The sequence below is a fragment of the Pyxicephalus adspersus genome, chromosome 5, assembly GCF_032062135.1.
Source record: "Pyxicephalus adspersus chromosome 5, UCB_Pads_2.0, whole genome shotgun sequence".
Classification (NCBI taxonomy): domain Eukaryota; kingdom Metazoa; phylum Chordata; class Amphibia; order Anura; family Pyxicephalidae; genus Pyxicephalus; species Pyxicephalus adspersus.
The window spans coordinates 140,887,778-140,959,866 of NC_092862.1; the positions used below are offsets into that span (position 1 = coordinate 140,887,778).

At 39.4% G+C, this 72,089-nt stretch overlaps 3 protein-coding genes across 4 annotated transcripts in view; all 3 read left to right on the forward strand.

Moving 5' to 3' along the window:
* Window positions 1-6,107: 6,107 nt before the first annotated feature.
* On the forward strand, window positions 6,108-17,047 carry C5H7orf78 (chromosome 5 C7orf78 homolog). Of its 2 annotated transcripts, XM_072413475.1 has the most exons (7): window positions 6,111-6,227; window positions 7,024-7,114; window positions 8,852-9,308; window positions 11,058-11,142; window positions 12,142-12,284; window positions 14,200-14,277; window positions 16,248-17,047. In XM_072413475.1, exons 2-7 carry the CDS (start codon window positions 7,107-7,109, stop codon window positions 16,251-16,253), a joined length of 777 nt encoding a protein of 258 aa, XP_072269576.1. In that variant the 5' UTR covers window positions 6,111-6,227; window positions 7,024-7,106; the 3' UTR covers window positions 16,254-17,047. The 2 variants fall into 2 exon arrangements, with proteins under 2 accessions (XP_072269577.1, XP_072269576.1); XM_072413476.1 differs by lacking the exon at window positions 7,024-7,114 and having other exon boundaries at window positions 6,108-6,227.
* A 5,513-nt stretch (window positions 17,048-22,560) lies between these two features.
* LOC140331703 (scinderin-like) lies at window positions 22,561-51,238 on the forward strand. Its single transcript, XM_072412948.1, has 16 exons — window positions 22,561-22,948; window positions 24,122-24,276; window positions 26,123-26,284; window positions 28,215-28,364; window positions 31,573-31,662; window positions 32,514-32,640; window positions 33,731-33,819; window positions 34,132-34,347; window positions 35,416-35,537; window positions 37,143-37,233; window positions 38,820-38,990; window positions 40,307-40,484; window positions 43,837-43,958; window positions 44,951-45,028; window positions 46,465-46,525; window positions 47,610-51,238. Exons 1-16 carry the CDS (start codon window positions 22,756-22,758, stop codon window positions 47,741-47,743), a joined length of 2,139 nt encoding a protein of 712 aa, XP_072269049.1. The 5' UTR covers window positions 22,561-22,755; the 3' UTR covers window positions 47,744-51,238.
* A 6,768-nt stretch (window positions 51,239-58,006) lies between these two features.
* Window positions 58,007-72,089, forward strand: part of SCIN (scinderin) — a 64,603-nt gene continuing 50,520 nt past the window's right edge. Inside the window, exons 1-3 of the mRNA XM_072412949.1 lie at window positions 58,007-58,277; window positions 68,800-68,954; window positions 71,659-71,820. Coding sequence (XP_072269050.1) covers window positions 58,085-58,277; window positions 68,800-68,954; window positions 71,659-71,820 — 510 coding nt within the window. The 5' untranslated portion in view covers window positions 58,007-58,084. The remainder of the gene's footprint in view (window positions 58,278-68,799; window positions 68,955-71,658; window positions 71,821-72,089) is intronic.

The following is a 72,089-nucleotide window of genomic DNA, read 5'->3' on the forward strand; positions in this document are numbered from 1 at the left end:
GAATCCAGGAATTCAGGTAAACTCTACTATCTACAATTACTTGGTATGGTCCACCATCGCTACCATCAGAAAGTCTGAAAATCAGATCAACCCTAATACCTACAATTACTTGGTATGGTCCACCAATGCCACCAGCAGGTACCAGAAAATCAGGTCAACCCTTATACCTACAATTACTTTTCATGATCCACTGATGAGACCAGCAGGAAGCCAAAGATAATCAGGTCAACTCTAACATCTACAATTACTTGGTATGGGTCACCATTTGCCACCAGCAGGAAGTCAGGAAATCATGTAAACTAAAATACTTAAAATTACTTAGTTTGGTCCACTGATTCCACCAGCAGAAAGCCAGGAAATCAGGTTAACTGTAATACCTACAACTACTTGGAATGGTGTAACAATGTCACCAGCAGGAAGCAAGGAAATCAGGTCAAGTCTAATACCTACAATTCCTTGGTATGATCCACCAATGCCACCAAAAGGAAGCCAAGGAAAACCAGGTCTCCGTCCCTAGCAGACGGGGCTGTAAAGACTATAATACAAATCCTTTGGCAGATCAACAGCTCCCATATATGTATTTCTTCTGCGTATTTCTTTTGTTTGCCTGGAATTCAGCTTTAACACAAGTTAATAACAACACCTCCAATGTAACTCACAACACAGATTTTAAAGTGCTCTGGTTACACTTATTGGATGAGGACCCTCGCAATACCGATGAGACAGAGATCTTCTTATACTTTATTTTCTATGGATGACATCCAGATGTAAGTGATTTTCCCCAAACTCCTCTCCACATGTATTTAAATAAAGTCCATACAGGTGTAGGCAGGCTGAATGTTCTCCTGATTCCCACAGTTATCCAGTGTATGGAAAAAAACATCATCTATATATCTTGCACAATGTGTGGACTGGCTGGAGCTGTGCACTGATTAGGTGGGGAAGGCAGAACATTGTGGTCTCCAGGCTCAAATTCAACAAAGAGTAGACAAACAGCCACAGTTACAGCCCATGCTCAGTGCGGTTCAGCTTGTTGGATTACGGATGGATGTGGTTAGGTCAATGTTTAATCAAAAACTCCGGAAAATTTTAGTCACATTGCCAAAACTGAAACTGAAGGTCCTTGTTTCTTTGGTTCCCATCAGTATCATCGGCAAGATATAGATAATATATATTCCTGTGGTTGTTTATATATGGAAAATATGTGCATTATGTATTACAGTTGCAGATTTTTCCTGCCACCTGTTGGTGATACCTGGTGCTGCAGTCACAAAATAAGTGTACGTACCTTAACAATCTAGCCTGTGTGAACAAACCAATCCTCACCACCCTTGCCATCCGCTTGGTCACTTGGACTGCAGCATTGCTTCTTAAAGAAACAGCGTTTGCGGATTTGACAATAGGCAGCAGTGAATGATACTAAACTACTTACTGCCTTTATTCATTCTCTATGGAGTATGTGGGTAGAAGCCACACCCCCGAGTAAGCCGTTCACTATCATGAGGAAGTTGTAACGGCAATACATTTCTGAAAGCTGCTATCACATGACCAAGCCATTGCAAACATTTTTGTAGTCATTCTGTGTCTATACTTTAACTGCAAACCAGGAATTTAAAAAAGAAAAGGGAAATAAGAGGGAAGGAGAAACCAAGTACTGGAAAGAGAATGCTAGGGGCAGGGGGAGAGAGAAGGAAAAGAAAGGGAAGGAAAGGAAAGGAAAAAGGAAGGGAAGAGAAAGAAAAAGTCATGTGAACAGCAAAGTGAAAGGGAAAAGCAAAAGGAAAGAAAAGGGAAAAGGAAGGGAAAAGGAAAGCTAAGAGGAGGGGAAAGAGAAGGTAAAGTACAAGACAAAGGGAAAGGGAAGGGAAAGAGAAAGTGAAAAAGAAAGGAAAGGCAAAGGGAAAGGAAATGTAAAAGCAAAAGGAAAGGAAAAATGAGGGAAAGTGAAAGGGAGGGGAAATGAGAAGGAAAGGTCAGAGAAAGGAAATAGGAGGGAAGGAAGGGAAGGAAGGAAAAGTGAAAGGGAAAGGGAAGAAAAGGAGGGGAAAGGAGGGGAAAGGAAATAGCAAGGGGTAGGGAAGAGAAAGGGAAAGGAAAAGGTGAAAGGAAATGAAAAGGGAACAGGGAAAAGGAAAAGAATGAGAAAAGAAAATAAGAAGGAAAAGAAGGGAAAGGAAAGGAGGAGAAATGGAAAATGAAAGGGAAAAGCAAAAGGAAAGGAAGGGAAGGAAATGTGCGAAAAGGAGGGAAAAGCAAAACATAAGGGGAGGGAAAAGGTGAGGTAAAGGAAAAACAAAAAGAAAAGGAAAGGGAAGGAAAGGAAATGGAAAATGGATGTGGAAAAGAAGGAGATAGGGAACAAAACGGGAACGTCTGTTTCTGCTAGGTTTAATTCCATATATAAAAAGTAAACAATCACAATAATTACTGTACTTAGGTAGTCACTAGAGATTACAAACCACCAGCAGCAGACAACCTCTGCATAGCTTTAGGTGCAGATCAAAGGCCGATCTTCAGACCACCACAGAGAACTTTGTCCAGTTGCAACTAATGCAACCACTGTGTGCACAGTCTTCCCTAAACTGGTTCCGTGAAATTTCGGCCACTCAGTTTCTCAAAACCTTAGGAAGAGGAGAAAATTTTAAAAGAAGGATTCCCAGGGGATTCACAGGGATTCCTGTCGCCTCCTGTTTGCAATCCCCGGGGCACTAGAGGTTAATTAACCTCTAGTGCTGGGGGTCACACAATGTTCTCAATGAATGCGGCCGTATTCACTGAGAGATCCCTGGCACTAGAGGTTAATTAACCTCTAGTGCCCCGGGATCGCTGTGGATTCTCAGGGCTGCAATCATTCTTGTAGTCCTGGGAATCCTGTTTGCGATCCCCGGCACTAGAGGTTAAATGGGGACAAGTCTCCCCATTTAAAACCTCTAGTGCTCCCTGATTGGCTGAGGAAATAGGGAGACTTGTCCCCATATAACCTCTATTGCCGGGGATCACACACTGAGCTGATCAATGAATGCACCCGGCACTGCATTCATTGATCAGCACAGCCTGCAATCTTTTTTTTTTTTTAATTTTTTTAAAAATTTGAGCTTGAGCATATGTACACCGGCTATTCTCGCTTACAATTTCAATAAGCGAGAATGGCCGAATTTGCAGCTAGATCGAGTTTTAAAATCTTGCTCGCTCATCCCTTGTCCAAAGGCTATATGACCTCCCCTAGTGCGCACTATGGGAAGTACATGACCTGGAAGCCCACAGGTTAATGTCCCCTGTAGCAGAGAATAATTGAAGATTCCTCTCCATACAATGCAGAGAATGTTAAGCAGTTCCTTCCTCTCGCATGTGAAGGATGTCATGGGCCTGCGATGTATAACAACCCAACATCTGACCGACCCTCCCCCGATAGGTACCCCATCTTGAATAATCCGCAGCAGGTCAACACACACATGAAAAGACAAAGAGTTCAGCGAAGGGGCTCAGATCTGACTGATAAATCTTGATAACTATGTGTTAGTAAAGACAGATGTGTCTTCAAAGGCTTCACCTAACACTGCTCTGGCACTGATACAACTTTGGGGTCAGGGGCCCCTTGTGGGAGGGTCCTCATGAATGTAATGGGTGATAATGTGCTATTGGCTCAGCTATTATTGTAACAACTTAGAGTTGTGTCTGTTATTCCATAGGACATTCCCAGGGTGTGGAGATTTATGAATGAAGATTTAGTCTGCTGAGCACCATACCCAAAGATAATAAATGCAGAAAAAATATCAGGTCATAATCTCTGACAAATTGGTGTCCACAAATGTCTGACACAGATCAGCCCCTGCTTCAGCCTCCTATCACATGACTTGCTACAAAGTTATAATGTTTCAGTCTGATCACTGAGTGAGGAGACTGAGGAAATGCTCAATTATGCCTGCAGCAGACTAATGATTGTATTTCAGCTAAAGCAAAGTCACCTTTTTATGCAAATTTTAAACAGGTTCCCTTTAAAGGTGACCTTGTAGTAAACAAGTTGGTGTGGATAGGAGGAGTGATCAGAGTGACCAAGTAATAGGCTCATCAATGTGCTGCTTCTTCTTTTACTGGCCAGTTACAAGCCGGGGAGGGATAAGGCCAGAAATATTACTCCAGCAGAGAAAAATCAGGTCTCCTGCCTAAGCATACTGGGCTATGCTGTATAGCAAAGTTGTGTGAATTTTAGAACTGAATGGGTAGTCCTTCCCTTTTGGCACCTCATATATAATTCTGCTGCTCACGCGGAGTGCAGCTTTAAGTTCTATTCCCTGAACAAATCCTGCATATTACTTTCTACTGTTGGTGTTATTGTGCCACCTGCTGGCTACTGGTGGAGATTACAGCCATGATTTCCAGGATCTGGATTTTAATTTTGTACAGAACATCACATAGATCTGGGGGTGCTGGGGGTGCAGGGGGTGGGGAGGCCATGTGTGTATGAGACCCTCACAATATACACAAAGTACACAGGACATCTAACTTCTATATTGTTTATTCAAGATTTACACATAGGGGGAGCCGTGCTGGGAAAAATAAATCAGGCATCTCTCCTACTAGTGGATACTGAATATAATGTAAGAAATGAGAGAGCTGATTACTGAGTGCACTAGGTGGAATGCTGGTAAATTGCACCATCATATTTGGACACCCTACTTACATTGCAGAGAAAGGGGTGGGGGGGGGTTACCAGCTTTGTTACTATGTGCTGATTACTGAGTACACTCAATGCCAATTAGGTTGTGCCATTATATTTTGACATAGACTTACAGGTAGTCCCCGGGTTACATACAGGATAGGGACTGTAGGTTTGTTCTTAAGTTGAATTTGTATGTAAGTTGGAACAGGGACATTATTTTAATAAATGCAATTAGGACAGATGTTTGTCTCAACATATTATTAATCAGCATGGTGTCAGTTACTGAATAAAATCCTCACTGTGAGTTAATCACAAAGCAAAAAAAAAAAAATCTTTATGGGGCCTTTCAATAACTTCTGGAGCAAGCTGTGCTTTGATATGCAAAAAGAAACAACAGCAGAGTTTGTCTTGGTCATTAAAGAGTTACAAGAGGCTGCAGAACAGCTCAGCCCTTAAGATCACCCACAACCTCAGCTGTGTTCAGCAAAAGATTTCCTCTGCAAGTCATGCAAACCGCTCCTCTCTGCTTGATCAAGCCTCTGTCCTGCACACCAGCGACCAGGGAAACCGCGTTCATATTTAGGAGTCGTCCGTATGTCGGATGTCCTGAGAGACTTGTAAGTGGTGTGTTTCATGAGTTCTGTTACTGAGGGATGATCACTAAAAGCACCTCTGCCCATTGAGCCACAGCAATATATCTGGGCACCCTAACCATGAACTTACACTATAATACAGAGATGGGTGGGGGTGTCTCTCCTGTGCAGAGTGTTGATTACACAGCTTATTAGGCTGCACCATCATATTTGGACACCCTTCTTACATTGCAGGGAAGGGTAGGGGGTGTCCTATCAGCTTTGTCACTGAGTGCTGATTACTGATGCACCCACTCCCTATTAGGCTGGGCCGCCATATTTGAACACCCTGCCCTGCCGCTGTTACATAAAACAGGAAAGAGTGAAAAAAATAAGGATTGCTAGTACAATGTCCACCTGACTACATGGCAATATACAGGCCTGGGACCTGATTATATAATAATTGGTACATTAACCAATTCCACAATGGCCAAGGGCGAGTCAAAGGGCCGCATTGTCTACCATTGTCACCATCAGTAAAAATGTCATGCAGCCATCGCAGAGACGCAGCAGGAGATTGGCAGCACTGAGATGAAGTAAAAAAAAATAATAATAAAAAAAAAAAATTGAAAAATTGCACAATTTAAATGTTATTCATTTTCAGGATTCCATCTGATCCCTGAGCATTCCATGGCAGGATCACACTGTGGCCCCTTATCCCCAGGGCTTTGTACACCGCTCCGTCCTTTGTTTCTTCTCTTCCTGCCCCGACTTGTTTTTCCATTGATCAGCCACTTTACTCTGCAGAACAATAGCCGGTTATATAGTTGCTAAGTGCCGTCAATGCTCTTTTTACAGTCAATGGCCGGTGGCAGCAGCAATGACAACGTCTCCTAGTAACTCAGTTTGGTGTCCCCGAGCAGTCTGACAGCAGAATTTTATGTTTCACCGGCTGCAGACCCGACAAAAACAAATTCTTCATTTCCCCCCCAGAGGTAAGTGAATTTTTTAAAATGTATTAATATTCCTGTGCATGGGGTGGACATAGGGGGGTGGAAAGTGTGCCATTGCACTAGGGCCCTGGATCCTCCTCAGCCAATTTCTGTACAGGGGCCCACTCTTGGCTACATCCATCAAAGGATAGATAGCCCTCTTTTCCATAATGTTAAAAATGTGCTGATCCATTTTAATGAGCTGAACTGCATTGATGATCCAAGAATTGCAGAATCCTGGGTAAGTGGGCTTGATGACAGGCGCCCCCTAGTGGTGGTGTATTTTTCCTCATGTTTATTGTTAATTTTTATATGAATATGTAATCTCATACCTACGATGTGTAATTGTTTTGCCTATGGTCACCCCTACCAATATCCTAAGGTTTGTGGCTATTTACAAAGCAGTGAATGGGACATTCATTGAAATATTCAGGGTGGTAAATCTTCCAGGTCAATGTGTTTAAATAGCAGTAATTGATTTTCCATCAGGGAATGTTTCAGTGAATGTTAGATTTACAAGATCCCCATTGGAGTATTTTCAATGCTGATATCTTTGCACAGGCTGTATGTAGGGGCCCATTCACATTTGTGTGTTGGTGCAATGCACCTGCTATGTTGTTAAAAGAAGAATTATACCATTTTCAATATTGAATTTGAATGAAATGAATAATGGTCACAAATTAGGGTATAGGGTGGAGACGTGCATTGATCATGCAGATTTTTAGCAATGCATGCCAATGCAGCTGATTTACGTGCAGTGTATTGTCATTTATTCTGATGGAGCTCTGATGTATTACAGCACAACCTACATTTTGATTGGCACTTTGGATTTTATTCAATCCTGGCAACCGCAGGGGAAGCTGGAATTGCCAGGTATCTGGCATGCGTAGGTAAGAATGCTTTTTGGTAAATGGACATCTCCTGCCCCTTTCTGCAGTTAAACCCTGGCGATTGCAAATTTTTTTAAAGAGGAACCTAAGTGCTGCAACTGAATGCTTAGGTGTGAATATCCATCAAGGGATGCAGGTGGTGCATGGGCAGCTTTTTTATAAAGAAATGTCCTAATTTAATACACACATGCCATAACCACGTGCCAAATCTTAATACACATGCATTACATGCATTGTGGTGCCTGGCAGCCCAATCATAATGAATGGACTCTCTTAATGTTACGCGTAATTAATGTATGGAATATTGTACTTTTATAAGCATGCATTTACACACTGCAGCTGAATGCTTTAACGTGAACATTCACCAGGATGCAGGTGGAACCTTGGGGACTCATTCATTAGGAAAAGACTGCCTTGACGCAACATGTGTTAATGCATGCCTATTAGCGCAGAACAACTGAATGCTTGAGTGTGATTACCCCTTCAGGGATACAGGTGGTGCCTTGGCGGCCTATTAATAATAAATGGGCTGCCCTAATGCAACACTTGGTGCATAATGATGACCAGGGCATCCGAAACAGGCCTATATAGAAGACTTGAGGAGTAAAACAGTCTTGGATGTTGCATGTAGCATGTGCTCAGCAAATTCTGCCAAGGGAGAACACCAAGAATGCCATAACATGCTTTCATACACATGCATTGGTTTACTCCAACAGAATTCTTAAAGCAGATCCAAACTAAAAATAAAAAAGTTAAACTTACCTTTAATTCTGCAGATTCCTCGATGATGCTGGTCCTTCCCATGATCTGGTCTAGAGATTTTCTTGAAAATTCGATTTGGCCGGTTTGCCAAATTCTCTGAAAAGATTTGCTTTAATCCAAGTTATTTGTGGCGAAATGCGTTAAAAACGGCTATTTCCGGTTATTTCGGCTGTTTCATGGTTGCCGTGCAGTACTTCTACTATGTATTCTTAGATAGAGTTTCTCTATCTAAGAATATAGGCCACTAAAGGAAATGAATGGGGACAAGTCCCCATTCATCGCCCTGCAGTGCCCAGAGATCGTAGTAGAACTGCAGAGGTCATCTGCAGTTCAGTTTTAACAATGTGACGTCACGTGGGAAACTGAACTGCAGTCCTCTGCAGTTCCACTACAATGTCCAGGAATTACAGGGGATGAATAGGGACTTTCCCCGTTCATCACCTGTAGTGATCTGTATTCTTAGATAGGGAAACATAGTATAATGAGAATACATAATAAAAGCACAGCACGGCAACAGCTATTGCTGTTGCAGCGCTGCACTATGTATGTCCCTATTCATCCCCTGTAGTGCCCAGAGATCGTAGTGGAATCTCCAAAGTCCTCACACGTGCAGCCGATATTTCAGGAAAAATTGTGATGCGTTACCACGAATCGCGAGGAAATTCGGATTCGGAGCAAATCGAATTTTTCCTGAAATTCGGATCAATTCTACTTCGACAGCTTCGATTCGCTCATCTCTAATCTGGTCCTGCATCGTCCTGGCACCGCGATCCGAGTGCTGCCATCATCAGTCTTCTCTTTCGTCTCATTCTTTTCTTCTTACTTTGTCTGCCCAGGTGTAAGATCTTTAAAACTAAAGCGAGTAAGTATTTTTGAAATCTTTCCAGGGGATGGAGTTGGGAGTTTTGTTTTGTGACTTTTGTAATTCATGTGATACCATGTGATTTTTTTTTTTCATTTTAAATATTCATGTAGGAGAGAAGCCATAATGTCCGCCCAGGTGAATCATTCTCCCGAACGCGACCATCGCTTTTACTTTGCCAGACAAGTGAAATTTAGCGCCAATAGAAGACTGGTGGTGGAAAGAAGCGAAATCTATGCAAACCCAAAACTGATCCCAGAGCGCAACATCTGGATGAAGAAACCTCCAGACTTCAGCATCAAGCTATACAAGTCGCTGACATTACCAAGGAGGTCGGATGAATCGGAGGTGAAAGAAAAGAGAGGTGCTGCCAAGGACTCCAAGGAGTGGAATGAGTTGGTGGTGATCCCGGCTTCCCTGAACCCCATTTACCGACCTACAAAGAGACCTGAAAAGTTTTTGACTAAGTTTAAACATTTTGGTCCCTTCGAGGCCAGCCTTATGTATGTTAAAGAAGGCACCTACCCCAAAGATAAGTACCAAGACCCAAAGCCACATGACTTTAGACAGGTAAGTACATTGAGTGACAATAAATATTATTGTGATCCTTGCCTGATCCTTGTACCTTCCATGCCGAATTTGCAACTTCTGCAATTTTTGCCTGTTCCATGCTCCCCATCCCAACAAATGGCCTCCCCCATAAAACTTACCTTAGTTCTAGGTCTCTGATGATTCTGCTTGGCAGGCATACATCACCTTGCCTTTCCTGCACACCTGGCAGCTTGCAATTCTGGGATAATGTGCTCTTGCAATGGGTTGCACTGCATTCCTATAGGAGATGCCACATGAAAGTGTATAAAGCTGGGGCCCAGGTACATTTTCTTTGGCTCCAAAATATATTGGATGGAGCCTGGTGCTGCTGGTTGCTCTTTGGCTGGCTCTTTGGCTCTTTGCATACCCTAAGCATACCAGGCTAGGCTGCATACAAACTTTCAATTTTTGTCACTGGAAATTATCATTTGTGATCGTTTCCAGAAACAAACAATTGATGGATGAACGAACAATCACTGCACAAACAGCACCATTCTGTTCCATGGAGAGGGTAGAAGGGGCAAATGGAACCCCGCTGTGCTCTTCTTTATTGACTTTCACAGCAATTGTTCTCCTGTTCTCCGTCAGGGCGCAACCATGAACAAAGTCAAGCAATTTCTGTATACAAGTTAGCTTCTCAGACACAAATCATCTCACATGTGTACATAGCCTTAGACATGCTAATTTATTTATTTTTCCCAGTGCACAGGAAAAAAAAATCCATTTCCTTGCACGTGATTGGGTATTCCTTGCAAATTGAGTTTTCCCCACATTCACTAATCTAAGTGAATAACCTCTTGCATGGATATAATTGACCTTGGTAAGCAAACAGCCTGATGTATAAGCAGTGGTAGTAATCATCCATTATGTATAATGTTTTTTACTCTTCAAAACATCTTGTAAAACATTAATTTTAAGATAATTCAGATAAATATTTAATATTGCAGTGTCATAAATTTCAGATATTTGCTCGTATAGTTTCCTTATAGCTGCACCTTTGATGTTTTACTTCTGAAATACTTGCAGTTCGTCTCATATAGAAGATGAAATGATAGAATAATATTGACTATTGATTATTCATCTCATTATTCATTATTCATCATATCACCCACCCTTCCCCTTTCTTTCCCCTCATTCTTTCTTACTTTTGTTTTCTTTCTTTTTTTCCTTTCTTCCTTTTATCTTCTTTCTTTCCACTTCTGTTCCTTTTCTTCATCATTCTCCTTCTCTCTCTCCATACATGCCAATTTCTTCCTACCCATGATATACCCCGCACATGTAATGAGCACCCATACACCCCTGTACATTCTCTGCACATAACATACATGTTACATGTATGCACAGCCATCCTATGAACTATACACAGCACAAGCTCTAAGAATACACAATGTGCCACCTACACACAATGACATAACACAATGCATACTAAGGGTAATACAAAAAAAATAAGAATAATAAGAAGAAACAATAGCCTTGTCATTATCTGCCCCAAATGTCTGTTCCAGCTCCATAGAGCTGCCTCACCTTACTGACCACTTCTTTCTATGAATAAATACAAGGAACTTCATCTTAGTGTTTGGATGTCACAGGGAGAGGAAACAAGGAACAATTTCCCAATGAAGTCACAGAGATAACAATTTTTCCCATTGGCATAATTGTGAAATGCAATTAATAAAATAAATGAGTAGATATGAATCATACCAACTGAGATTTTTTTCCCCTCCTCAGTATGAAACAGGAATACCGGATTTTACTACAAGTTATTCCCGGGATCCCTTTAACCTGAAGTTCAAATTACAAGGCTTAAACTCCTGTAAGTATTTCTAGGAATGTGTTACAGAACAAAAGAAGCAAAGTTCTTCAAAACTTGATTGTATAGTTATATGATATAGTGATATATATGCAAAAATATTTATATATATTATACTGTATATGTCATACACAACATTTTGCAAGCAGCATGCAGTCAGAAAACCTTCACTTTTTATCTCCCAAAGAAGGCTGAAATCATAAAACAATTTTCATTAACAGTTTATAACAGGTTTATTGGGTGGAATTTAAACTATTCATGTCAAAAACTTCACTAATTTTTATTGCTGGGTTATTTATCGAATGCTTTGCTCTCCCTTTCAGGATCTTTATGTAGACAAAATATGTAGCCAGCAGCCCTGTATTATTATAAATATTATCAAACAGTATTTATATAGTGCCAACATATTACGCAGTGATGTACATTATGCTGTGGATATTATTTTCTATTGGGTTTCCTGGAGAAATAAAGGGCAAATGTTAATTATAAATGACTGATTAAAATATAATTGCAGTATGAAAGAAGCCGATGTGGAAGCCCATTGTGCCTCTATGAAATATTGAAAGAATTGGCCACACAAATCAAGCTGACTTTTATTTTAAAGAATCTTTGCACAAATTTTTTTTTTTGTATCTGTGTCCCCTATCATGTATTATAATTTTGTAGTGCAAATTTTAAGTATTCCAGAGCCTGGATCCGGTCTTTTATTTTCCCAGGGCCCCCACCTTGTCCAGGACTACAATTGACAGATAAACCGGTAGTTGGATTTCTATGCATTTGGGATCCCCCCATTATATTTTCCCTCTTACACTAGCGATCACTACTCAAATAGGAAAAAAAGCTGCAATTTAAAAATATTGATCGCCAAAAAAAATAAAGGCAGAAAGTAGAAAAAAAGTAAATAAATGGGGTTACTAAATCTAAAAATCGGTGAACTGCAAAACACTTTTTTATAGTTGTTATTTTTTCCATGCTTATAATATTGTTGTCTATTGATCGCAGTGTCTGTGCTTCCACCGGCAGAGGAAAAACAGAACAGAAACAAAGTGAAGCATTTTGTGCTACATAAACAAGCTGAGCCTGCATGGGATTCAAACCTCATTTTACCAAAAAGTCCATATCCACCCAAATCTGCCTCCTATACTGTAAGTAGGGGTGATCAAAACAGTAAAATTCTGGTCATTTTTACAGGGCTTGTACTATATCCGTCATATTTGGCCGAGCCCCACTATGATAGGTATAGTAATGTCAGATCAGAACTCAGCCCAATTCTGAGTTCTGATCCGAGGTTGGCAAGCTCTGATCCCAATTGGAATCGACTCCGATCAAAACTTTCTGACCACCACTAACTATAAGTGTATATTATTAATATTAGCATTATTTTTATACTATGAGCAGAAATAAAACCACCTTTTGATCTTTTATATATTAAAATATAATTAAATCTTAACTTCAGGCAGATATAAAAGGCACAATTTAATTGGCTCTTTGTTCTACTAATATATTCATAATCCAATTTTGTTAAATGCATTCACTGTTGATACCTGAAACTGAGATCAGCCTCTTGCAGTCCTTGTAGATCAGAGCTAGGAGCAGGGACGGAAAAAGCAGCAGAAGAAGCCAATCAGCTGTACAGTAGAATGCTGATAGAAGGGAGTCCAGCTTTAAATGTATTTTAAATACAGAACATTACTGTTAGGGATGTGAGCGAGAATATTAAGTTTGATCTTGCTGCGAATCGGGACTTACTCGCTTATTGAAAATATAAGCGAGAACTGCCCTCTGATTCGCCATGAGGTCGAGCTCTCGCTGAACAGAAGGATTTCCAGGGCTACATCATGCAGCCCTGGAAATCCTCTGCGATGCCCGGGCACTAGAGGTAATTAACCAGCCGCAGCTGCAATCATTGAGAAGATGCCCAGTACAGGAGAACCTCCTGACATTGTAATAAAGGTATCTCTTACAAATGTTACATTTCTATCTGTAACAAATGTATAATTTCTAAGAGATACTTATATTACAATGTCAGGAGGTTCTCCTTTGCTGGGCATCTCAGTGATTGCAGCTGTGGCTGCATTCATTGAGAGGAGTGTGCGATCCCGGGGGCACTGGAGGTTAATAAATCTCTAGTGCCCTGGGGATCATAGTGGAACTGCAGAGTTTATCTGCAGTTCAGTTCCCACGGTCACGTGACCGTGGGAACTTTGCGGTCACAGCTGTGACTGCAGGAAATCCCCGGAGCATTACAGGTTAATTATCCTGTTTTAATTTCCTCTTCCGATGGTTTCGTGAAATTGGTTCAGCAAAATTTCGCTGAACCATTGGAGGTTCGAGGTAATTTTCACGAGAACGCCTCATCCCTAATTACTGTAACCCCCTTGGGGCAGCACTGAGAAGAGGTCAGAATTGTAAAAGTTGTCTCACCCTTAGGGATACCCCAAGCTATTTCCATTTTCCAGGTACACCAAATGAAGTAAAAAAAATAAAACCTTATTCCATATTAGAAAGCTCTTCCCTCATTGCTATATTATTGTCCACAGGGGTTTAGTAATGCTGATATGGTATAGATACTTGGTTATTGTACTGGTTTATTAATATTTGGGTATTTTATTGGGTAATATATATTTGACTATTGTTTTGGGTATTTGATTCTTAGTTATTGTTTTTGACTTTAGATGCTTGGGTATTGTATTGGATAATAAACACTTGGATATTGTATTGATTGATAAGCACTTGAGATTTGTATTGGGGGTTGTATATTGTTTTTTACATATTTTAGTATTATATTGGGTTTTAGATACTTGAGCATTGTATTGAATAATAGGTATTTGGGTATTGTATTGGGCATTAGATACTTAGGTATTGTATTATATTTTACATACTTTAGTATTGTATTAGGTTTTAGATACTGGGGTATTGTTGACACCTGTCCAGTATGTACATGGTATCTGTCAATAATGTATATCATTTTAGAATGTATTATAGAAAATCTGCTGAGTAATCGTTCAGACATTTCAGATTTGTGCCACAGCCTAATACCTTCATGATATTTTTGTTTAGAGACATAGAAGACGGCGGGGTGTGTATAGCGCTTACATGGATCGAGTTGAAGAAAAGTTCACTGCCAGTAATCAGGAGGTAAGTGATGTGTATTTTTATTATTACACAGTATTCATATAGCGCTGATATATTATGCAGCGCTGTACAAAGTCCATAGTCATGTCACTAGCTTTCCCTCAAAGGGGCTTACAATCTAATGTCCCTACCATAGTCATATGTCATTAATTTCATCTAAGGCCAATTTTTTGGGGGAAGCCATTTAACCTAACTGCATTTTTTTGCATTGTGGGAGGAAACCAGAGGAACCCACACAAACACCAGGAGAACCTACAAACTCCATGCAGATAGTGTCCTGGCCGAGATTCGAACCTGGGACCTAGCGCTGCAAAGGCCACCATGCTGCCCTCATGTATATTATATGTTTCTATAATGAAACTAATACTTAGGGTACAAGGGGCTGTTCTAAACATTCCTCCACTTTGGGACTATTGAAGAACCTAAAGCTCATCTTCAACAACATTTTTTGCCCATTCCTAGCTCCTTCCACCTCCTATTCATCCTATGTGATTTACAATCTCATATGCCTTGTTTTACAAAACATATTTACTTAAAACCATTCAGCTTCTCTTGACTCCTGACCCAGTGTCCCTCCTCTGCTGGTATCGTCCAGGTACTGGCCAGATGGTTCCCTTGTGTTGAAAATCACCATTGTGAGAGCACCCAATGGCTGGACATTCAGACTTGGTGGAGCAATGTCTAAACTAGACAGAACCATTGTCAGCCTCAATCTCAGCGTGTATATGCCATATTTAAAAGAATATAACCAAAAGCAAATTCTTGATGACCTATGGCAGATGTTTATTCCTCTCCTCTTGTTGTCACTGCATGTGGATCCTTTATATACTTACAGGGTGGTGACAATTATTTTGGTTAAATTGTAAAACTCCCAAAACAGAACTTTTTTTTCAGGAGTTTCTTTGAAATGTTTCTCTTTTTTAAAAATTGGCTTTAGGTACACTATATGAATAATATTTGTAGTCATCTCTTTAGACTAGGTGCGCAAAGCCAGCTCCATAAACACGCAGGCCCTGATTTATTAAATCTCTCCAAGGCTGGAGAGGATAAACTTCCATCAGTAAAGCTGGGTGATCCAGCAAACCTGAAATGGATATGGTCCTAACAAATTGAAATTACTTTTAAGAAATCTATTCCAGGTTTGCTGGATCACCCAGGCTCACTGATGAAAGTGCTCTGAAGTCTTTAATAAATTAGGCCCATGGTGTTATGAATTTGATGTGAAGAACCTCGAGTGTCCTGCACATGGCCTTGACCTCAACCCTACCACCTTAGGAATTAAAATGGAACATCAATTATATAAGTTTCACAGACACACTCCAAAATCTTATGAAATTTTTTTTTCCCAGAATAGGCGAAGCTACAAAAAAGGGCAATTTGTTTATTAATGTATAAGGTTTTTGACTGGGATTTAGAGTTGGTATATAGGTGTCCACAAATCTTTGTCCATATATTGCCGTGGTATCTGACTTCATTCCTCGAGGATCAGGATCTGCACATATTTTAGTATTTCTCCAACACACATAAAGTAAAATTAGTAATATATGGTATGCAAAGTATCAACAATTACTGTTTTCACAGAAATCCAGACCTGTATGTGATTCTTGTAGACTGAAGTTGTACAACCCTAATAAAGTATATAGGCAAAACCATTTGGTTCAGGGATCAGCACCATTCCCCATGATAATGGTCAGAATTTTAGGGTTATTGAGCCAGTAATAAGTATAAGTTTATTTTCCAAATGATTGAATTCATTTTAATCTAACAAATTAGGTAAATATTTACTTTAATTAAGTATGTATAGGAAGGCAAAATCCTGATTATTTATAATGTACTGTATACATATGGCTCTTTGTTCACGATGGGCACGATTAAGAAAGATTCTTAATGCCTTTTTTTACATTGATGATTGAATGTTCAAGGAGTTTTTCATTTTAAGTTCCCAAATTAATGTAACATTTCCTTTTTTTCAGGATTGATAAGGATGTCCAACTAGAACCAGACTGTGACTGAATGATGTTTTCTGAAATAACAATACCTAAGACCCATACATCTTGTAGATATTGAAACTGGAAATGCATGGAATACAATTTATACAAGGGTAACCAAGATTACATGGACCGGAATGTGGCAGGAAAAAGAACTGAATGATATTAGAGGATAATATCCACCACCCATTAACTACAAATAAACCACCCCTCAGCCACTCATCCAACTCAGCCCAATTTATTTCATGTAAATTTCACGTAAACTGGTCATTCTGAGTTTCTTATTGAATTAAATTTTATCATCGGCTCAGTCAACTTTCCTATAACCAAGCCAATTGTTTCTTGTCCTCAGTTCCAAAGCATAAGATTTCAGTCCAACTGTCCTGAATATTATTCTTTCAAAACCTTGAACCTTTTAATAACTGTAGAGGTAAAAGCACATCAGGGTTGTCTTCCATGTGTCATTTTTTAACATTAATTAGGATTAGGAATGGATTTGTACTTTTTTCTCCCCTAGGCCAGCTAGCTTGTGCTCAAAGGGAAAATATGGGAGTTATTTTATGATAGGAGCTCATAGGTGGGATCCCTGATAGTTACGCACAGAACATCCCAATACTAAACACTTTTATGTATTATGTTGATAATAATACAGCTGTAATAGCAGTTTGGAAGCCTCGTGGGAAATGCATATGATGTATTAGTCTGTTTTGCCAAGAAGAAAATGTGTGTTGGTTTTTGTTCCTTATATCGTGTTCTTTGTTTCCCTAATAAAAAAGTGAAATTTATTAGGACTTTATTTCCATTTATTAGGACTTTATTTCCATTTATTAGGACTTTATTTCCATTTATTACACATTTCGATAAACGGCTCTGTAGATGTTATCATTGAAAGAAATCAAAAGCGCAATCCACTTGAAACTTGCAACTTGTTTTCAGCTTTAAATATTGGTTTATTTTATTTGCTCATATTTAAAATCTGTACATAATCATTCAGACCATTCAGAACCCATGCACTCCATGCACAACACGTGTTACTGTACAGCAGGCATGGGCAAACTACGCCCGCCGGTTATATACGTCCCATTGGGTTTTTTGATCCAGCCCGTTTTTAAACCTTCTTTATATCAGTTCATACGAATATATATATATATATATATATATATATATATATATATATATATATATATATTTATATACAAAGGTTAGCATTTGCAGTGCTGGGTCCCAGGGTCGAATCAGTATTTGCATGGAGTTTGCAGGTTCTCCGCGGTTTTGCGTGGTTTTCCTCTGGGTAATGCGGTTTCCTCCCACATTCCATAAACATGCAGTTGGGTTAATTGGCTTCCCCCAAAATTGACCTTAGACTGTGGTAATGACATATGACTATGGTAGGGACATTAGATTGTGAGCTCCTTTGAGGGACAGTTAGTGGTATGACTATGGGGCTTGTAAAGCGCTGTAAACACTGAGCAATAATCATTTATTATATTAATCAGTAATGCTTAGATAGAGAGACATAGTGTTGCTCCACTGGAAGCCACTGGAACATTTATCAACATTTATTCAGTTGATGATTAATGCAATCAGCAAGAAACATTGATACTACAATCTTTAGGTTGTTTAGATTTATAGATACATTTATCACTTCCTAAATTTGTATAATTATTATACACATATAATTAGCAGTGCCAAGTGTAATATCAGCATATAACCTAGGAGTGGCATTCTCTGGGCTATTGTATGATATAAAGATGTTTGACACTGATGTTATTCCTATGACAGCATTATTACTATAACAATATCTACTCATGATCCATAGGAACTCGGCAATATACTAATATGGATAAATACATTTGCTTAGATACATTTCAATTTACCTTTGTTGAATTGGAAAAATATGAAAACTATTTGTATGGATTGAATTTGTATTAAAGTCTATGGCTGATGATTTTTTTACTTATTTGTAAAGTCCCTGCCAATGTGACCCATGTCCCAAGTAAATTCAAGTTATAGTATAGGCGAGTGGGGGTCAGGTTTAAACAGAATATTGATCATTGGCATACAGATGCTTTCATCCACAATGTTTTTTCCTGAGTCAGTTGGGACTATACCTTCATTCACACACAATTTGTCCCTCTATTTACCCTTAACTATGGGATCCCAGTTGTTGAGGGAAGGGGTCTGGTTTGCACAGGAGCAGGGTGCTTACCTACTAATTCTACTTTTCCTGGCCTTTTCCTGGTTGAATGCACTAGGAGGAGTCTGGTGGAAATATTAGGGGGCATCCCACATACATATTTGATATTTTAAACCTGTATATAATGGCATAGGGTCACTTAGATCCTTCAATTGAAGGATGTTACATAGCTTCTTGTTTTGGTAATTTTGGTAATTTTTTATAATATTTCATCATATTTTGTCTCAGTGATAATAGCAACCTGAACCAATAGATATGTAATCCTATCCAGAAAGGAACACAGATAGCTATAAAACTTGAAAGGGGAGTTAATCTCTTCTTTGTTTTATCAATAATTGTAAAAAAATATATTTACATAGACTTTAATATGCAACTGTTCTGTTACCAGTTATCTTAATTTTGTTGACAAGCTAAAGTTTGGTGAAGAATTTAAAATATCAGACTAACTGTTGGGTGTGTCGGCTGTCTAGTCTCTCTCTACGTGCCATGGTGTCTTCCATTGGCCTCTAGTCACCACTTTGTATTGCAACAACAAAGGAGTCCACAGAAGGATTAATCCACATAAAATAGGACCAAGGTCAATCAATATAAAGCAATGCATCTCAAACTTTCTAACATAGGAACCCGTGAAATAACTTTCAGGTCTTCAATGAACTCATGCTATCATTACTACATACACAGCTCACAGTACATACGTTGTTCAGTGGGAAGAATTCCTCTTACATTGCTGGTTATTGGGAAGAATGTCACCCTTACAGATAGCTAAAAAGATTATTGGTGTTTCTGGTAACTGATCGGAAAGATAAAAATTGATCTTGGCTCAAGGAACCCATAGCAATGTCAGGAGAAGCCCTGGTTGAGAATCACTGCTATAGGGGATGGCAAAGTCATTCATAAAGCATTGTTCAACTTGCTCCAAATGGGAAAAAATACTTTGTAATCCTGGTAAGCAATTTAATAGTCCCTGGATTCACAAACTACAGCAGCCTTTCTTGACCTTTGAAGGGGGAACTATGAGAAAACATTTAGGTCTTGGGGAACCCCTTCTATAATTACTATACCCAAGAGCTCACAGTACATTAGTGTGGTGGTCAGTGGGAAGAATGTCTCCCTTACAGATACCCAAAAAGATCATTGATGTCACTTAAACTGACCTGAAAGGCACAAACTGCTCATTGCTTAAGGAACCCCCAGCAATCTTTGGTGGAACCCTGGTTCAGAAACATTGATCTGCAATGTTACATCTTCTCCTTTCCTTGCATAATTCCAGACTCTATCTACCAAGGAGTTTTGAGTGTTTGAACCCACCTGTATGTGTTCTGTCTCCTCCTGTTTCATTATTCCCAATAAAAAATGCAAACCTAGAAATAACTGGGGTGTGTTGAGAAAGGGGTCCCTAGAAATTGGCACATCAAGTGCCAACTTAATGAGCAGAGAGAATAATTTGGGTGGAGTGTTGAGAAAGTCACACTTTAGCTCACCAGGGCCCACCAAAAACTAAAGTACCGATTTTGGCTAGACTGACTCCTAAAAAAAGGACTATACATTTTCTTTGCATGAATTAGCCCAGGAGGAACTCTCATTTAGTAAAAGAATGCCCCTTCCAGCCCCAGTGCCAGTTTTTTTTTTTTTTTTACCCCTTTGGGCAGTTGTCTACTGATAGCAATCCTTAAGATTTCCAACACAGTTGATCCAACACGTGAAATAGATCCCTCAGATGATATGATGATGTTGATTCAATGCAAACAGAACTCCTGAGAGCAGCTCCATGACAGGTTCTGTCTCTTATATCCCAGCCAGTGAGTGGCCCTCAGGAGCCCCATAAGCAGACTCTTCCCCTCCATCTTCATATATATATAACTTACCTCTCCTCCAGACTGAGCTTCTACTACAGTCCCAGCTCTCTTTATACAGTGAATACTATTCAACGCAGGGACTTGTTAGCATTCCTGGTTGCCATTAGTTTTGTTGCCAAGATGTTCAATACTTCACTGTACACAATCTATAGGGGAACTATTACAAAGGTTGGAAGACAATGCTTGTGTGAAGGTTCCATGTAATCACTCACACGCTGTATATTGGTGACAATGTAACAGATTATTCCTGACCTTGGGTACTTCCTTGTCACTGCAATATTTATTCCAACTTTGTGCAATACTGTTGTCAGCTGAGTGTAATTTTCAGGTGTGGTCCTTGTTTAAGTGTTTTAACCTCTGCACTTCCCATACCTGTGTACCCCTCATGGACTGGAGAACGTTATAACATTACAACATGTTACATGTCTGTTATGGATCTCTTTATTTAGCTATAACTTTATCTTTATTTAATATAACATATTTATATATTTAAATGGTGCTTTCTTTTAGCAATATTTTATTGCATAGAATATTTTTATTTTCTTTGCAATCCATAGACAAAAAGGCACACAAAGTTTCTTTTTCCATGTTAGATAGCATTCTTCTGTAATGTGTTCTGTTTATAATGATACAATTATCAATAATTATCAATAATAATTTAAAAACTTAAAAAACAAAACAAAAAGAGAACAGGAAAAACATTTTAATATATGGTTAGAAAATCACAGAATAAATTGTAAGGTTTGTTTAAATGATATTGTAAATTAAAGATCACTGCCATTGATCCATACTTGGACTGGAACAAAACATATTTGATATTATGTGTCATTATTATTTCTAGGATTAACGTTTTCCTCTTTCTTGGAATGGTATTATGTTAACTCTTTTCTCAGCATATTTACAGCAGCTATTTGAGGGCCACACTCATAAAATTACAGTAGGCTCCCTCTCCGAATACCCCCACAATCCTTTGGGCCATTGTTGGATGTGAAGCCTTTTTTGCTGCCCCTTTTTTTTCCTTGGCAGCCAGGCTCCATTTCTCTAAAGGTCATATTATCGATATAACGGGGGACCCCATGCCATTTTTACAATTGTTTATTTAATAATAAAAAGAAAATAAATTCAACTAAAACCCACTAAATTCTGGTGCAAACTGAACCTCAATACCCCACTTCCCCAATATTTTAACTATGATTTACATATACAAGTCTTCCTATACCCCCTGGCCCTCACTCCTATCCTTCAACAATTATATGTTTAAAGGTAATTAACTGTAAAAAGAATTCCCAAATTTATTGCAACATTTTGTTTTGGTTGGGGAGGGAGCAATTTTGGTAACAATATTATGTCCAGAGACCTACAATACACTTACAATATACTTGAATATTTTAGGTTAATAGAAATAACCTGAAAACCAATGGATTCAATGCATCTTGGAGCAAGGCCAAAAATAACCTTAATTGTTGCAGAAAAGTGCAGATTTTTTTGGAAAATTACTTATTCATCCCTACAGGTGAGGGAAGCACTGTAACAAGGACTGAAATGTGTCAGAGTCTACTGTTGTCACCATCTGGAAATCTGCCATGCAACCATTGATGGAGTGCAAATGGACCAGTGGTGCCTACTGGAAATCAAAAACAAGTGGAACTCAACCCAAAAAATTTAAAAAATACAAATAGGCAAATCCTTTATTGCAAAAGGGACAGGCCATGACCCTTCAGCAATATTATAACCTCACCTGCCTGATTGCACCTACCTGTTCTTACTCCATTTCACCTTCTTGTAGACAGATCTTCAGTCTCATTGGTCCTGGCAGCCGCAGGGGAAGCTGGCATGTGCCCGACATCCAATTTTTGGAGTAAGTTTGTTTTATTGCGGAAGGGACATCGTTTGTCCTTTTCTACAGTAAAGACCTACCTGATCACTCATTTTCAAAGCAAAACTTTAGTTCTGCTTTATGATTCATTTGATTATGAGACTCCGTGTTTTAGCATTTTGAATATTATTCCTTTTACAAGTCATATAGTAAAATATAAATCTAATAAACTATGAGGAGAAATTCCTCTTTGTCCTAGTCAAGGACAAATCTACAAAACCTGGGACTGTCCATGGACAAATGCCAACTTTGTTTCTGCCCCTTTGATAGTAACAAGGAAAGTGTTTGCTGGCTGCTGTGGATTATTGTACTTTGCACATTGATCTTCTCCTTGTTTCCTTGTTTCTTCTAGTTTCTGTAAGATGATTGCATTGCTGAAGGAAGAACATGCTACAACTTTTGATGTTATGAAAAACTGTGATGCGCTCCAGAGGTGATAAAAAATGACACACCTCCTTCATCTCTCACTATATCTGTGCACCATTCTCCATACAACTAAGAAACACAGCTGTACACACATCCCGAGCTGGTCTGTACCCATCAGCTTGGTAAAATAACCCAACCATGGGCCTGAAACACAAAGAGTTTGAAAAAGCTGGCCGGAAAACAGGTCGACAGATCTGGAGAATCGAGAAGATGGAATTGGTGGAAGTCCCCACGCCTCTCCATGGCAGCTTCTTTGTGGGCGATGCCTACCTAATACTAAATACGGTGGACACGTCACTTTATAAACTCCACAATCTCCATTTCTGGTTGGGTGAGTTGTAGAAAGTTATTGGTATAAATAAGATTGTTTACAGGAGCTGAATTCAAACTAAATCTAAAATCTAAAACTTAAATGAAAATGTCAGAGTGGTTTCTATGGGTATAGGTGGCCATTTCCTCCCATTTTCTTATTGTTTTTAAAAAAAATTTCTATAAAAGTTTTAATTGTTCTTTAGCAAGTAAAAGCTAAGTGTCTGTAGCCCTTGTTGGCGCAAATTCAATTGTCCTCTTTGAATATTTTCGACCTCTGGATCTACTCTGCAGATCGTATATGTACAGTATATTCTGCTTGTTATAACTTTCCTTTTGGTTGACCTGGTTGGTCTGTAGTTGGTCTGCTCAAGAAATTATTCCAGGTTTTTTTTTTTATGGAACACCTTATTTGAAGTTGCAATTGGTAATATGTTGTTTATTACCAAAGCATTGAAAACATTTTGTGAAATTTGGTAAAAAATTTTGGCACAATTATAGTAAAAATGTTGGTGCTAAAATAAACAAGTGTCGCCCATAGAACATAGTTTGTGGCCTCTTTTAAGGTTATTCACCTTTAGTTCACAGTTTCATTAGACCTTCATAAAACAAAAACATGATGGCATAAATTCTGCATTTAGTTTTTGTTCTCTCCATGTTTCTAAGGGTTTGTGCCAGGCATTCCAGTTTCCTACTAAATCCCTATAACATAATTGAAGGGCGATTGGCACCAAAATTTGGCGTGGACTATGTTAATGACATATGGGCCTGATTTATTAAAGTTCTCCAAGGCTGGAGACTATCAAAGCAAACCTAGAATGGATTTCCTACAAATCATTTGCTTCCAGGTCTGCTGGATCACTATCTGCCACTCCCCATCCCAGCATTGGGCCTGATTTATCAAAGCTCACTATTACTGGAGAGGAAAGACTATCATGTGTGACCCTAAATGATCCAGCAAGCCTTTTAAAGTAATTTGCTATTAGTTGGCAAATATTTTCAATCTTGGACCAGATCCATTCTAGGTTTGTTGGATCACCCAGGTTCTCCCATGATAGTCTATCTTCTCCTGACTTGGAGAGCTTTAATAAATCAAGCCCATTGACTCATTGACTTTTCCAAAAACAGTAAGTAGATTAATATTTTGTATAAAATGGCACAAATATAAATATTTAAGAATATATCATTCTTTCAGGAAGTGAATGCACCCAGGATGAGAGTACAGCGGCCGCCATATTCACTGTACAGATGGACGAACACCTTGGCGGATGTGCGGTTCAATATCGGGAACTTCAAGGTTACGAAAGCAACACTTTTCTTGGCTACTTTAAAAATGGAATAAAATATCAGGTATGACACAAATTTATAAAATGGTATCCATTACAGGGAGGGAAGAAAGGTGAATGAGAAGTTCAAAATGTAGCCTAAAAACAAAATGTAATTGAGTGCAAATGAATTTATTGTAATTGAATATTCATTCAGCTAGTGGAGATTTTCCTAAGCTCCACTAGCTATTCAAAGAGACACCCTGTTACCTTTGCAAGTTATTAAAGAATATCTTTAAAATCCAAGCCACTCTCCTCCCTCCTATTCACCTTCAGAGTCCTCATTCGCTGCTATGTCTTCCACACCCACAACAAAATGGTGTTGGTGTCAGTTGGTGTTGGAGCTTACAAGAACAATAGAGTCATCCCTTCTTCCAACATAATATAGTTGTCACGGTGTTGCACAGCGGGATAGTGGACCCTGTGTGTCACCAGCTCAGTTGGCAGAGACGTGCACAGGGCGCAGAGTCTAAGCAGGTGCCCAGTCTTCTCCAGAGCCTCTAGAGGTGAGGATGTTGTGCTGCGGGCAACTGCCAGGTTGTGGCCCCCGTGCATGCAGAGGCAGGTGACTGCTGACAGACAGGAACAAGACGTGGTACCAGAATGAGGGACAAAGAGTAGTCAGGCAAGCCAGAGGTCAGGGGAGGCAGCGATCAATAGTAGTCAGGGTCAAGCCGAGGTCGGTACACAAAGAATCAGAAGCAAGAGAATCACAGGAACAGGAACTTAGAAGCAAAGCCAAAGGAATTCCTTGTTCAGGCAACTTCCTGTTCCCCTTCGCTATCTTTTAAGGGCAAGTCATGTGACAAGTGGAGCCATGTGACCTGCTGCATCCTATCCTACCACCAGAGGGGGTCCTGGAGGCTAGAGGTTTGCGGTGTTCACATCTCCACCAGCAGGGTGAGCACGCCTGCAAAACAGTCTAGCTGAAGTAGTGGAGCAGCTGACTGGAAGTCACATGACCTAGACCAGGAAGTCAGCTCCGGAGATGATGCCTTAGCAGAGCTGGTGCTGGCAACAGGGTAGTGAGAGATGGGTGGCACTGAAGGAGGCACAGATCCCCTGGACCCGCAGGGATCTGTGACAATAGTGTTTAAACCTAGCAATTAGCTGCAAGGCTTCATCATGGGATCATGGGAGGAGGTTCCTGGAAGGACAAAGTAGTGCATACCTTTCACATCAAGAAGAAAAACAGGTTCACCTTGCCAAGCATGCACCCACGGTAATGATAAGAGAGTAGAGCTACCTTTGTGATCGGAGGGTCTTTCAAGGGGTGTCCACATCTGTGGGGCGGGGCAGTAAAAGCAGTAAAACCCAATGCAGACAGGACAATGCCCCATACAATTCCAATCTCCATCTCAAGTCTACTGCTCTGTTAACATTTAGCTAAAACCAAAGCATTTTCTCAATTTGAACAGAACTTTGCAAACTTACAACCTCTATCAGGGTATTATTGCTAATGTGTACTTTCTGGGAAGATTTATCCATTCCATTTGAACTGGTGGCCACCAAAACCGAAACAGAAGGGTATATGGGTCTATATTCTGGTCCCAACTGTGACACAAAAGATGATGTCCCCTACTTTTGAGAGATTTCCTTTTACTTTTTGTTGTAGCTATTGGACAAGCTGAACAATGATTGGGGCCTTAATTATTCCCAACTCTATCTAAAACATAAAAAGGGACTTCCTTTTTGGTTTGGATAGTTTACAAGGCATAGAACTCCCTGGTCTGCGTGATCCCTTCCACCTTGACATGGAAGAGGAAAAAACATTGCAGTACAAAGTATTTCTGACTTGTTAGGATTTTGTTTCAATGTTCAGGAATTTTCTGTGTGGTTGGATAAAATTCAATATATATTTTCTCTCCTAGGCTGGTGGGGTTTCTTCTGGCTTCACCCATGTGATTACCAACGATCTTTCTGCTAAGAGACTTCTACATGTGAAAGGACGCAGGGTGGTTCGGGCTACAGAGGTGCCATTCAGCTGGTCCAGCTTTAATACCGGGGACTGCTTCATCATGGACGTTGGAGATGTGAGTAGATGGACATAAAAGTAATGAATACAGAGCTTGGTGATGCATTAGAAAATCATTGCAAATTGTAAAGTACTGTAAATACTGAAATATAAACTGTTGTCATTATCAACAAGGTGCTTACTTTTAGCTGAAAAAACGGGGAACAATTAATTGACTCAAGTATAAACCTAGTGCCTAAAATGTGGCCATCATTGCTTACATTCCAAACAGTGAACAATAGAAATCCCCCAAAATAAATGTGAATAAATACATCCATAGTGGGCTATTAAAACATCCATTCAAAAGGGGAAAACAATTACATGGGCTCAGGCTGTATATCTTATATCCTTATATAGGTTATTTTGCACTTGTGAGTTGGCTATGATTGATCACTTGCACTTAAAAGATTCTTTGTACATTATTGTCAGGCACCAGTGGAAGGCACTGTATATGGCGATGTAAAGTGTTGTAAATGCAGTTCCAGGTCATGCCACTAGGGGAAACCCAAGTATAAACTGAGTTTAATATTCTAATGGTTGTTTGAGTGCAAAGAAATTTGGTTTATTTACTGAGTACATACGGTATATCTATAACCAAAACTTTTTACATTTTCGACAGAGGGAAAGGTTAGAACTCCTTTCAGGTTTTACAGCAATAAATCCAACAATAAAGTATAGCCTACTGATGACTCAGTGACAACGAATAGTGATGGTTGATGGGCGATGACTCAGCTCCCACATTCTACTTCCTTTGCTATGTCCTATGCTATGGAGGTATTTTGAGTCCTTTGTTCTCCTTCCTAAGGAGAGCGTTGTTTGTGTAGGTACACCCAGGTTTCTTACAATGCCATTATCAGTCATTAAGATGTTCTGATAAAACAATGAATCATTGGAAGTAGACCTTTACCCAGGACGACTTTCACAATTTCCTATTTCACCAGCGGCATAATTTAATGTTTGAATAGGAAAGGATTCTTTCTGATTTTCTCACCTTCAGTTTTCTGTATGCAATGCAAGTTTGCAAAGTTTTGAAGTGGATTTAAACTCTAAAAAAAAAACTTGCGACCAGCCAGGTCCTTTATTGTAGGTGATGTGCATTCTGCAATAAATAAAACTGCATGCCTGATCACTGGTCCCCGTTCCATCACAGGAATCACCCTCTTATTTCTTCTTCTCTTTCTGGTTCCAGTCTTCAGCCATCCTGATTGGCTGGGTTAGGATGACTATGGGAGCTCATTCAGTCCAGTCCCAATGTCCCCATTGCAGGAAAAATGATTCCTTGTTCTCAGTCCTGCATCTATATTGCACCCTGCATACCTTTAGAGCATTTATAAGGTGGCAAATGTTTCACTTTTATTTAAAACACATGCACAAGTAATCACCTGCAGTGAATGTTTTGGGAATGTTAGATTTACTGCTTTATAAATATCCACCTAGGTGTCTTTGAATGAATTACAAACAATTCTTGGGCTGATTTAAAATGTGTTAATCATCAATGTGAATTTTTGCTTTTTATGGTAAGGTGAAACAAATAATAACATTTACTACAAAGAACACATTATCAAGTGCAAAATAAATCTTAAATACATTTTGGCTTGCACATGATTGGCTAACGAAAGTTAGCCAATTTCTGTTCATTCACTTAGTAAATTTTTTTTTGCAAGTCAATTTTTCACAGTTAAGTGAAGGACGTAAAGTTGTACAATGTCAATCATCCAATCGTGTGCAAGAACTAATAAAGTATTTATTTTTATTTGCCTTGAACATGATTGATTATTCTACGCAATGTAATTTTCAGTTTGATTCTATTCACCAAAATAAATGCAAATGTACTTTGAGAGTGAATATGTTCCATTCTTATAACAAATCAGAGTGAATGTGTTTTAGACATTTGATTGTCTTACCTATAGAGCCTTCCCACTTTTATGGATTTGTTTCTCCTTTTGCAGGAAATTTACCAGTGGTGTGGTGAAAAATGCAACAAGTACGAGCGCATCAAAGCCTCGCAGGTTGCCAATGGCATTCGTGACAATGAAAGGAATGGCAGAGCCAAAGTGATCATTGTGGAGGATGGGAATGAGCCCGGCGCTATGATAAAGGTAATTTATCACGCATGTCTGGAGGAAACTAATGACACCTAAAAAAATACAGCTGATAATGTTAGAGCAATGTTGGTGCCCTGCTTCTAAAGTAAAAAAAAAGATGAAAGCATCATCAGAGAAAGCTATGGGTTCATTGGGAAAGAAATGATATATTATGTGTATTTTTTATGTTGCTTTCACATTTTACATTCTTCCTTTTCCATATGTTTCTTGTTATTAAATATTGTACCTTGTAGATTAGCCACTAGAGGGAGCACAACACAATTAATGTACCTGTGTTGTTTTAGGTGTATCAGCCACCTCTTAGACTTGCAGGCGGAGCAGTGAAACATAACCAATGGGTAGCACTTTATATGTATGTAATAAGTATATATGGCTGCAAATAAAAAAAAATAATTATTGCATTCATTAATATGTAATATGTTGGCGCTATTTAATTACTGTTTATTAGTAATAAAAATAATCCATGGAGCTGTTTTTAGGATGCAACAGGATAAGTCCTCTGTCAATTGAGCCCTGTGAATCACACATCACCCTCCTAGGAAGGAGATTTCTCTGATTGCACAGTAAAGGAGAAGAAGCAGACTGATGAGCTCCTCCCCCTGTCATTCTCTTCTCTGTATACCCCTTGCTGGAATTTGGGCACAGCAGGATAATATTCCTTTGAATACATTCAGACATCCGACTGCATAAGGTTTTTTTGGCATAATGCTCAGATCTCACATTAGAGACCAGACAATAATAAAGCTGCTTCACAGTCTGCTGAAACATAACAAACCACAGGATAAGCCAAATATAGATAATGAGTGAAGCTGAGCCTGGTGCCGCAAGTTTTTACAAGTCACATAGGAAGACATAAGGATGGATGCATGCCAGCAATGTTTGTCTTAGTGCAGGAAATTTAGGATTAATAAATTATATATTATTATATATTACATATAATTATTTATATTATATAAAAAAAACCTATGATATCATTCAAATATTATAATTTTATATTTTATTAACTCAAAACTTTATTACTGTTCATTTTTTTAACCCTTTTTAATTTGTAGCAACGAATTAAAGCACTTCCTGAAGTTCCTGGGTGCACTTTGGTATCCTCACCTTAAGTGCCAGAAGTCCTTTTTCTGACCCTAAATGTCATTAATTCATAAACTTCTAATCTCATATCTCATTACTGCAGCTTCAAAGTGCAATGGGTTGACTTTACACCGCGCGCAATGCCAAAAAAATCTTACAGAATTATGGCCATTGGAGTACCCAATCAAATAAAGGAGAAATTAAAGAAACAGGGTTTTTGCTATCATGTGATTGGGTGCTCATTAAAGCATGCACTGTGCTTAGGGAACAGCCTGTACATAAGAGGTACAACTACTACCCTCATGACCCCGCTCCAGGATCACCACAGAGCTACAAACTGTTTCCCTGGTCCCACCCCTGCTGAGCTAATATTGAAGAGGGGAGGCGGAGTCAGGAAAGCCACTGTCTAGAGAGTGGCCAGTGGCTTTGTAGATATGTGGGGGTGCTGGAGCCAGGGGCAGTGAGTGAGTTAACAATGCACCTTTATTTTTATTGGGAGGAGGGGTCAGGGAGGGTGGTGCTTGGACCCATATATATATTGTGACACCAAGGCAGGATTGGAGGGGGGAGGGAGATATATTTGCCCAAGATTCCTCTTTTATGTGAAGTAATTTTCCCAAGATTCCTATGTGAAGTAGCAGGCGGAAGACTCTCACCTGTGAGATAGTTAATGAAGAAGTACTGAGGGTGGGGATATACCATAGAGAAACACAGACAGGTGGACTGTGTGAGTTCAGTTCTGCTTAGAGACACAGACAAAGGTCTATGTGAGGAAGAGCTCTATTTGGAGACACAGACAGGTGGACTGTGTGAGTTCAGTTCTGCTTGGAGGCACAGACAGGGGCTCTGTGTGAGGAGCTCTGTTTTGAGAGACACAGACAGGTTGCCTGTGTGAGGGAGCTCTCTGTTTGGGGACACAGAGAGTCTGTCTGTGTAAGGGAGCTCTGCTGAGAGACTCAGAAAGTCGGTCTGGGTGAGTGAGCTCAAGTCGATCTGTGTGAGTGAGCTCAAAAATGAGTAGAAGGTTGCTGAAAGCTTGGTTTTGAGCTGACATGGAGAAGCCCTCCAGCTGATAGACAGGGATGTCTGATGTATAGTAAGTGCTGGACAGGCAAGGTTTTCTTTTGCTGTTTTGATATTTTATCTGCAACCTTCAATAAACCTGGCTGCAAGCCAATTTAAGGCTGATACCTTGGTGTGTGATCTGAGTTGGATGAACCAGACAAGTGTCCTTTGACCCCAGCAAAGGTGATCCTGAGTGTAACCCCTCACAATATATATATCTCTATATATATTTATATATATATATATATATATATATATATAGCCCTGCCCCTGTTGAAGTCCATTCTCTCTTCAGAGCCCAATTTCTCTGTTCCTTTTTCCTCCAAATTACTAGTTTTGATGTACAAATATATATATATTCTGTAATTGGATAGACATTCACATTTTATTCATTTTTAGGCTACCCTGACATCTCACACTTTTATTTCTTTAAAAAGATATCCAATCATTCTGCTGCTCTCTAGTGCTCAAAGCTCATAACTACAATACAAAGTACCGTATATACAAAAGTTGCTCTGAGGCCCTCTAGTGTTCAAATGTGTGATTGCACAACTATAATAGAATAAAAATGAACTACATTATGCAGTGTAATGTACATCAACCTGTTTACATGATTTATTTATAAATTTGTTCAAAAGAAAAAACTATGGCATGTATAATACATGTTATTGAGATTGTGTTGATTATAGCCATGAAAAAGTTGACTAGACATTGTTTATGCCATTTACAGCATATGTTTGCACATATGAGATTGATTTACTTAAGAAACACAAGCTGTTCACATAGCAAGCTGAATTATCTCTGTGCAAGTGATATTTCACTTAGCTTTGTAAATGACATGCAATTATATTGATTGAGTATTCTTTGCAAAGTAAATGTTCACCTTATTTACTAAATCCAGATTTTATTTCTTTACACATTCTCTGTACAAGCATATATTCTTCTACATGGAAGTCATACTTATTTGAAGATTGCAAAGTGACATTTTGGATTTGGGTATTAGTCTGTAGATAAGTATTTTATCATTTTATGTTATCTTTTTTTATTTAAAATGAAGATTTTAGGTTCAAAACCCAAACTGCTTGAGGGTGATGATGACGATCACGTGGCAGATGTCAGCAACAGGAAAAAGGCCAAACTACATATGGTGAGATGAGAGGGGGATTTTCAGGGTTCCATCACTTACACCTTTACCTGTCACCAATATCTCAACCTGTCATCTTCAATCGTCACTTCTACCTACACCTTTACCTGTCTTCCCATCATCTCCATTGGTCTCCTTTACCTCTACTCATCACCTACACCTGTCACCTCCATTTCAACCCATCACCTAGACTTCCATCCATCACCTTCACTCTCCTGTCTTTCTCCTATCACCTACACTTCCACTGGTCACCTACACCTCCACCCATCACCTACACCTATCATCTCCACTGATCACCTACACCTTTACCTGTCACTTACACTTCCTCCCATCACCTCCATTGGTCTCCTTTACCTCTACTTATCACCTACACTCATTAAATACACCTCCACTTTTGTCCTACACCCACCACCTAGATATCAACCCATCACTTAAACCTCCACCCATCTTCTCCACCACTACCCGTCACCTCCACCAACGCAGGTCACCTCAATCTAGTCCCTTCACATACACCTTTACTTGTCCCGGACACCTCTACCCATCACCTACATTTCTTCATGTCACATCATCTTTAGTTCTACTTGTCACCTACACTTATCGCTTACACCCCACCTGTCACCTACACCTCCACCCATCAGTTGAGCCATTATAGACATGTATGTATTATTATACGCATGGAGTATGTATGGAGTGGAGAGTGTCTGAGTATCGTGTATGCATGGACCTTGCACCTCCCTGGAGGAAAGCGATAATAAAACTTGAGTTCAGCTTTAAATCCTAAAGGCAGATTGCTCTCAGTGAATCTCTATAAAATGATCCCATTTATAATCACAGCCCTGCATTTTTATCTGCAGGTTTCTGATGCCAGTGGATCCATGAAGATATCGGTGGTTTCAGGAGAGAGCCCATTCTCCATGTCCATGCTCCTGACAGAGGAATGCTTTATTCTGGATGCCGGAGACAAGATCTTCGTCTGGAAAGGTCATTATAACAGAAATTATTTTTTGTTTGATGATTGGCATTTATTGTCCCAATCGCAATTTTATTCCTCGATTTAAAATGAAACTCTAAGCCCCCCCCCAGTACTTCCATGGAGGGTTTCCTTGGCTTCCACTATAGAAGTAATTTAACTATAAACTATCAAGAAAAAATCAGATCCTCAGAATTCCAATAGAATTACCACCAAGGGATTATAGTCAATGGGTCCCTTTTTTGAGGTGCAAACATAAAAAGAACCCAAATGGTTGGGGTGCTGATGATCTGGACTTACCTTGATGTTAATGGTGGTGGCAGTGATTCTGTGATGTTCTCACAGCCTGACACCCGACGGGTATGGTTGTAAGAATTCAATGGCTACGGTTGTAAGAACTTCGGGGGTGCATACTCATGGCAGTCCACACTTTGACACCCATTAAAATGTATCTGACACGATGTATGGGGGGATTAAGTAATGTTAAACTGCTTTGCTTTCAGTTTTGCTGCTCTTAAAAGGAGTCTGTTCTTGGTAAAAAGTGTGGAATTACCTAACTGTTCCTTATATCTATATCATTGTCTTTACACCACCTGGCCACCTCCTGGTTCTGGGCATGCACTTATGTAGCTAAACACATGTACTTTTGTTTATGCTCAAACCTGCAGGTCTGCACACATTTCTGCAATTGGCGGTTGGTTGGGCACTCATTTCTGTATCTTAGTGCTTTCAAAAAATGAAAAAAGTAAAACTGGAGCAATGGATGGCTGTGAATATTTACATCTTCAAGCAATAAAGTTTCCAGAAATCTTTAAAATTCAGCACTTCCCGGACAGCCATGTGCCAATGACCCCCGCTTCACTCAGTGGTTCCACCTGCTGGCACCTATATTACTATGAAGGTGGAAGGAACCATATTGTGCGGTGGGGGGAGCAGGTATTCCACATCTCCGGCAGTGCTGAATGCTGAAAACTTTGCAGGAGGCTGTACTGCATGAAGACATTGGAATCCAGAATCCAGCTGTAATTATTATCAGGAGCCAAACTGCATTCTGCTGCAAAGCTCAAGTCTGGTGTCTCATATACGACTTTAATATTTTAGGCAAACAGTCGAATAATGAGGAAAAGAAGACGGCACTGAAGACAGCTGAAAGTTTTATTAAGCAGATGAATTATTCTAGCAATACGCAGGTAACGGCATGTGAAGGAAGCCAACACTGCAAACATGCTGGATGGGCAAAAACTGCAACCTCCAGGGATGGTTTTTTACAAAAGGGGTCCAGGGAAACTATAAGGTGGGGCCCCAAATGCACAGAATTTCAACTCTCTGCATTCCATGGCATTCTGCAACTGGGGCCTTGGAAAAGGAGGGCCCCATGCCAGCCCCCCCCCCCCCCCCGCCCCTTATAATGCCCCTTATAGGAGCAGAATCACAAAAGCTGCATATTTGGATTTCTGAAAAGAACTTTCATATTTGTGAATTTCTCTATATATTCACCACAGATTATCGTGCTGCCTGAGGGCGGGGAGACTCCGATGTTCAAGCAATACTTCAAGGACTGGAAGGACAAAGATCAAAGTCAGGGATTTGGAAAGGTGGTGACCGCAGGAAAAATCGCACAAATAAAACAAACTCCATTCGATGCCAAAATTCTGCACCAATCACCAAAAATGTCCGCACAATACAACATGCTGGATGACGGCTCGGGAACAGTGGAGGTAATCTTATCACAGGGCTGCAGGATCTGCTGGAAAGTTGCATTGTGGTTCCTTTTCTTAAATTATTGGATTGAACAGGGAAGGGCTAAACATTTGTTTCTCAATCCTATAAAATGATTGGAGAATTTCTTTTGGGATCACAATTGGCTGAGGTTAGATCAGACTGGTTCTGAAATATTAAATTACAGCCAGGTCGCATGTATCAATGTAATACACATCATGTAATCAATGAAATCAAAATAGAATTGCAATCCATTTCTGGGCTTTGGGATTGCAGAATTTCTCACGCCAGTGTGCAGTGTTTTAGGATTTCCAATTGATTGATTTCCAATCAGAAAATTGATCAGCAGAACAAATATTAATATTATCTTGTATTTATATAGCGCCAACATGTTATGCAGAGCTGTACAAAGTCCATAGTCATATCACTAGCTGTTCCTTGGAGCTGACAATCTAATGTCCCTTCCATAGTCATGTCATTAACACAGTAAAAGGCCAATTTTTTTGGAAGCCATTAACCCACCTGCGTGTTTTTGGAATATTGAGTGCCTGGAGGTCATGCAAACACGGTAAGAACATATACACTACATACAAAACCTGCGCTGGCCGAGATTCAAACCTGGGACCTAGCACTGCAAAGGCAGATTTGCCATTCTGCATGTCGTTTTTCGTAAATGAATAGTCAAAAAGATATTTCAAGACTGACTTGCCCCTATTGTCATCATTGCTGGTGTAATCAGAGGCTCTTGTGAGGACATGCCCCAAGTGAAAAAAAAAAAATGTTTTGCTTACAATTTTCCTCTAGGTGCCTATGACACCTTCCTTAACCCAAAGAATTTTGGTGACCATATTAAAAAGTATTGCTAATAATTAAAAAGAAGTGGATTGGAGGCTCTCATTTTTTTTTCCTAATTATATTTAATCTTGACTTATACAAAAGCTACATGCATGTTCAGTTTCTTTGGAATTAACGAAACATTTTTCAACTGTAAAATGCATTTGTCTAAATTTAATATATGAACTTTGGGAATTGATATTTACTGAGTTTGTTATTCTTGCTTTTGGAAGATTTGGCGAGTGGAATCCACCGGGAGAGTCCCAGTAGAGCCGGAGACCTATGGCCAGTTCTATGGTGGGGATTGCTACATTATTTTGTATTCTGGAGCTAAAGGAACTGTCATTTATACATGGTAAGATGAAAGATATTATTGTTAATGAGTAAAGTTTCCAAAATAAGATGTGCTAATTGAATGAGAGCAAAAGAACACGCTCTGCTGCAAACTAGCAATGTGATAATGGTGTAAAGCACACACCATACAATATGCTGTAAAGGCACCAAAATTTCACCTTTTGCCTCTGAGAAAATGTTACTTATTATTTTACACTCATTTGTGACTTTTGGTTCTGCTGTGGTTGCATTTAGTTCTGTAAAGTAGCTGCACAGTTCTTTATTCCTGCATTATTTACTTTGACCACTAGATGTCACTGCAGTACTCATTTACCCATAGTCAGAAGTCAGAGTGAAATGACCAGTTTAAGACAAATGATTGGATGATACCAAGTGGTTTTGGATGAAACCAAGGTTTTAAGAGCTATAAATCCATATTATGCTAGTGATTAAAGGGATTTGTGCTTTGCTTGGGTCACGCAAGTTTAGGAAGCTGAAAACTTTGTGTATTCTTGTGTATTCGCCAGGTGGGAATAAAGGAGGGACATGCCTGAAAACATATTCAGCAACCACAAGTTTTTTTTCTAGAATTGTGATGGACAAGTTTATTTTGTGTGGAATGGATGATCTGTTCCCTTAATGTGAAAGTAATGCCACTGTCATTTCATGTCTATTATTGAGTCACTAATTATCTTGCTCCTGTGCTTTTGTATAGCCAGCTCCATCCCCTGGATCCTATATCTTACTGTGCAACAACCCCCCCCCCCCCCAAAAAAAAAAAAAAAAAAATATATATATATATTTATATTTTATATATATATATATATATATATATATATATATATATATATATATATATATATATATATATATAAAATATAATATAATATAAATAAATAAAAAAACTGTTAACAGTAAAGAAGTATTTTTTTTACCTTTTAGCAAAATGTTATTTTCTTCTGCTTTGCTTGTCTAGCCCAGAGTGATCCTTTTTATCCTTAATCAAAGAATTGGATTTTATTCCCAAATACATTTCCAAAACTTGTAAAATAATCAATATACAATAATCAATATACTTACCATTAGAAAAAAAAGAAATATGTAAACAGTAAAATAGATTTTTACACATTTGCTGTATTTAGCTTATACTGCTAGGATTCTCATTATCCAGGTTATATTGGGATGCTGAGTGCAACACTGTAGATTTCACTGCCTTCAAGGAAAAGAAACAAATGCCATTGTTCTTCATCCTGAAATGATGATTGTCTGACTGTCATGCTGATGTACTGGGTTTGATACAGTGGGTTAGCAACCTGTGGCACACATTCAGATTAGATGATCTGATTCTTCTGGTTGCATGCTTGTTCTGTATAAGTGACTCCGAAAACATGGAAGTCCTGAGCAGAAGAACTTGGCACTCTCTATCAGAGGACCTCACAATCCAATGTCTCTGTTTATATGTCTTTACCATAGTCCAAGGCCAATTTGAGGGATGGCCAATGAACCTACTGGTATGTTTTTGGGATGTTGGAGGAAATCCATGCAAGTGGCAACATATCACTAGAAATATAATATATGATATAATATATGATATATGTTCAAGTAGTCTCATACTTTCTCCCAACAGGCAAGGAAATAAAGCAAACAAAGATGAGATTACAATGTCAGCCTTTCTCACTGTACAATTGGATCGTTCTATGAAGGCCGGAGCAACACATGTTGGTAACTTAGGGAAATGCAAAGCTTTGATGACTTTTAATATGTCTCTCTCTCCATATCTCTATATATTTATATCTATCTCTCTCACTATCCATCTATTATTATTACACAGTATCCACATAGCACCGAAATATTACACAGCGCTGTACAAAGTCCATAGTCATATCATTAGCTATCCCTCAAAAAAGCTCACAATCTAATGTCCCTACCATAGTCATATTTCTTTAACACAGTCTAAGGTCAGTTTTGTGGGAAAGCCAATAAATCTAACTGCAAGTTTTTGGAATGTGGGAGGAAACCGGAGTAACCGGAGGAAACCCATGCAAACACGGGGGGGGAACCTGCAAACTCCATGCAGATAGGGCTCTGTCTGAGATTCCAACCTGAAACCTAGTGCTGCAAAGACCGGAGTGCTAACCACTCTCTCTCCCCCTCTCGTATAATGTTTGTTGAATATCCCACTCCAAAGCCATGGACATTAATATGGAGTAGCTAAAACTATAAAAGTCTTCTTGGTCTTTGTCTGGGGGAATTTGTGCCCAATCAACCCTCTGACCATTGGAGAGGTTAGGTAATGATGTTGGATCAGAAGATTTGACAACATCTGGCATTCCAATTCCAATTCATCCTGAAAGTGTTCAGTAGGGTTGAGGTTGAGTTCACTGGTCGGTCCATGTTCTTAAGTAGTTGGCTTTATTCACAGTCATGATGGCTCAGTTAAAGGGCTTCTCTTAAGGTTGATGGAAACAACTTATCTAAAATCTCTATACCATTGGGGGGAGGTTGGCAACTTAGGGACTTGGAGGTCTTAAAACAATTTGGCCATGACAGCTCCAAAATTTCTACAATGAAAAGTTCCCTGCAATGAGCCCTGTGTTATCTGTGCCCCACCTTCCCACTTTCCTCCACCCTTACCCATGAAGAGTTACTGAACCGTCCAAAAACTGGATCTAACCATGTAATATGTTTGCTGTATAAATAACATAAACATCCATCACCGCTCCGCTGCGTCCGCAGAGAATGTTTATTGATCACCGGGGCTCATGTCGTGTCTTGATAACATTGTTTACAGTGAAGTAAAATGATTGAGATTGCAGGGTAAGAGAAGTAGTGACAGCTGACTGTGCAGCAGAGACATATTATAGTTTGCTGTATTATAGGTCAATAAGAAAAGTAAAGGGCTCTTATCAGGGCTGCTAAATCAGGCTGAAGAATATTAAAGAAAGTTCGGTAATGAATCTTATTTGCAACAATGCTGATCTGCGGACACAGCCGAAGAACCAAATTCAGTTGTCTGGTTCTCCAAACAAGAAGCCCTTTGTATTGTATTATTTTTTTCTATTTTGGAAAAGAAAAACATAATCTAGAAGATTTGTGCTGGTCTGTGCAAACGGGTCCAATTTGGATTAGAGTAAGATCTCAATGGATTGGATTCTTCCAACATGAAGTATTGTTTGGCTAAGCATTTATAGTGAGCTCATTTGTTCATTCTTCTTGTTTTTTGGAACTGATTATTATGACACTTACCCTTGAGATATTCCAAAAAACAAAATTGCAATATTTAATTTTTTTTCTTCATCTCCAGACTCGAGTTGCTCAAGGAAAGGAGCCGCCTCATTTGCTGGCTATCTTCAAAGACAAACCTCTCATCGTATACAAAGATGGAAGCTCGAGGAAAGGCAGCCAAGCTCCACTTCCTGCAGTAAGATTGTTTCAAGTACGGAAGAATTTGGGATCTATTACGAGGATCAATGAGGTGAGGAGGGGTACCAAACACCCAACATGTGAGGATATTGCATATTGGTCAAGGAACTCCCAGCAACCTCTGAAGGAACCTTGGTTGAGAAACATTACTCTAGATCAGGGGTCGGCAAAGTTTTATGGCCACTAGGCTATTTATGGGGTGGGTGGGAGCACACTAGGCCTGACCTGCCCCAATGGCTCAGCCCATCACCAGGGAACAGCACTTGAAGTGAAATTCCTCTCCTCTGTATGCATATGCATACGAAGGAGAGGAATTTCACTTCAGGGGGCGTTTACTTTCAGGGAGCTTTTCCTATTTACCGTGGCGGCCGAAGTATCAACGCCGGCCACAGTAAATAGGGGAGCAAGTGCAAGGGGGCTGCACCGGAGCTCTGGTGGCTCCGGTAGTTCCTAACGCCCCCTGGCCGATCCGCCGACAATAGGCCTGATTGGCCAGGGGGCATTAGACCGGAACAAACTACCCGCTAGGCCACATCTGGCCTAAAGGCCAGGGTTTGACGACCCTTGCTCTAGATGGATGCTATGTATGATATAATGGTTCTTGTGTTAAAGTGGATGTAAACTCGGCTTAAGAAAAAAGTTATGACTGTATTGTTTTGTGAACACTGAGCCACGCGTGCTCAATTCTGTTCCAAGAAGAAGTAGCTCCCTTGTGCAATCTTATTTCCATTTGACCATTAAAGATGGTGGAAGACTTCAGCAGTGATGGAGAGTTAAAGAACATTGAGGATGCTGCAGTGGTGCAAAGTTTGCTTTGTCACTGAGTAAGTGGTGCTGTAATGCTGATCATATTTGCACATTATGCCAAATCCCTGGGAACTGACAGATGAATTTAATTCTGTTTTGAAACCTTTGCAGATATGGTTATCATTCATTAGTCTAAACACCCAGGATTATTAGCTCTTTATTCTAGCGGTAACAAATTGGTGGAGGTAAAATATTTGCCATATTTCTTCCTTCCAGTCCATTCCTGGCCACTTACCTACATGGCAAGACAAGTGAGGAATGAGATAAGTATTTCACCCTATTCATTAGCACCAAGACAAAATTAACTACCAACCCTTGCTGTTCAGGGGAAGAGGAGCAATGCAAGGCCCAAATGTGAAATACCCCTTGCCATAAGAACTCTATCTTACAGAACAGAACTTGATTTGTGCAGCTGCTCTTGTTCTTAGTTCTTAGACTTGAGGTTAAACAGAAGAACAAGTCAAAGTTATGACGTTAATGATGCACACTGAGGTTGCTAAACTTGGACTGATCACCAAATCATCTAAAATCTCCGGTCTCTGGTTATTTTCTGCATTGCAGGTGGAGGCTGATGCCAGCTCTCTCAATGCCAATGATGCTTTTGTCCTGAAACTGCAAAGTAATTCTGTCATCATGTGGATTGGAAAGGGTGCAAATGAGGAAGAAATAAAGGGAGCCGAATACCTGGTGAAAGTACTGAAGTGTAAGCCAACAAAAGTGTCCGAGGGCCAGGAGCCAGGTGAGTGGGATCTATTATTGGTAGTTAGATTTGAAGGCAACCTGTGCTTTGCATGGCAAAAAAAAGTTAGAGATGAATTCTGGGCAAAAAAAATTTCAGTTAAAAGTATGAGATAACAAGGATATAAATTCACCTTTTGTGCACCAAAAAAAGTCACCTGACTCCTTGAGTATACGGAATGACCAGATTTTTCTATCAAAGGATTTTTTCTTCCATGATGACATGGGCATATTCCAATGCCAGGATTTATTGGGCTCAAATTGTGCTCAAAGAGAGGTTCAGAGAGCATGAAGCGTCATTTTCACACATGGACTGGCCACCAGAGTCCAGACCTGAACCCCATAGAGAATCTTTGGGAAGTGTGGAGAAGACTTTTTATTAGTCTGACCCTCCCATCATCAATACAAGATCTTGAGCTATGAATGCAACTCTGTATGGAAATAAATGTTGTAGCATTGCATAAGCGTATAATAAGATACCAACGTGAATGTGTGTCATAATTAAAGCTAAAGGTGATCCAATGTAATATTATAGACGTGTATGACTTTTTTTGGCCAGGCAGTGCATTTAGACCATTTGCTTATTCTGAATGTAATATTTGTTTTTATTGGCAGCTCTACCAATTCCTACCCCCTTTCATTCCACCACCACTTAGTGGGAGCACAATATCCATTACTTGTTTGTATGGAGGAATATGTAGCTCACTTTCTTCCTCTCGTAGTGTGTTGGCCACTTAGACATCCAATGTTGCCTAAGGGGACAAGGGGAGAATTCTCAGATCTATTTTGCAACTGGATTTATATTAGGTTCCCTCTCTTTGTTTCCAAAGACCCAAATAGGGCAGCAAAAATAATTTTTTTAGTAGATATGTAGTATATATTAGTAGTAGATATTAGTAATTATTATTAGAGTATTTGCAGCATGGAAGTCCTTGATTTCCCCTACTCTATCAAAGCACACAGGTTCTCGTTAAGCTGGTATGCTAGCAGCAACTGTGACTAAATAACCAATACGGTTCAGGCAATCTGTACACTCCAAGATCATGTCTAAGGAAAGCCTGATTCACTGGATGAAATTGTAAAGTGGAGTTCACTATAGAACAATGGGACAGTGAGTACCCCTAAATGGATCCATCGGGGATACATTCTTCAGTGCTAAATGGGGTTATGGGTGGAAAAACTGCAGCATATGTAACTAACTATAGATCCAGCTTTACTTGTGGAAATTTGGGAAGTCTTCAGTTTTCAGTTGACTAAGTGGTCACATGGAACAGCATCTGCCATCTTTATTTTTATTTATTTTCTGATTTATAAAGACCAACCAATCCAAACTGCCATAGAAATAGAACAAAACCAAACCCTTGCCCATTTGAATACATTTTGCTTAATTTTCCTAGCATAGCTCAGTTATTTGAAACCAGTAAATAATTAAAATCATAAGTGAAATGTTCATGCTCTTCTAGGTAAAATCTAAACAAAAACAGAGTCATTATACCATGAAGCTTATAGATTGCAGAGTCGGTGGTAGTGTCTTTTTATTAAGCTTTATTCATTTTTTTCACCTGGTAAATCAGCCAGTTACATACTTTCAGTCCTGCCTTGACAATACTCTTCATTATTATGTAGTGAGTCAACAGAAACAAAACAGGACTGCAGAAACCTCCAATTATCCTCTTTTCATAGAATAATTAGGAGGGGTTCTGTGGTCCTCCAGGTTCACTGAGAACAATCCAACCCATAAAAATGTAACACAGGCTGGAATAAAGAAAGTTATCAGCTCACATGAATTCTGGCATTGGCAACAAGTATTGTTTTGCACTTTTTAAACAGATGTGATCACTTTCAGGGTATAATTCAAAGACTAAAATGGAACAAATAAGAGAAGTTTGGTGTTAGGGTTTTTATACAGGCTGATGGAATGTTTCCAGAATTTGTGCACATGTGGCCAGATTTATTGGATGATAACGGGAAATGACAGACAGATACAGATAGTGACACAGGGGGAGGTAGTACACAATAGAAAGGGGGATATGGAATGTTGGGAAGTAGTGAGGGTTAAGAAGAAGACGGGTAGGTGAGGTTGAAGTGTTGGGTTTTAGGAGCTCTTTCAGATGTGCAGAAAGTAGGAGCAAGCCGGATATGACGAGGAAGACCATTCCAGAGAGTCGGGGCAGCTCTAGAGAAGTCTTGTATCCATGCGTGTGATGAGGTTATGTGTGAGGAAGTCATTAGTAGGTAATCAGAGGAGTGAAGAGAGCGGCAGGGGGAGTATTTTTCTATCAGGTCAGAACGGTAAGTGGGACAATAACTGTGGAGAGATTTGAAGGCAAAACACAGAAGATTAAATTTGATTCTACGGTGAAATGGAAGCCAATGAAGAAAACTACAAAGAGGCAGCAGAAAAGAGTGGTGGGAAGGCTGTGTATGGGGTAGGTAGGTGGGAAGGATGTGTATGGGGTAGGTAGGTGGGAAGGCTGTGTATGGGGTAGGTAGGTGGGAAGGATGTGTATGGGGTAGGTAGGTGGGAAGGCTGTGTATGGGGTAGGTAGGTAGGAAGGCTGTGTATGGGGTAGGTAGGGGGGTAGGCTGTGTATGGGGTAGATGGGTGGGTAGGCTGTGTATGGGGTAGATAGATGGGAAGGCTGTGTATGGGGTAGGTAGGTGGGAAGGCTGTGTTTGGGGTAGGTAGGTGGGAAGGATGTGTATGAGGTAGGTTGGTGGGAAGGCTGTGTATGGGGTAGGTAGGTGGGAAGGCTGTGTATGGGGTAGGTAGGTGGGAAGGATGTGTATGCGGTAGGTAGGTAGGTAGGAAGGCTGTGTATAGGGTAAGTAGGTGGGAAGAATGGATAAGTCTGGCTGAAGCATTTATAATAGATTGTAGAGGAGAGAGTTGGGTTAGTGGAATACCAGAGAGGAGGAGGTTACAGTAGTCCAGGCACGAGATTATAAAAGCGTGTACAAGGAGTTTGGTGATCCTTGGGGACAGGTAGGGGTGGAATTTGGAGATGTTGTTAGGTGAAAGTGACAGGACCTAGAAATGTTCTGAATATGGGGGGTAAATGAGAGGGCAAGTGACGCCAAGACAACGTGCCGGAGGGGAAGCACAAATAGCGGTGTCATTAACAGTTAATCTCGGGAAGATTCGGATTTTGAGGGGGGGGGGATGATAAGTTCTGTTTTATCCAGATTGAGTTTCAGAAATCTGTCAGGCATCCATTGAAGGAAACAAAAAAAGAACAGTGTCACTGATGCCAATAAATTTCATGATCTGGATTACCCAAAATTGCCAAAATACTTTTTTGATCATACTCCTTTGCAATAAATAATGAGTGGTTTGTCCTCACTTCCTACAGATGTCTTTTGGAAAAGCCTGGGGGGTAAAAAGGATTATCAGACATCTCCTCTACTGGAAACTCAGTTTGATGATCATCCACCAAAACTTTTTGGCTGCTCCAATAAAACCGGACGATTCCTGGTAAGTCCAATCTTCTCTTCAGATCAAACAAACAGTTCTCCTGATCTTGTTCAGTCATCATTGATTTTTCATGACATATATCAGTAAAATAAATACAGACGATTCCATCTGTAACAGCAGATAAAATCAGGGGAGACCCAAAGCAATTTGTCTGTGCCCCCAGCTGATTAACCAACTCATGAGCTGTCACAAAAGGTCCGCAAGCAGAATATTAGGCCCTTGTGTTCCAAATTCAAGGCTCATTGACCAGTTTTGTGCTCCTCTTTGATTGTTTTCTACATAACAAACCCAACATTGTGTCAACACTTTGCCTTCCAAGTTCTCTAGAAGTCAATAGATCAACATTATTCTCTGGTGACAACTCCCTTTATGTAATTTCTGAGCTAGAAGTGACCTATTTCCTTTCCAAGTTCTACAGACTTTAATGGGCCAGATTGTGCTTTTCTGTGATTGCTTACTACACTGCCCCAATGCAAATGTACACACAAAAGTTCAGCAGAAGTCTGTGGTCACTTTCTATTGAAATGTTCATTGTTCAGTTTAATGTTTTCAGATAAATAGAAAAACACAAAAAAAACACAAAGAAAGGATAATTGTGGTGGGAAGGCGGTGGTATTTGATTTTGTTAATTGTGCATCACATCATCATGCATAATTATGATCACTTTTTATGTATGATGATGTCATTTTAAAACATAAGAAAAAATATATATATAAAATGTTTTAAAATCAAAAGTTTATTAGCTTGGGTAATGTTGGGTTACCTGATATTATCTGATTGATTTTATTTGAAACTCAGATGAAGAGAAAGAACCCTGTGCACTTTATCATCAAATAGTTTCAGTCACTTTTATTATTGGCAAAAAAACTCAAATAACAACTAAATAAATACACACAAATATAACAAAAAGACACGTTCACATGGACCATACATTGTGGAATAATGGTGAATACCTTTTTTAGAACTCATTTGTAATATGTTGTTTGATGTAGGTTGAAGAAGTCCCCGGGGAATTCACACAGGAAGATTTGGCAGAAGATGATGTAATGATGTTGGATACCTGGGAACAGGTAAATGTTGTAGGATAAAATGTTGGCTTCCAACAACTGTTCTTTATCAGGAAGGAAGAAAGCTTTTTCTGGTGGGGTCAAAGAGACCCTTTATTTGCCTGTACCAATTTTCAGCTCAAATGCTACAGGGTGCATAAAGCTGCCATGTTGAAAATGGAAGGTGTGTTTGGCATAGAGAAGAGACGGGTGTAAATGGGAAGACGGGGGTCTGCACTAATCATGCCTATTGGTACAAATGGATAAAAGTTGTCATGGTGTGGAAGAGGGTAGAGAAGACCACTTATCATTTCCATCTAAAGCAGCATTTCTTTTTACTGTGAGGGATCCTCCTAAAATAACTTTCAGGTCTTCGGGGAACCCCTTCTATAATTAATATATCCACAGCTCCCAGTACATTAGTGTGGTGGTCAGTGAGAAGAATTATTTTTACATTGCTGATCAGTGGGAAGAATGTCACCCTTACAGATAGCCAAAAACATAATTGGTGTCAATTAAACTGACCTGAGAGGTACAAACTGCTCATTGCTCAAGGAACCCCCAGCAACCTCTGCAGGAACCCTGATCTAAGGACAAGTCCAGCAACTATTCATTTAGTAGCAAAAAACAGCTGGAGCGGGTTGCTTTTATATTTGCACACTGTTTATTCCCAAAGATCTCTCCATTTGTCCAGACTTTCCTTAATTTAAAGCATTTAGCCAGATGAAAGGGGGCTAACACTTACTTCCTAAAATGCATTTGTTATGCCAAAGCACATGTTAAATAGTACACTGTTTATGGAATTTTGTGGTGCTTTCATATCCCTTGCTAGAAAATTTTACACCAAGAACTTAGTGGTTGGTTATGGTACACCAGGGAGCTTCCTACCCATTTTAAAGATCCTCCTCCCTACTCCGGACACTGATCCGAATTATGGTCAAGTGTCCCGTCTTCATATTTCCATAAAAAATCAATAGAAGCAGAGGGGATAGAGTGGCCAGAGAGGGGGAAAGGGTAGATGCAGTAGAACAGAGTAGAGTTGACAGTGTATATTTTAATGGCAGTTAGTTTTGCATAATAACAGGTATAAGTTTTTGAACTAATTATTTCTGGGACTGTAGTTCCTAGTTCACCAATATTTGCTTCCATCCTTATTTCATAAACATAAGCATCATGATATTTGTACTAGCTAGAAAAGCCCCCACAAGCTTGGTATACAATGTGGAGAACTTGAGTGTATATTTTTAATACCGATGAGATGTTGCAGGCCCCTTGCTTACATTTTCCATTGGCCCCCAGAGAGCTACTTCCCAGAAATGGTCTGCAATGCGTGAATGTATTTTTAGGATGTATTTTTGTTCTACTGGGACAAACAAGACTTCCTATTATGATCACTGAAAAGAATCTTCCTAAACTTAATAAAGGTATTCTATTTTGCAATAATCCACCTTTCTTTTTAGATATTTCTGTGGATTGGAGATGACTCAAACGAGGTTGAGAAGACGGAATCATTGGTAGCAGGTATAGGACTTTTTATTAATGTTTTGTAATGTGTGCACTTTGGATAGGGATGAGGCTGAATTTGCTGGAACTTAGGTTCATGGCAAACTTTAGAAACTTTAAATAACAACCCACCTAGGTATATGTTGGGCAGAATTTCCTGGTGGGGCAGCCCATAAAACCACTAGCCAATTGGCACACTCCCATTACAATATACCTTTATCATTGGAGACCGTTCTAAGGTTCTTCTACACCAAATGGGCCAGTGTTCTGCCAAGCCTGCAAGCATCAGTCTGTGTCCAGCCAAGTCTTCACCTGGACAAGTTGGTCCTGTACGAGTTCAACTAGAGAAAGGAAAGGTTGGGAAACTGTGCAGAAAAGTAGACTTAACTAATAAGGGAAAGCAGCAAGGGGAAAAGTGAACTGTATGAAGGGATAAAAGGATAAAATGCCAATTTTGCTGGTGGCATTGAATGCCATGTTCTCTGGCATTATTTCAATTTTTATTGAGGGACACCTATGGGAGCAAAGTGTTTGCAGGCTGGGGTATTTGCCCCTGCTTGCCTTAGTGCAAAGTCTCCACTTAGTGTTTTAGTAAATGCTATGAGTTGGGTTTAGGCCTTCTTTATTCACCCTCATGTTTTTATGCAACTTGTTTAGGTTTCTGAACTTCATATCTAGTATTCACATTCAGCTGGACTCACACCAGCTGGACAGCTGGTGTTTTTGTAATGTTGTTTCACAGCCTATGAAGCAGCCTCTTGGATAGGCTGTGAAACATCTACAGCATTACAAGTCTAGTTGAATGTGACTGCTACCAGATATACAATGACCTGGATGGATGAGATCCTTCACAGACTTCTTCACTAAAGCTCCCACATGTGAACAACTATTGCAACTCCATTATAGGGTTGGGTGGAGGGTTACTCTCTATTTTTGATTTTTAGTACTATTTACATAATGAAGAATGCAGTAAAAATGAGTCAACCCAAAAATAAACCAATATGCTCTAACTAGTGGGCTATAGAGCAGGGTGTGGAGTCGTGTAGTGTAAGTAAATAATCAAATTCCACCTTTGATAAATGCTTTTTCTGTATATTCACAGCTAAGAGATATCTGGAAAGTGACCCATGTGGAAGAGACAAGAACATCCCAATCACCGTGGTAAAACAAGGATTTGAACCTCCAACGTTTACTGGCTGGTTTTTGGCCTGGGATCCCAACAAATGGGGAAAGTGACGGAACAAATGGACATTACTGACAAACCTACAGTCCTCTTAGTCCAATCCATGATGTAAATATGTTATCACTGCTTTCCTGATTTATTGCAGTCACTAGGAATATTTTTTTAAGGTCAAGACCAATCCAGTTTTATTTTGGCAAGGTGACTGCATTCACCTACGGTAGCTCTAAAGTCCCCGTCATGTACAGTGAATAATTATATTATACATAGGCTGAAATATTCAAGTAGAACTAAACCAACCAATTGAATTGCTTCTCAAAAAAACGATTACGTTGGAAATGTTCCAAAAATGTTAATAACTCCTCATTAAACATACCAACTTTGTCCTCTGCTGTGTTTTCATTTTGCCTGGGAGCACATGCATAGTGTATAGTTGGTGTCATAGTAGTCCCAAATGCAGTATTATAATATTAAAGCTGCAAAAATGCCATTTTTGGCACAGCATAAAAAACGTGTCAAGTGGTTGGCATCACACATGGTCACATGCGCATCATTGAAATTTCAGATTTAAATAAAGCAAAATGGTGCTTTATTTCAAGGGGAAGTTTTTGAGGTTAGAAAATAAATCTTTAGCTTTTGAACATACATGGCCATCTAGAAGTATTAGGAATGTATATACTTGCCACTGTCCAAAACCCGTTGACTCATGACCCTACGTATACTACAGGATAATAAAACTAATTCTGACCAGCTTATCCCAGTATTCTACTACATGTAGGATATTTATTACATCATCTCTTGCAATTTTTCTTCCTAATGACATGAATTTAAAAAATGATAAATCAGTAATGGGGTCAAATAGAAAAGTGAGCGACACCTTACTGTTTATGGCTTTATCCAATTTCTAGTCCTGTAGAAGGTATTAATTGGAAGGTTTTAAAAACACCCTCAAGTTCAGCAATCATCTACTGTATCCAAACCCCAAACAGAGGTAAAATCATTAATTCAATTCAAGTTTAATTGCATGAATGTTAAGTTAGTTACATCAGGAACAGTTGCAGGTACAATCCAAACATCTGAATGTATCTTTCAATCCGATTTCAGACATAAACATAAATGCTCGGGCTGTACAGAATTTTTGCTTAATTCTAAAACCCAGATCTTCTTTTCTTCATTTTTACCAAATGATCTTGCAAATACCATCTATTATTGTCTCTGGGTAGCTATGCTGACTCACGGGGCCTATTTTTTGCCAAGGCTGGGGAGGATATACTTTCATCAGTAAATCTGGGTGATCCAGCAAAGATACACAGGGGAGTATTTCCAGGTGGTGCTTCCCTGACAATAACTTACCAATGGGAATGCTTTGATAGGAGCTTACTGCTAAGGTACACATTGGGAAGTATATCAGGTGTTCTATAACTTTTGCAATCCCATATTCTGCAAACCTAGGCACTGTATGGCTACTTAGGATATAGAGCTGAATTGCCAATGCCAATTGTAGTGATTTCCATTGGATGGTTGATGTTTGCAGCAATGCCAAGCAAAACCTTCATTAGCCAATAGGAATTATTTTTGGTATTTACCTGGATCTCAGACAGCCACTATCATTCACAGGGAAACATTTCCAGGTCGGGCTTCTACAAACAATCACCAACCAATGGAAATGCATTATAAGGAGTTTGCTGCTAAGGTTTACATTGGGGAGTAGGTCAGGTGACTGGTGGTTGACCCATAAACCCATCCGATCCCATTCTAAGGTTCAAGTCAAAGGATTTCCAGTAAATCTGTTGAAGTTCATGGAGGCAATCAAATTGAACCTGGGCATGTTCAACCATCACTATTTATTACAGAACAGACAAACCTAAGGGAACCACCACTGTGTGCAACACAGCAAACAGCTATTCTGATATTTAACCAACTCAACGGGTCAAATACTTCCAATGCTTCAACAATTGGGCCATCAAAATGTAAATATATTCTCTTCCACTATATATATATATATCTATGTATTCCAAGACATTACACAAAGGTTATTGTACTTTAACCAATACACAAGATAACTTATCTGGAATATTATTTCGCACATACAGTTCATCATAACAGAAGGAACAGGAAAGTCATTGACAGAAGTGCTTTGCGGATTATTGATATTTGCATGCTACATTTAAAGTGACATCATTCAGTCTTTAGCATGTCATTGTGCTTCAACATTGAAATACATTTTCCGGCTGTTTTAATAAATTATTAACCTGAGTGATTGAGAGTTTGGTGTTCAGCAGTAAGCGATGACAATGCCTTATGTGCATTAAAGCAGAAAACAAATTTGCACAAAGTCCTGGGGCTAAAGGTGTTATTTAATATTCATTGCCTGCAAATTTCCTCCTTGTGTCAACAGTTGCTGTCAATTGTTAACTGATGCTAGTAAATGCATGCTACAGAGCAATGTCAGTAAAAACACATTTTAATGTATTACTGTAATGCTTTTTGACGTATAATGTTTGGTGTGACTTTTATATTTTAACATTTTTGTTCTTCATCTCCATCCAGTGGCTATAGAAACCAGTGGTATAGCAGCCAGTATTATTATTATTATTATTATTAAACAGGATTTATATAGCGCCAACATATTACGCAGCGCTGTACATTAAATAGGGATTGCAAATGACAGACTAATACAGACAGTGATACAGGAGGAGAGGACCCTGCCCCAGTATGTAGAGATTGATCATAGAACAATTACATAAATGACAGATGAATAGGAAATTATTATTACTATTATTAATGAGAGAGAGGGTGTCTGTATAGTTCTGCTATAGTTCTGCTGCATGCTTTGCTTAAACTGATGTTCTGGTGTTCCAAGTATCCATTATACACAAAAGTAAACGTTCAAGGCTTCTGTATGTAGTTATATTTTGGTTGTTGGAAAAGAACCAAAAGTATATGGACTCCAAATCATTGAAATCAAGTCTGAAACAGGAATGGGGACTTTCATGCGCTGTACACAATCAACTTGGCAAAGGGCACATCCAACTACTATTCCAAAGAATAAAAACAATGACGACTTCAAGGGAAATAATAAAAATTTGGATTTATTTTATAAATAAAACGTCTGAGTTACAACACAATCAAGTAGCTGCAGACGTATCCAGATATGACTTCCATTCTCTGTTATATTTTATTAACATTCTTTCATCTTCTACCACTCTTTACTTTGTTCTCATTAAATGGGATTGAATCTACCTTTGGGATCATCCAAATTGGATTACATTCCTCATCCTGTACAATGCCAATTAAAGCAGCTTCTTTAGAAATACACTGGGGTTCTAATATTTAAAGTTCTGAAGGCCAAAGCTTAATAACTGCTTTTTGCAATACATTCAATAAAAAAAAGAAATGAAGCATTGGAACACCCATTAGTGAATATGATATATTTGAATATTTTCGTATATTAAGCTCTATTCAAGGTCACAGTTCAGCGCTTCATGGTAACCATGCAAAACTGTTTGTATATTATGTTCTCTGGACTTTGTACTGAATAAAATGTTTGTTTTTGTTATTCAAATAACAGCAACATTATTTTATTGCTCCATCTGCAAACATTTAGCTTTATGGTGGTGGTCTGATTTTCAGGGTTGAAAAATATAAAGAGAAGCAAGTTATAGCTACAGTTGCTACAGTTACAAATCCTCGGTCTGCCATCTAAATGGGATTAAGGCGACTCGTTATTAATGCCGAACTCCAGACTTCCCTTTGTTAAATCTGCCCTCCAGCCTTTCCTTCAGTCTAGTTCTATTGTACCAACTTCTTTTCTCGACTGAAATTGCTTCCTATGATTTTACTGAATGCGTTGAGTTTGAGTGAACACAGAAGCTGCAACAAGTCAGATCCCAATATATTACTCCAGCGTCATCCAACCTTTATCCAACCCAGCCTGATTGTCCCTGGTTCATCTCTTTCACCCATTAGGTTCAATTTTGTTTCTGTTGTGCACAACAGTTTGTAATCGATTAATTGGGTCAGCTCATTACCACAACTAGGTAATTCCTCTGCCACATCCCAGTAATAAAGCAATCAATACACCAAAAAGGGGAGGACTTTTTAGGCAGATCTTTTGAGGGTATCAATTTAGGAGCAAAACATAATACAAACTTTATTTCATATATTTAAAAATTTGATAAAAACATAAATAAAATTAAGAAGTCTCAATTTATTTTCAACACATTTCACAATGTTCTGGGAATTTCAGTTATGACAATATAGCCAACAGACATCCAATTACATGTAGGCAGCCTTCTTAAAAATTGTAGATTCAGAAACAGTTGACAATCCAAAATCCAGCCATCGATAAACTGGTTCCTTCAGTTTTCTGGCATGAATTTTGGATCGCATTTTCAATACAGGGACTGCAGTACACTGTTTGACCATTTATGTTTTGATGGCGCTGTTCTGAAGAAACAGCTGTTAGGTCTGCTTGCTACATGAAATACACGTTGAGACGTCCCTGCTGTCTGCTACCTGGAACTGTGCCAGATGTCCGCGGGTGCTGCGAGAGGAAGGCTTGCCTTTGTGCGGAGGTACGTAAAACTTTCAGAGAATCCAGAATTTTTGAAAAATCGGCACTCCTCAGGTCCAGAGTTTGCCGGATTTTTGAATGTCAACAGGAAAGAGGAAACGGATGCACACACAACCTCACAGTCCCCCAAAAAACTATACCAGCTCACAAATTGCCCAAGAAAGCCTCTAAGGATTTATGTATTCATGGCACTTATGGTAAAATCTTGCATCCAGAGAAAATATTACTCAAAACAATGCTACAATCAGTCGACCTATCGTTTACTCGTTAGGGATAGCCAGTCTACCCAATCTTTTCCACTGCCTTTTGTAAAAGCGGAGGACCCTTCATAGAAGTGCTTTTTGGGATTGTGAGGTTGTGTGTGTCCACCTCCTCTTTCCTGTATAGGTTGTCAAATCTACAATTTTTGAGAAGCTTCCCTACATGTAATTGGATATCGATTGGCTAAATTGTCTCAAATTTATAATTCCTGAAGAAGCAAATATCATCTGTGAAACGTGTTTTCATCTTATTAATATTTTATGAAATAAAGTTTGTATTATGTTTTTGCTCATAAATTGATATCTTGATTGAATAGATCTGCCTAAAAAGTCCTCACCTTTATTGTCTTGATTTTTTCTGTTGTGCAGGAAGGGCATTATATGTGGGCATTACTCAGGGTTGTCCGCATACAGTTTGCTGGGCAGAAGGGAAGCCGTCTTGTTCACATGACCTTGTCCAATCACAAGCCTGGAAACTTCTACTCCTCCATACTGACACCTACTCCCCAAAGCATTTTTATATTTATAGAACTCCTTCCAAAAGCAAATCCACTGCCTGAATTATGGCTAAGTCTCTAGAGAGGAGTACTTAGAGCTCTAATGTTTTCAGAAAGCTATGCACAGCACTCTCTACCCCTTTTACCATCCAAATCTGCCTGAATATTGGGATCCTGGGAAAGGAGAAACCAAAGGAGCAGCTCAACAGGAGCAGAAGCTTGGAAATAGCAGGCCATGGTGGTGGCAACTGATAGGACCCATATCTTCTTGGTAGGTAGTTTGTGACCCCTATCAGCAGGTTTAAATAGCCAAACAGCTCTGTATACACTGTTGGCAGTTAACAGGTGGGCTGTTCAATAGTTTTCAACTGTTTCCTTGACTGGCTTTTGCAGGTGTAAGGATCTTACCTGTCCTGCAAGCCCGCGGTGTCCCTGGAGATCCCAGCCGCAGAGGGAGACGCCGCTGTAGCAGGCAGCATAGCCGAGGCTGCTGCCCTGCTCACAGAATGTATCTCTCTGCAGGCAGAGGGATCCGTCCTGGCCAAACTACTGTTCGCCCAGGCGGCATCCCTTGCATCTCTATGGACGTGATTACAGAAAGTCCTGTTCTCAGCACTCTTTTGGATGTTCAAAGTAGTGCACGTCCCAGGGGTGCTGTGGGAAGAGGTGCGCGCGCTACCACGTGTGCCTCTTGTACCCCCCGAGGGCGTGGCACCCGGCTGCCACCCGGCAGGGCGGGACATAGTTAGTTTGAATTCTGTTACTCTCCAATCAAATGGCGCCAGGTGGTGCAAGGTCATTGGTCACTCTGGCCATTTAAGGAGAACCTGTCCTGTACACCATTGCCCACTATAAGCCTCTGTGTACACAGTGTGCTTGGGTGCATTCTTTGTGTTGGTTAATGTTTCTCTAATTGTCATTATAATAGCGACCTGGTCTGATACTTGACTCTTGCCTGAACTCTGCCTGTCCTGACCTTGGATTGTTTGTGACCTCTCTTGTCTGCTGCCTGCCCTGACCTCGGATTGTTCCTGACCTGCCTTTGCCTTACCCTCCTGTACTACGCTTATCGGACTTGTCATCTGTAAATACCCTGTCTTGTTTTATGACTACAATAAAACTCGATAAAATGACTTTTGGAGTTGGCTGTGGTTTGTGTGCCCAGGCGTATTACAGCAGGTAAGTGGTCCAGCAATGCACAAACTGCTACCCATACATTATACTAAATGAGAATATCTGCACCTATTACAGCATTACCATAACCTCTCACTGCACAGAACAGACATGGAGGTCAGATAGTGGGCTGTAGTATTCATTGACACATCTAAGAACAGGAACTTGTGAACAAGAATATGAAGATGTGAATCCACAACTGTCATACAGTCTGAGTGGGAGGATAGTCATGCTGTTAGATAATGAGAATAAAGATATGAGAAAAGGGAAGGAAGCAGTACAACACTAATAATGAACTTCATCAAATACATTACATATATAGCAAACTCTAATCTACAACTCAGGGACATGTGACAAAAGTCCTTGGCAGGGATACAAGTCATTATCTAGTATAGTACGGATGATTACTGGCTAGCAATATGGCTTTACAGTTCTGGCTTTCAGTTTCCTGTAATGAACTTTGGCATTTTTAGGAATTGTGAAACTAATCCATTGATAAATGCAATAGAAAAGCCGGTATATAGACCCGTCTGGTGGCCCACATCTCTGACCTTCCTTGGGTCTGCAACCTCTGTACTTTTGAACACTTTAGGGATTGTTGGATGGCCATGTCCCCTGCCAAATGCCATGGTTCCATCATCTGATCCAAAGTAACTATTCAATTTTAAAAAATCAAAGGGGTCATAGAATAAAATCAAGGGGAGCCACGGTGGACCCAGATCTGACAATCCCCAAAAGTGTGGAGTACTGAACACTATTATGAAGGCTGCAGGACTGGAACAGGGGGAAGCTGGAAGATATGGCAGCTGGAAAGGAAAATTGAGAGGCTCTTATAAGAACCTTGCAACTGCACAGGGTGCTTTGTGTTCAGAAAGCTATAGAAACCAGTAAAAATCCCAACTGACATCGGAAAAGTGAATTTTGACTTTGATACTCTACTAAAGGAATATTTAAACTATAGAAGTTCCCCAAAAACGGAAGAAGTTGCAAGAGTAGTCAGGGTTCATTGGAGGTTCTTTGGACCTAGCAAAGCTATAGCAGGGACATTCTGACTATGGTGTATCATCATCTTATTTAGGGGGCTCCCATATTCCATATTGAGTCGGCTTCACAACCAACAAACTCTCACATACTTTTCTAGAGACAAGATTTGAGGAAGAGGTTCTGCTCAGTGACATTGGGGCCTTCCCTCTTCCAGGTCAAACAAAAATAAATAGGAATACATTCATCACTCGGCTTTTACCAAAGCATTTGTGTTTTTAAAATTGTGCCCTTTAAGGAAACATGAAAAGCCCTCTCCCACTGTTTTTTTCTGTAAAGATTAATAGGCTGTGAAAACACCTGAACACTTAAATATATTGGTTTTGTACCATTTTGTAGCACAATACAATGCACAGGACATTTATATCTGAGTTGTAATGTAATCTAATGCAGATGGGTTGCAGCTCACTACAGATGTGTGTTGTATGGCAAGGCACATCTACATTACAATACTATGCATAGCAGTAACATGCAGTATACCAAGGAATGAGGATTGTGTTGCTAACATGGGGTTAAGGTGAGCCCTTAGGAATCATGAATCTTGAACTTTTAGCAGAAAAGTTTTCAGGTTCATCCTCATAAAACAGCCTGGAATGCAATGCATAGTCTTTGTCTCTGGTCAGCTCACAAAAGACACAAATTTGAAGGAATAAATAAATTTCAATAAAAAGGTGACTATACAGCAACCATATTGCCAGTGTGTGGTTGTTTTCTCTTTGTCATTTTGAAAGGTGAAACTGAGGTGTTTCTAGCTCTGAAAATGGTATGCACCATTCACACACTAATGCATGCACAATATTCCAGCACGAGGACCTCACATACAAAAAACTAAAGACAGAAACAAGCATAACTGGTAACATGAATGGCTAAAATGAAAGGAATTACATGCGCCTGTCAATGAGGTTCGGAGGGGGGGGGGGTGGAGGGTTAGGATTTTACATTTAAATTTAAAATCAAGAACACTAGGGCAAATTCCACCATGGGCTAGAGCAATGTATCTCAACCAGGGTTCCTCCAGAGATTGCTAAGGGTTTCTTGAGCAATGAGCAGTTTGCACCTCCCAGGTCAGTTTAAAGAGGAAGTAAACTGGAAACTGCCCAAAACAAAACAAAAAAATACACTTACCGTACCTTCAATCCCACAGAGCAGTCGGTCAGTCCGGAGGTTTCTTCCGTCAGATCCCGCGCCGTCTCGGTATCCGTCTTTGAGTCAACGCGCTAGGGGACGCCATCGTCTCCTCTTCCTACGTCACCCGGTGCAGGCGCTAGATCGGGTGACGTAGCTTGGGACAAAAAAACTTGCTGATCTAATTACGCATGCGAGATGCTCGGGTATGAGCAGAAGCAGCACCCAAGAGCCCCCCGGGATGTGTGACATAAGTATCCCGGGAGGCTTTGTGCTCCCATTTATTGGGAGCACACTGGGTGGTGCTGCACCCTTTCTTTTTTTTTTTTTTTTTAAAAAAAAGGGAGTTGCACTTAAAAAAGTAAACAAACAGAAATTTTACCTTACATAAAAGTGTTGTATTATCCTTTTATGTAAAGTGAAATTTCTGAGTTTAGCTACACTTTAAGTGACAGCAATGGTCTTTTTGGCTATCTGTAAGAGTGATATTCTTCTCAATGGCCAGCAATGTAGGAGCCATTTTATTTTTTGGCCACCACACTAATATACTGTGAGATGTGGATATAGTAATTATGGAAGGGGTTCCCTGAAGACCTGAAAGTTTTTTAGAAGGTTTCCCCATGTTAAAAAGAGAAACACTGGGCTAGAGTCAAACAACCGTTCTTCCATGACTGCAGAAATGTAAGCAGAAGAACTTTAAAGAATATTCTTAGGCTATTATCACTTAAGATTGAATGCTCTTGGGCTATTTTCACTTCTGAGTGAATGTTCTTATGTTAAGTTGCATCTAGTACTGCTTATATTATAAAGACTTTAATGTGATTTCAACTTGAACTTTAAACTTCAAAGAATATTTGACAAACCCACAGCTGGGCACGTTCCCCCATGTTTGAATGAAACACATAGGCAATGGGGTGGTTTAATAGAAATACAGGCTGTTCATTTACCTAGGTGAATTTTAAATCTGCAAGGGATAATTTCCACGGCTTAATGAATGTCTTGATGATTCACTTAATGACATAAAAGGAAATCTATATCAAAATTTGTATTTCTTGCACACAAGTGGATTGCTGAATCAGCAGTGCTGCATCTCATTGCAAATGATATATTCCTTGGAAGGGATACTTCTCTTTGCTATGTGAACAGCTTGTATTCCTTTAGTAAACCAACCCCATAATGTTAAACAAACAGCAGCAAAATCCAAGTGTTGCATGGAATAGTTCCATAATGTTACATTGTTTAAGTTTGCAAAGGATAGCGGATGCTTGGAACAGATTTCCATCAGAGGCGGAGAGATGATGGAATTAATTATAAAAACGCATATAAACGCGGTAGGAACATTTACATTTGTTTTAAAACCGTCTGTGTAGATCCAGCCTTGGGAAAAACATATTCAGGCAAAAATAATTAAAAAAAAATTAAAAACAGACGAAATAGACTCCCTCTTTCTATTCCTGGCATCACTTTTCTATGTCGCTATACATAAAATAAACACTTGCAGAATAAAAATAGCTGCGATTCTTCCTCAAAGCTCACCACTCGCAGTCATGAATAAAGTCTCTGTAGCTGAGAATGATTACTGTACACACCTCTGGGCCCTCCCTTTTCCTGCCAGACTATATAACTCCGTATTGTACGTTAATCCTGCACACTGCTGTCTGCTAGCAGGGACATAAGCCAGCCACTCCGCTTCCAAACTTATTTTGCACAGTCCTGTTAACAGCCATGGTTCTCTATCACAAAGAGTTCGAGCATGCCGGCCAAAAATCCGGATTGCAGATTTGGAGAATAGAAAAAATGGATCTGGCACCGGTACCGGAAAGTCTGTATGGAAACTTCTATGTGGGGGATGCTTATATCATTCTGCATACCATTCAGAAGAACAACAGCAAATACTACAACCTGCACTACTGGCTGGGTAGGTAGAAATGAGCATTTGGCTCGCAGCTATTTGTTCATGTTATAGTAATCTCTGCCTTGCTGCACAAATGCTCAATACTCACCTGTCACCTATAAATCTGGAGGTGTGGCAAGGTTGTAATGCTTTGTTTGCATGTCAGTACTGGTTGTATACAGTGTGAGAATATAATATATATAATGGGGCTGATTTACTAAACGAATAGAGAATGTTCACTTAGCTCGGTATAGTGTGTTGACTTTAAATATTATGTTTAATAATAATAAACAGGATTTATATAGCACCAACATATTATGCAGCGCTGTACATTAAATAGGCATTGCAAATGACAGATACAGGCATAGACACGGGAGATACTCAAACATGTGCAAAAATATAACAAAGAAAAATGAGTTTTGCTTTCATGGAACATTGCCTGAAGCTGAATTCTAATCTACGTATGTTGTGTGTTCCCAACAAGCTAATGGAATCATTCATTATATTTGTTCTTATTGCACGCCTTATGTTAGAGCCAGAGATGTCATCATTAGAGATCAGTGATTATCTCTGTAATGCAGGCTGATTATGGAAGGGTAAAGCAGGGTGTTGTAACTTTTTGGAAGCTTTAGTAATGCCCATGTGATGATGAGCCTCCATGAAAGTACTGATATCCATTAGATAAAGAGGATAAGCCAGTGACAGTCAGGCTGGGGAGTAAATGGTTAGATGACGCTGGACATCCTGCGGCCTGGAATGATGCAGGTGCTGTTTTACTTGCTGAAGCTTCCAATGCCCACTATGAGAAGCTCACAGTGTGCAGCAAATTCATAGTAAGCAATTTCAGTCCAGAACCAGACTGAGGGAAAGCTGGGGGTCAGCATTGAATATGCACTTTGCAACATTCCCTCCAGTAAATCAGCATCACTGTATTACTACTTCATCCATGAAAAGGTTTTGATATATATATGGGAAAACAGGACAGCATAATAGTGAATTTGGCTTGGTTAAACCTTGGTTAAAATACTATCAAAATTGCTGCTTCCCTTTTTCACACGTACATTACTGTTGTGAAAATCTTAAAGAAATACAAGAAATTCTCCAGGACTGGATCCAGCTCGTCAACACAAAAATCCCCATCAAAATCAACTTCAGAGATTATAATTATTATTATTACTAAACAGTATTTATTTAGTGTCAACATATTACGCAGCACTGTACATTGAATAGGGGTTGCAAGTGACAGAGAGAAACAAGCAATGACACAGAAGGAGGAGAGGACTCTGCCCCAAAGAGCTTACAATCTAAAAGAATAAGAACGGAGGTTTTTGTTACATCAAATTGCATTTAGAGCCAAAGAGTGAGATCGCTAACTCCATGCTATTTGAGTTCCTAACATGGAACATATATATAAAAACATTGGGAGCAGGGACTCCATGGAGGAAGCCCCATCCTTCTTACAGGTGTAAAGACACCAGAAACACACAGAACAGGTGACACCCCAAATATATGCCTGCACCTAAACCAGATCACATAGTTATATATTGCTGATGAAGGGTGCAATGTGCAGATCTGAAATGTTACAAACTTGTTGTGACTAAATGAGAAGTTGAGTGATAGTTTGGTGTTCAGACAACAATTCCTTATTTTGCACCAAAACAAAATACCCCAAACCACAGGAAAAGCACAGATCCGATTAAATTAAAAGGTGACAGAGGAGATTTTGGACATGCCAGGGTGTGCAAGGAGCTGGAATGCTGTGCGTTTGGAACCCATACTTTATATTTACTCAGGATCCCATTGTGTCCAAAACCATCCCATGCCTAATGTTCTTCTAAAATATGATAGGACGATAAAAAAATCATGTTCACCAAACTTTCTAAGGTATAAGCTGGAGACCAGTGACACAATGGGTCAGATTTAGACTATCATGGGGGAACCTGGGTGATCCAGCAAATTTGGAATGGACTGAAATAATTTGCCAAACAATAGCAAATGATTTTTAAGAAATTCATCGCAGGTTTGTTGGATCACCCAGATGGTCCCAGGTTTAAGAAATTCATCGCAGGTTTGTTGGATCACGCAGATGGTCCCAGGTTTGTTAGATCCCCCAGGTTTTCCCATGATAGTCTATGTTCTCCCGTCGTGGATATCAGGCCCAATCAGTTGGAGGCAATACCAAAGCTACTGGGGGGCTATTTGGAGTGGGATGAGTATTTGGGTGGCTTTACAGACCCCCACAACAGTTTGCTTTAAGCAGATTATGATGAGGACAAATTTAAAATTGTGTTTAATTATTCAAAACTTTTAACTGCAATAACAAACATGTAACTGGTAGTCAAAGACCAGAAACCGAGTTAAGTCTGCATAACTTAATAAACCATCAGACCTATTGGAATCAATATTTCCTGTGAAATTAAAGAGAAATTTGAAATGTCACTTAGGCTTTTATGAATTGGCAAACAGGACAAAGGGGGACTGACTGAAGCCATCAGGGGGAAAATTAGAACTTGAATTAGACAATAACACGGAAATATCAACACATGAAAGTAGCACATAATTCCAGCTTTCCCGGTCTCTCTTGGCACAACCTTTGGCACCTTGTGTGTTTTTCCTTTACAGTTCCCTTTTTTAGGTCTAAAGTGTTGTTCTGTTTATCTGCTGCAGTGTCTATAGGGAATGTTGTGTGTTTTTTATAGAATTCCAGCATTCATAGTAGTACTACCTATTAATATTCTGGAATACAACAGAATTTGGGTGCTGTGTAAAGTTTGGGTTTTTGTATCTCCCTTATTGCCACTGCTTACTATTGCAGATGTTAGTAATTGCTTGAATGGTGTCTTTTGTCCATGAGTTTGTTTTTTTTCAAACATCGAATTTTCTTGGAGGAGGGGAATGCGTTTGGCTATTTTGGAAAGCTGAGAATGTTAGGTGGAAACTGAAGCAGGAAAATGTAACGGGACAGCCACGGTCACCCTGCGTGGCCAAACAACTTGCCAACTTGCTCTTGGGATTCCCAATCTTCCATCACTTTACTGTTCCTGGCCCTCTTGGTGTCTCATTTACTCATTTACAGATGTATTTGCCTTGAGAGTTGGACATCCTGCTGCATTTTTCATTACGTAAATTTAAAATTCAACATGGACAGACAAAATCCTCTCTAATGGCCACAGCGGATGTATACAGCTGGAAGCTCAAATGCAGAGACCTTATCAAATGGGTGATATAATGAATGGGCATTTTTTAAAAAGTTAAATACCCAACCAAATGATAAATGACTTTTGGGGGTAAAATAAATAACCATTATTAGAAGCAACAGTAAAGCAATTAAAGTAGGGAAGTGGTTCAACAAGTATGGCACCACACCAAGTTTCTCTTTAGGTAGTGTGTTTTTCCTAGTTCAAGAGTTTTAAGAGAATGACAAATTATATTTATAAAGCAGAAGATCTCACTGCTCTTTCTTAAAGTGGACATAGATATCAATCAAAACTTGGAACCTCAACATTGCTTGCAATGGCCATGTCCTTTAAGGGGTAGAAATTGATTCTCTTCAGTCTTTAATTGTTGCATGTATCCCCAGCCACCTTTCCCATATCTTCCTTTCCATGGGCAGTATAGAACCATGCAATCTTTTTGAGATCTGCAGAAGTGCTTGAAGATTGCTTTTTTCCTAATATAAATGATAATATTTTTTATAGAAAATCTTTTACTTTTATAGGGCTTTTATAAATATCTTTGAGCCGAAGCATCTTTGCCAACTAGTTCACAGGCGGTGAGATCTGGAAAAAGACTTTGGCCAGGATATTTTTTTATTTGCTTAAGAAATATATATGTTAGTTCCTTCTCTCCATTTCCCATAAGAGGGTCATCATTAAATTTGCTAAGTAAGCACTTTGTGCACCGGCTCGATCAATAAATGATGAGCCATTATGGATAAGGATTTATGGTCCATTGGGAAATGCAGGCTTTTAGTAATGTATAATCAGCAAGCTGAGACATTCATCCTATGGCAATGATGAGCAAAACATATGTTTCTTTTTAAAAAAAAACATTATCTCACCTAAAGACCAATTCAGGACTTTTTCTGTAAAGCTTTCCCAGTGGCTAATAAAAGGCAATACTTACCTTCAATCTGGAGCTGTCCCTCACAGGCTGAGGACATATGGTAAGTTCTGGGCGTCATATACCTGACCCTTTCGGGGACATTACCACAGCGCTTGGCACTCAGAATGTAACAACAAAGAAGTTAGTGCTAATGTGATAGTTCACATATACAGTTCAGCTGTGTATCACTGTGCTTTAAATTCACAGATAATCTCCAGATATAATCCATGCTGCTAGGGAATATTACTTTTCCTTTCTAATTCCCTGGGGCGTATGCAATTTTACTCATTCTCACTTGCCAATTGTTGGGTTTTTTTTGCCAATGTTCACTAGAATCATATTAGTTAACAATGCATATGACTGTGCATACCACCTACACATTGCACCCCATGATCACTAGGACTTGGCCCAATAAGTCTCCCTTTTTCTTCTGCACTACAATCTGAATGAGAACGTCTATGATGGGAGGTGTGGTTGTTACTCACCTATGCCAAAAATTGGAAAGGGAGGGTAAAAGAGGAGGCTATTTTAGGCTTTTCCAAGTTCCTACTATCTCCCTTGTTCAATATGCTAATTAAATAATTGCATATCCTAATTAGACCCAATGATATCATACTTAGGTCACTGCGCTTTTTCCTGCAGTTCAGGCTTTTTATGGATGGTGGGGGAGCAATGGGCTCCACATAGCTCCCTGAATTAATTAAAACTGTGGTAATGTGAAGCCTAGCCTTTTGGATTGAAAGAACTAAAATTCTATGAATACAATTGGCAAGCTAGAGAAAAAATAGCTAGATGATACTGGATGTCAGATTCCATATATTGGCTTGTTGTATCCTTTTAAACTATATCTATGCCCAGACCACAAACTAAAATAAGCATTGCCAACAGACACCTAAAACACATAAAAAAAGCCCTTATTCACCTCTATAGCTGCAGGCATTGTGGAGTAATCCATCTTCACAATACACAACATAAGCACTAAAATCAAAGCTTCATTCTTTTTTTTCTATTAAAATAGAATCATGACAGCCAGCCAGCCTTACAATGTAAAAACACAAACAAGTTTTCTAGGCTATTAGAAATCAAATACAGGTAGTCCCCAGGTTACATACGAGATAAGGACTGTAGGTTTGTTCTTAAGTTGAATTTGTAAGTAAGTCGGAACAGGTACCTTGTTTTAATAAATGCAGTTAGGACAGATGTTTGTCTGAACATATTATTAGGCAGTGTGGTGTCAGTGTATAAAATCCTCACTGCGAGTTAATCACAAACAAAGCAAAAAAAAATTCTTTATAGAGCCTAGACGTTCATTAACTTCTGGAACAAGCTGTGCTTTGATATGCAAAAAGAAACAACTGCAGAGTTTGTCTTGACCAATAAAGAGTTACAAGAGGCTGCAAAAAGAGATCATCCCCCTAAGATCACCCACAACCTCAACTGTGTTTAGCAAAAGATTTCTTCTGTAAGTCATGCAAACCGCCCCCCTCCCCCTATGAAACCTCGGTCCTGCACAGAGCAAGCCCCGTTCATATCTAGGAGGCGTCCGTATGTCAGCTGTCCTTAACCTGGGGACTACCTGTAAATCTGAACTTGTTATAGTGATCTTTGAGCATCTTTAAGAGTGAATAACTTCACATTAAAGCAGCCAGATAGATCATTCTGCAGCTTGTTCATGATATATAAATTAATATTATGCATTACATTCATTTGCATATTATTGTAGCAAGTGTGGTTTACAGGTTACATAACAAACTTACAAAACATCCTGAGAAAAATGCATCCTCATGTTCTCCCTCTATATGTAAAGTATAGTTTATATTACCTTGGCCATAAAACCTAAAAATAAGTAATCTTTAACTAAAAAGGAACTCAAAGGTTTGTTAATGGTTTTGCAACAGTTGAATAAGGGCTAATAAACTGTTATGCTGCAATCTTGCTCTCGTGCTGACTGGTGATTGTATGAGATATGAGGAAGGAATTTATTGTATAATGGATCTATCATGATTGGATACAAATGGGGGAGTCCCTCTTCCACTTACAAAATGCCTTTTCCCAATATCCGTGGACTGTATTCAGTTAATATGCTGCTGATACTTTTAATGCACTACTGCCTACTCCCAGGTCCAGTTCAACAAAAATTGAACATTTTTAGTAGATAAGCAACATGGCAAACTACTTTCTCTCTCGGGGCCTTTATTGGTAGGATATCTGTACATGACTCCTACACCTGACTCCCACCAATCCTTCTTTATTTTGTAATATAGTAAATGCAACAGGAAGAGGCAGAACACATAAAAGTCATGGAGATCTCATGCTTGAGCAAGAGTTGAGATATCTTTTAGGGTGGATTGACTATATAAAGGTTTTTGATCCATTCATTGTCCTTCCTTGGTAAATGGCGCCGTCAAGAACAGCAATTATTAGGGATGAGCGAGCGAGTTTTTAAAACTCGATCTCGTGGCGAATTCAGCCGTTCACGCTTATCGAAATTGTAAGCGAGAATGGCCGGTGTAAACTCACCGATCAAGCTCGAATTTAAAAAAATAAGGAATTAAAAAAAAAAAGATCGCAGGCTGCGCTGATCAATGAATGCAGCGCTGGCTGCATTCATTGATCAGTTCAATGTGCGATCCCTATCACTAGAGGTTAAATGGGTTACAAGCTTCCTCATTAAAAACTTCTAGTGTTCTCCTGAGGAAACTTTCCTCAGCCAATCAGGGTGCACTAGAAGTTTTGAATGGGTATACTTGTCCCCATTTAACCTTCAGTGCCGGGGATCGCAAACAGGATTCCCAGAGCTGCAAGATAGATTTGCGAAATCGGTTCGCCTGAACCATAGATAGAGTTATGAAATCGGTTCGCCGAAATTTCACGGAACCATCGGAAGTTCGAGCTCTTTCCTAGCAACTATATTAACACTTCCTACTGAAAATGGATTTTGGAAGGAACTATTTTCCATGACTGCTGGATAGGCCAAAGGTGGTAACATTGTTGATGAGTTTGTTTAGTTTTATTAAGTGTTTGATTATAACCAGTATCCCCAATTGGCCCCCAGTGGTTGCATCAAACAATTCCTGGAACACTCTAATTTCCTATGTACCTCTTGTAACCAAATAGTATCTCCTGGAAAATGACAGAAGTAAACATATTAATATATAGTGAATTGAGGTCAGTTAACGATTTCAAGTATTCTGAATGACAGCCAAGTGGAGTTTGAGAAAATGTGGTCACCTTGGTTGACTTGTGCAGCAGATCTGCAGATTGGCACAACAGAAGATTCCCCTTTCTTCTACTTCCTTTTTGGTTTCCAATCTCTCTCTTTCATATCATTGCCCATCTTTGCTCTGGGGGCAGACTGGGCAAAGGGCCGGGACTTCTGCAGAATAATGAACCAGCTGAAGATGGCCCAGAGTGAAGACCTCTTATTATAGACCTACGCATGCAAACACAGGAGGAGCATACAAACTCCATGCATCAATTTGATCAGACTAACACTTTTACCTTATAGAGAGATGTGAAGGAGGAGTCGTGATCTCAGTAATGATTATTAGATACCTGGAATGGTTACCCATACATATTAGTTAGCATACATTCAATATGGTAACAATATGGACCTGATTTATTAAAGCTCTCCAAGACTTGGTTTATACAGCAGGTCCAGGATTGAAAACATTTGCTAATTAATATTAACTTTTAAGAAATTAATTGGTTTGCTGGATAACCCTGAGTACACCTTAAAGTCTTTAATGAATCAGGTCTTATATCTGATGCCAGGTCTGCCATGATGCACGAACCCACAGAGTCCTTTTTATACCGGTATCATGTGAGCAGAAAGAATTCTGATTGGTTGCATTGGGGAATTACCATTCTTTATTAAATATACTCAGCAAAAGATTTAAATCACAAAGATAACACAACACAAAATTATAATTATATATATACTTTTTTTAATAAAAGTTATTTGAAAAAACAACTGACACCAAGCTAAAACAGAGATCCTTGTTATGGAATATAGCCCAAATTCCTGGAAATTGTGTTTGCCAAGTGACTCAGGCTCCTGGAATCCATACAAGTCATGTGACCCAGGCTCCATATATTCTTCATGTTTATAAAGTGATAGCAGTAATGATAGCGGAGGTCGGAGGCCGGGGAATGGCTTTGACTTTTGACACATGACAGTTCTCTGTTACTTCGTAGGAGGCAGCAAGCAATTAAAAAATAGAGGTAAAGGTAGAATAATGTATACACAACGGATAAATGAAGACGATGGAACTGCCCCGGTCTCGCATGCATTTTTATGTCAATACAGTGAAATAAAATTATCTGATGTATTGATATAGGAAACATATATTGTGCATTGTGGTGCATTGCAAAAAGATGAATCATGTGCTACATTTTTGGAAGCACAGTTGCATTGCCGATCATTGCTGCTCAACATAACATGACTCAGCTTGTATTAATGCATCCTTTGGGGCAGGGGTGTCAAACTCAAATACACAGTGGGCCAAAATGAAACAACCTTGATATATATTATAATATATAATATATATGTATATAAAATATCTACAATTGAGGAAGGTCGCTAATGAATGTCAACAGATGAGGGGGAGCTTGTGGGTCCTGATTGACACGTGGATTTGTACTGTCTACTGGCGGACCAGCTCTAGTAGACATTTGGTATTTTCTCGCGGGCCAAATATAATTACAGTGTGGGCCAGATTTAGCCCGTGAGCCTGAATTTGAAACCCCTGCATTAGGGTGTGAAATAACCCCTTAGGGTTCCATGCTGGACTGCTTTTTTTTATAGCAGTCTGGTTTGCAAAGCGTTCTGCCTGGACACTCATTACTACAAATAGGAACTTCAACTGCTGCATGTAGACTTAATTTATATACATATTGTATATATTGTACATATTGTGCAGATTAATTATGTGTTTTGTTTAGTGTTCCATGAACTAAATATCTGACTGTAATGAAGATGAAAGGGTTATTATTATTATTATTAATAAACAGGATTTATATAGCGCCAACATATTACGCAGCGCTGTACATTAAATAGGGATTGCAAATGACAGACTAATACAGACAGTGATACAGGAGGAGAGGACCCTGCCCCGAAGAGCTTACAATCTAGTAGGTGGGGGAATTTCACACACAATAGGATGGGAGATATGTAGTGGTGGGAAGTAGTGGTGGTGGTAGACAAGTTTGAAAAAATGGGTTTTGAGTGCTCTTTTAAATTAGCAGAAAGTAGGAGCAAGCCGAATAGGACGAGGAAGACCATTCCAGAGAGCTGGAGCAGCTCTAGAGAAGTCTTGTATCCGTGCGTGTGATGAGGTTATGAGTGAGGAAGTCATTAGTAGGTCATTGGAGGAGCAGAGAGAGCGGCAGGGGGAGTATATTTTAACCATGTCAGAAATGTAAGTGGGACAATAACTGTGGAGGGATTTGAAGGCAAAGCACAGGAGCTTTAATTTGATTCTAAGGTGAAATGGAAGCCAATGGAGAGAACTACAAAGAGATGCAGCGGAAGAGGAGCGGAGGGAAGGATGGATGAGTCTGGCTGCAGCATTCATAATAGATTGTAGAGGAGAGAGTCGGGTTAGTGGAATACCAGAGAGGAGGAGGTTACAGTAGTCCAGACGAGAAATGATAAGAGCATGTACAAGGAGTTTGGTGATCTCAGGGGACAGGTAGGGGTGGATTTTGGAGATGTTGCGTAGGTGAAAGTGACAGGACCTGGAAATGTTCTGAATATGGGGGGTAAATGAGAGGGCAGAATCAAAGGTGACACCAAGACAACGTGCCTGAGGGGAGGGCCGAATAACAGTGTTGTTAACAGTTAGATATATGTCAGGGTTGGGACTGGTCAATTGTTAATGCCCAACTCTACGTAATAAGCTTTTTATGCAGATTGAACACATATATGGGAGATGTTTTACTTTCCAAAATATTTGTATTTCTGTTCATCAGTGCAGAGATTCCATAGCTTTGCCCCACAGCACAGTTATGTCTAACAGAGGAGAAGACCAAATTATTGCTCAGTTCTTGGAGGAAAAATAAAATGTAGCACATGAGCTCATCTCTCCATCATCCTACTTTTGCACTGAAACACACCTGATGAGGATAATGTGGTGCTACCAATGTCCCTGTTGTAGATTTTCCTTTATTTCTAGTCTAGGTTCTAATGCTTCCAGCTCAAAAAAAAAACTTCCGGGAGCATTTCTTATCACCAGAACCTCAGGAGATACAAAAAACACCAACAGGGATTTATATTATTTAATCCCACTGGGTAAAAAATGCATTTACAATACACAGTTTCAATGAACATTTCAAATTTGGGTGACTTGGACATGGAATTTTTTCTATGCAGACACAAGATTCTGATGACGCTTTGGTTTCATTCTATAATATTTGTATATTAAGCATCTTCTCTTCTCAGGAAAGGAATGCAGCCAGGATGAGAGCACCTCGGCCGCCATCTTCACTGTACAGATGGACGATTATCTTGGTGGAAAGCCGATTCAATACAGAGAGCTTCAGGGTTATGAATCCAGCGCCTTTGTTGGTTATTTCAAAGGTGGAATTAAATATCAGGTAAGCAAAATGGAGAATGTAAGCACTAACAATATCTCCAAGGTGAAATAAAATAGAACCATGGCTACCTGTTGAATATAATATGAATGGCACTATCTAATAATAAGAAGCAATGAACTTACAGTTTTCACCTATTCTCTATGTTTTTAATCCAGAAGGCAGGGCTAGGTGTGGTCAGGTGATGAATGACAAGCTGCGGGCTGGTGAAAAAGCAGTGAAAGTTGATGCTCATATCTCCTTCCATAGCCTTTCATTGTACATAGTTGTGCCTATAGTTCAGTCTTTAGTTACTTTGCCAAATGCCATTCAAAGCTGCCCAATTGCAATGGCCTAAGATGCTGAGCCTGGAAGAAGGTCAGGTAAAGAAATGATGGAAGAGATCACAACCGTTGCATTGCTAGAGGAGGCCACTATGGCAGGAACGTTTACCATAATGTGCAAATATGCTGAATGAATAATTAAAGACAAAAGGGAATCCTTACCAGAGTGAAGTCCCACTTTAACCCAAGAATAAGATCTAAGATCACTGCTCAAAGATTTCAATGGGACCTACAAATTAGACAACTTGTAAAATCAAATCTCCTAAAATAACCCATTGGTGGAGGCCCCTGACCCTCCCTTCGTGTCATTAACGCAAACACCTAAATATATAATAAACCCTGCAGGTAGATGTAAGAGACTGTGACATGTGTACCAGTATAGCAGGATTGCCTCTCCCTTACCTCGAGGCGTATAAGTTAAAAAGTGACTATGGAAAAAAGCCGGTTAAGCCTCAGGTGAAAGGGTTTATTGTTGAAACACACAAATAGTTTTACTACATGTCATCAAAGCATGGTGGAGTTGTCTAGAAAAAATTCAACAAACAGCTCTTCCTTTTCTTAAATAAATGGCCCTATACAATGAACAAATGCTAACATTTGCATATGTTATATTATACATAATGATCAAAGACTTACAGGAGCCTCAGTTGGTTTTCAGGCCCATTCATACAACCGTGCTTGCATTGCATTGATAAGTGAGTTTTTACCAGGCTATGTAAAAAGAAGGGGAGAAAAGAATTACTTTTGCTCAGAGAAAGACTTTAGGCTTATGAAGTCATATAATATCTCATTGATATGCAAATGGTTTCTGATGTTCCGGACAGAATAGCCAATTTGAGTATAATTTTAAACAATAATAAAAAATGGGTTCAAAATATCCTTTTCATTTTGTTTTAATTTCACTTTATTTTTAATTTGCTCTTTATTAACATACTGAAAACAAAACTCAATACATTTGTCTTCACTTCAGCTTTGATCTTTACTTTTTGCTTTCTTTCAATGATTGGGAAAGCACCAGAAAATGGAATGTCAAATGGACAAATGCTAAAGAGGAACCAATGACAACTCAAGATCCCTTTAAACTTATCTAGATCTTTATTTTTTTTTTTTGTTTCAGAATGATAAAATGTATTTTTAGTGAGTGTAGGCTCTGTTTTTTTTTTATCTGAAAGCTGAACCTTAAGGCAAAGAAAATGTTTTTTCTCAATGTCACAAGGGGGATAAATCCAAGCTATGTGCACCCAATGACATTGAAATACTTTGTAAAAGTAGCAGAGATATCATCACTGTGCTGCACATAGCCTGTATAGAAAGCAGGAGGGACCCAGGAGCTCCTTCAACTTCAACCTGGCTGCAGAGAACTACAAGAGGGGGGTTCAAGACCGGTCACCCTGCACTAGGTGAAGAAGCAGCAATGATCGGTCAACAAGATACGATATGCAGAACATTTACAATAGATTACTAGATTGAAATAAAAACACAGAGCACATCAAGGTTCAAGCAAAAACACAAATGGTTTTTGTACTTTGAGAATATTTCCTTATCACAGACTTTAGCTTTAAGGAGACTCTTTTGTTCGGAAAAAAAAAATCAAACAAAGCCAAATGTGTAAATGAAAAAAGGTAATTCTTCTCTTTTATACTGTCTGACTGATCTTCTCTCTTTACTCTCTATTGATAAGTTTTCTGCGTCTCATACTTCTACAGGTGTTGGCTGCATGGTCACCCACTAATGTAGACCCTTTCAGCTCCCTCCTATGTCAATGCCATTGGCTGTACATCTGCTGGAGGAGCTACAGAGTACAGAGGTGGACCAACCCTCTGATTTCTGGGAGTGTCAAATGGCTGGTCCACCTCTGGCTCCTCCAGTAGATGAATCATTAGATAGCAAAAGCTCTACAATAGATCAAAAGTCAAAGGCACAGGTTTCAGGACAGATGAGTGCCATGCCAGGCTGGCCTTTGTTTATATTTATTTTGTCTAGTGGTATTTTCAGTAATTTCTCAGTCTAAAAACAAAAATTATGGAATAAATACACAATATTCTGATTTACTGATCAGATGGTAGGGGTGGTCATCAATACGGGTGAGACCTCCTGAACGTATTTGATCCATGTGACTTGTATACTTTCAACTATTTTTTGCCAACACTTCTAATTTTCACAACTGCCTTTCATTGGAATTAAAAATGGCCCTGTATGTACTAGACCTAAGGGAATTCCTGCCTACTTTGAGGACATTTTCTATATCCTCATGATGTATCAGGAAACCAGGGTAGGAAAAAAATGTTTATAAATGAAAAAAGCAAAAAATATATATGTTTTTATACATATAACTAAAAAGCTTAACATAGTTAACAACCTAATGTCTGTCATTTATTTCTCAGGCTGGTGGTGTGGCCTCTGGTTTCACCCATGTGGTTACAAACGATCTTTCTGCAAAAAGACTTCTTCACATCAAAGGTCGCAGGGTGATCCGGGCAACTGAGGTTCCTCTTAACTGGTCCAGCTTCAACAGCGGTGACTGTTTCATCGTCGATCTTGGATCTGTAAGTCAAAGAAAACAAACATATTTCATACATGTTTTTACTTTATTGTATTCCTTTCTTCAAATCTTCACTGAAACTCCAAACCCCAGACAATTAGCTAGAGCACTGTAATATGAGGGCTGCTCTCTCCGTAGAGAAACAAAGGTTCTGCCATAGCCAACCTCCGTCTGTTGCTAAACTTAAGCACCCAACTTTTGCGTATTATTGATCCCTTTGATTGCTTTTCTGGAGGTCCCTTTAATGTGTGTGTTGTTACCATTTCTAGATGT

Bases quoted from the DNA above. Each gene is read 5' to 3' on its own strand.
- C5H7orf78 (XM_072413475.1), top strand. The intron at 9,309-11,057 runs GTAAGTACATTG...TCCCCTCCTCAG, and splicing joins AGCCACATGACTTTAGACAG to TATGAAACAGGAATACCGGA. The intron at 11,143-12,141 runs GTAAGTATTTCT...TATTGATCGCAG, and splicing joins ATTACAAGGCTTAAACTCCT to TGTCTGTGCTTCCACCGGCA.
- LOC140331703 (XM_072412948.1), top strand. From the start codon at position 22,756: ATGGGCCTGAAACACAAAGAGTTTGAAAAAGCTGGCCGGAAAACAGGT. The intron at 37,234-38,819 runs GTTGGTAACTTA...CTTCATCTCCAG, and splicing joins TGAAGGCCGGAGCAACACAT to ACTCGAGTTGCTCAAGGAAA. The intron at 43,959-44,950 runs GTAAGTCCAATC...TGTTTGATGTAG, and splicing joins ATAAAACCGGACGATTCCTG to GTTGAAGAAGTCCCCGGGGA.